At 55.1% G+C, this 66541-nt stretch overlaps 5 protein-coding genes across 7 annotated transcripts in view; 3 read left to right on the top strand and 2 right to left on the bottom strand.

The window, feature by feature from the left end:
* Positions 1-5743, bottom strand: part of CLCF1 (cardiotrophin like cytokine factor 1) — an 8500-nt gene extending 2757 nt beyond the window's left edge. Inside the window, exons 1-2 of one of the 2 annotated variants that reach the window (XM_074230950.1) lie at positions 5728-5743; positions 135-301 (exon numbers count right to left, since the gene is read on the bottom strand). In XM_074230950.1, coding sequence (XP_074087051.1) covers positions 135-301; positions 5728-5743 — 183 coding nt within the window. Of the gene's footprint in view, positions 1-134; positions 302-5508; positions 5519-5727 lie in introns of those variants that run through there. The other variant, XM_074230951.1, reaches the window with a different exon arrangement.
* A 19419-nt stretch (positions 5744-25162) lies between these two features.
* On the top strand, positions 25163-28641 carry RAD9A (RAD9 checkpoint clamp component A). 2 transcript variants are annotated; one of them, XM_074230949.1, is made up of 11 exons: positions 25163-25237; positions 25315-25385; positions 25465-25596; positions 25674-25788; positions 26371-26470; positions 26603-26712; positions 26809-26915; positions 26994-27058; positions 27158-27274; positions 27415-27583; positions 27660-28641. In XM_074230949.1, exons 1-11 carry the CDS (start codon positions 25204-25206, stop codon positions 27753-27755), a joined length of 1116 nt encoding a protein of 371 aa, XP_074087050.1. In that variant the 5' UTR covers positions 25163-25203; the 3' UTR covers positions 27756-28641. The 2 variants fall into 2 exon arrangements, with proteins under 2 accessions (XP_074087050.1, XP_074087049.1); XM_074230948.1 differs by lacking the exon at positions 25465-25596 and having other exon boundaries at positions 25167-25237.
* On the bottom strand, positions 27995-29950 carry PPP1CA (protein phosphatase 1 catalytic subunit alpha). Its single transcript, XM_074230947.1, has 7 exons — positions 29829-29950; positions 29590-29721; positions 29260-29490; positions 29066-29170; positions 28739-28962; positions 28522-28656; positions 27995-28425 (listed from the first exon to the last, which is right to left on the bottom strand). The coding sequence occupies exons 1-7, from the start codon at positions 29881-29883 to the stop codon at positions 28315-28317; spliced, it is 993 nt and encodes a 330-aa protein (XP_074087048.1). The 5' UTR covers positions 29884-29950; the 3' UTR covers positions 27995-28314.
* Positions 29795-42442, top strand: TBC1D10C (TBC1 domain family member 10C). Its single transcript, XM_074230946.1, has 11 exons — positions 29795-29859; positions 32727-32845; positions 32990-33165; positions 33993-34092; positions 35992-36099; positions 36450-36556; positions 36947-37061; positions 37501-37566; positions 37679-37868; positions 40885-41039; positions 41112-42442. The coding sequence occupies exons 3-11, from the start codon at positions 33008-33010 to the stop codon at positions 41451-41453; spliced, it is 1341 nt and encodes a 446-aa protein (XP_074087047.1). The 5' UTR covers positions 29795-29859; positions 32727-32845; positions 32990-33007; the 3' UTR covers positions 41454-42442.
* Positions 42443-53039: 10597 nt separating this feature from the next.
* Positions 53040-62405, top strand: CARNS1 (carnosine synthase 1). Its single transcript, XM_074230945.1, has 8 exons — positions 53040-53638; positions 53971-54060; positions 54702-55189; positions 56422-56626; positions 57279-57343; positions 58179-58410; positions 58853-59133; positions 60135-62405. The coding sequence occupies exons 1-8, from the start codon at positions 53269-53271 to the stop codon at positions 61359-61361; spliced, it is 2958 nt and encodes a 985-aa protein (XP_074087046.1). The 5' UTR covers positions 53040-53268; the 3' UTR covers positions 61362-62405.
* Positions 62406-66541: the final 4136 nt, after the last annotated feature.

Here is a 66541-nt window from a genome sequence, read left to right as displayed (position 1 = left end):
GCCCACATGCCTAGTCCTGGGGCCGGGAATGGGGAAGGGAGGGGGAAGCCAAGGGGAGAAGGAGAAAGGCCAGGCAACAGGGGGCCCATCACCTCTCTCCCCCTGGCCGCACCAAGGTGCCCCCAGATACTCACATAGGTCCCAGCCAGGCTGCGGAGCTGATGCTCCAGGTAGCGAGTGAGGTCATAGGTTTTCTGGATGGAGGGGCCAGGCCCTGGATCCCCTGTTCGGTTGAGGGCTGGAACGGCTGGGAGGTGCCAGAGCACAGTGCACAGACAAGCCAGCATCCCCCACGAGTCCCCTGTGGGCAAGAGAGTGACCCAGAGAGAGGGTGAGGTGGAGGGGGCCCTGACCCAGGTGGGGTGGGCATCTGGCAGCCCCTCGGGTATTGGTTGGAAAGGAAAGGAGGTACCAGGAGGGAGACTGAAGGATGAAGGATGTGAGGGGGCAGTTTCTGGCCCAGGTTGGGGGGCCTATCCGTCTGTGTGACCTCATGACAGGGGGTCAGCTCAGAAATGTATCTGGCTTGAGTGTCAGCATCTGTGTTCACATGAAGGGCGAGGATGCAGGAGGAACTCCGCTCTCCCGTCCAGGAGGCAGAGGTCCTGGATTCCATCTCTGTGGTCCTCACTTTCTCAATTTTCTTCTCTGGACCATATGGAACAAAAGCATGTGAACCTGGGCTTGAGTGGTAGGAGGGAGGGTCAGGTTTTGTGGCCTTGGCCTTAGGGACTCTTCCAGTTCTGCTCTGGGGCTGAATAAAGGGGGAGGCTAAGCTTAGGAGGCAAAGGGAAAGCAGCCAAATCTTGTGGCTGGGAGTTTGGGTTGAAGGGATGGTACTTTTGGCTTTAGGCTGCCAAGGTTTCCCTACCGATGGGGAGATCAGATTATAGAAAGTGGGAAGAAGATGAGAAGCCCGTTGGGGGAGCCACTTCTGGAGGCTGGCTGGGTTTCCCATGGGGTGTCCACTAGGAGCTGAGTCACAGAGACTCCCCAGAATCCAGAAGGCAGTATTGCCAGAGTGGGGCCAGTGGTGACATGGGCCCACGTCTCTGGGGGTGGGAGGCTCTGGAGGCTGAGGGTGGGTGGATTCCCTAGGAGCACGCTCTTGTCGGAGACTCATGATCCACTAACCTCTTTTTATTGGGCTGAGTTCTATCCAAGAACAAGGGTGCAGAAGCCCAAGATTCACAGGGTTCTCTTGTGTTCAGACTGGATTAGGGTTGGTTTGGGTTTGGGTTTGGGGTTGGTGTTGAAATGGGATTAAGCTTGGTGGTTGGGTCAGGGTTAGGGGTGGGTGAGGTTAGGGCTGATAGTGGCTTCAATTTCTTTGAAGGTTTAGGGTTAGGATAAGGGTGAAAGTGGATCCCAATCGGTGGTTGCGTTGGGTTTAGGGCCCAGTCCTTGGGGTAAGTTTGTGGTTAGGGCTGCGTCAGTGCCAAGTGTGGAACTGTGGACAACTTTAGAGAAGCCAGGTTTGAGGCGGGATGGGCTTCGAGTAAGGCTTGGGCTGTGTTGGGAGGTTTAGGACGGAAGTTGGCAAACTCTGGGGCTGGCTGCTGGAGGACTTGCCTTTCACGTCCAACTCTGCCCCTTGAAATTTGTCAGACCTTGGATAAGTCACTTTGCTTTCTCTAGCCTCAGTTTCCTCCTTTTCTGAAATGTTAGTAATCCTGTTTGAACATCCTACCTCTCCCTTGGCTGGGGAAGGGTGTTGTCAGGTGCAAATGGGGCCATTGCTCCCCGGGCTTTGGAGACAGGGAGACTAAAGCTATTGGCTGTGATCATTACTGTGGTTGAGGTGGGCTGGGCTGGGCTTCAGCTTTCATCCTAAGAGGAAGATTCATGTTTTAGCTGTTGGGGGAGGGAGGAAGGGGGAGGTGAGAGGTGCAACATGGGGCAGAGACCCTAATGACACTCTCAGGACCTCTAGGGGCCCTGGGGGACTGACCCTGCTTCTACAGACTGGAGGAGGGGTCCTGGTCACACTTCCTTTCTTTGCTGCCCCTAGGCTGCTCCCTGCTCTTGCAGCTGCCATCCCCATCACCTTCTCTCCCTCTGTTAAATTTCACAGCTGGAAGGGGCCTTGGGGCCCATCCCTCGGTAGTATCCCCAGGAGGCATTCCAACCTGCCCAGAGGGGCCTCCCCACTGCTTCCTGAGGCAGTATTTTCTGAGCACTTAGAAGACAGTTCCTTCTATGTTAGGAAACAGCACAAGAGAGTGGATAGAACGCTGGGCTTGGAGTCAGCAGGTTGGGCCTAGAATTTTGACTTGGCTCCTCATCCTCGTGGGGGCTCGGCTATGTCACCCAACTTCTCAGATCCTCAGTTTCCTTATTTGTAAAGTGATTGGACTTTTTATATCTGGATTTCTAAAGAGGACTTGCCCAGAAGTCTAGCGTCTCCTCGTCTGAAAGCTGAACAGCCCAGTGCCCCCTGCCCCTTCCCCCTCTGGAGCTAGACAAGCTGTCTTAAAAGGGCCACCCCTCCCACGCAGAGCCCTTTTCTCCAAAGATCTCCCAACTTCAAGGTGGTGATGGAGGTGCTGGTGAGGATCTTGGGGCCCCGTGGGGCATCCCTCAGGGAACCAGCCCCCCCCCCCCAGGGAGATGCCTTTGAATAAACAAAAACCTCATCTGGGCAGAAAACGGTTCCTGAAACTAACCAGACGAGGCCGGTGTTTCCAGGAATATTTCAGTTCTGAGGTAACTGTGTCACTGCAGGCCGGGGGGGGGGGGGGGGGGGAGGAGCAGAGGGATATGATGGAGAAAACCAGGGAGAGGGCAGGAAGCTTGGGAATCTGCAGGGAGAGCAGGCGAGGGAAGAAGGAAGTCTGCCCCCCCCATCTGGGGATGGGGGTCTGACCACGACCTCTTTTCCTCCATCTCCAAGGCAGGAAGATGGAGTGCTGGGAGGAGCAGGGAGCACCTGTGGTGGCCTTGCTCCCAAGAACAGACTCTTCCTGCAGCAGCCCTGGGTCTTCCCCCTCTGTGTGTGATGGAGCCCAGAGGCTAGGAGTCAGCTCTGGCCGGTGAGCTCACTCTCTGCTCCTCCATTTCTGAGTCGGGGGGCCTTGGCCATCCAGGTGGGGGGGCTCCCTCCCTTCCCCCACTCTGCTTCCCCTCCCCAGCCCTGCCTCTGGCAGCTCCCGCCTGATTGTTTACATCCCGTCTCCTTGCTGTGTTTATAAATTCTGCTGAGCACGTGAGGAGCTAATGAGCCAGCTCAGGTTTCCTGCCGAAGCACCCCCACCCTGGCCCCCACCCGGCCAGGCCCCTAATTCCATCCAGATCCCTGGGCCCTGGGAATGGAGGGCCCGAGCACATCCACAATCCACACATCCACCCAGGCCACCCCACTCGGCTGCACACGCAGGCACACACAAGCCTGGGGCCAGCAGCTCTCACAGTCCCTGGCCTGTGGCCTTCACCCTGACCTCACCCAGGGTGACATGCCATGGAGGTCGGGGCAGGAGGAAAGCCCTGAAATGGGGATCCACATGGTTCCAGCTCTCTTTCGAAGCCTCCGACGGAAAGCATCTGGGGTCTGTGTGTGTGTGTGTGTGTGTGTGTGTGTGTGTGTGTGTGTGTGTGTGTGTAGGGGTGGGGGGGCCTGGAGGCTTCTGATGCAGCCGCGAAAAGTTTGGGCTCTAAGGAAAGGACTTTCTTTGGGGACTCCCAGACAAGTGTGGGCATAACCAGGTGACCTGAGGTGGCCGCAGGGGGCTCTTGGGAGGTTCTGGCTGTTTCTAATTCGTCAACAGGAAAAAGGATGGAAAGGATTAGCTAGTCCCCACCCCCTCATTTTACAGAGGAAGAAACTGAGACCCAGAGAGACCACTTGGTCTCCCCAGGCAACAAGAGAGCTAGAATTCACAGGCAGACCATCAGATTCCAGATAGAGTGATCACCCCGCTCACTCTAGCCACCTTTGTGGGACTCAAGTCCTTAGACTGGCAGCAAAGGGCAGAATAGCCCCCTCTCCTGCCTTGGGGTGCTCCCTTACCTCCCCTCTCCTTTGCCTCAGAGATCATCTCTCCCCCACATCCCTCCTCTGAAGCTCCCTTTCCTCTCCCTTCTGCTGCCTTGGCCTTGATTAAAGAGGCCACTGGGTCTCTGCTGAGGGGAAACTGAGGCCCCCAAGGAAGAAGGTGGTGGCTAAGTCCATGGCTAGAAGGCTGAGTAGGGGGAAGGAAAGGAGCGCTGTCCTTTCTGGCTTCCTTCAGCCTGGAGAGTGTTCTACATGGACCTGCCAGGGTGTTCTAGAAGGGGGGGGTTCGGCCCCCCGAGAAGGGGCAGGAAAGGTGGGAGGGTCCCAAGGAAAGGACTCGGGACAGAGGCAGTGCCCCTGGCTGCTTCGGCCGGCGATCTCTAGGAGCCTGGAGTGTGAGAATGGAGAGGGAGAGTGGGGCGGTGCAGAGGCACGGCCAGGAGCCGCGGTGAATGGAGAGGAAGCCTGGTGTGTGGGAGAGGAGCCTGTGAATGGCAAAACTGAGGGGCGGGCTGGGAGGCTTAGCTGGGGCGCCGCTGACCAGTCACTAGGCCCCAGAGGCAGGCCAGGGGTGGGGATGGGCCGCTCTCAGCCTCCCACCCTTGGGCCCCGGGGGGCCTCTCCACCGTGGGCCCTCGGGATGCCTGCCCCAGTCATCCTCGGCGGCGGGCTCCTGGCCCTTGGGGGGTGGCCCAGCGGGCCCCCTCGGGCTCTCCAAGGCGCCTCGGCGTGGCAGCCCCCCGCTGGCCACGGCTCTTCCTTTCCCTTTCACCTCCGGGGGGGGGGGAGAAAGTCCCCGTCGGGGTGAGGAGGAGGATGGGCTGGCTTGGCGGGAGGGGGCCCCGGAAGGTCGAGGGTCCCCGTGGGAATCGGTCGGGGTGGGGGTGCTGGGCGGGGGAGCTTGCGAATCATCCGGGGGGGGGGGGTCTCCGGGCCGGGAGAGGGAGCACACTCGGGAGCTGGGGTGGAGGCTAACTGTGTGGGAGGCAGTGGGGGGGGGTCGGGGAGACCCTTCGGGACCTTGCGGGGGGGTGGGGTTCGCGGGGAAAGGGGCGTCCCAGGGATGGGGCAACGAGGCGGTGGGGGGAGTGGAGCCCCTCCGGCCGAGCCCCCAAGCCGTGACCTTGCTCTTCCCGCCCCCTCCCCCCGCGGCGCCTCCTTCCCCCTGTGTGGCCCCTAAGCCCCCGGCCCCGCCTCCTCTCCCCCCACTCTCGGGAGCTTCTCCCTTCCCAGCGGCGGGGGCGGGGTCCGGGGCACAGACGGAGCCTCTGGAGCCGAGAGATGCCCTTTCCCCCTCCCGCGGCGGCCAGTTCCCACCTCCAGGCGCGGCCGAGACGGAGCGGTGCCCTCCCCCGCCGCCCCCGGGCCCGGGCCGGGCCGAGGCCCCCGGCCGCCCAGCGGAAAGTCTCCCCCCCCCCCCCGGCCCGTGACGGGCTTTTTCCTGCCCGGGGCCGGGGGGCCGCCCCCGCCCCCTCCATTAATCACTCCCAGGCCGGGCCGGGCCGGCCCCCCCCTACCTGCCGGCTCCCCGGCCCCGGGCGGCCTCGAGGGGGTCCCGCGCGCGCCCCGCGAGTCCCGGCGGGCCCGGGTCGGGGCCGGGGCGGGGGGTGTCGGTCGCCCCCTCCCCGCCCTGCCCGGCTCGGGCCCCCCCCGCTCCCCGGGTCTCCCCCGCCACGGGCTCCGGGGCTCCCGGGCGGCCCGGGGCCGGCCGGGGAGCGCGGCCGGCGCCTTCCTACCTGCTCGGAGGTCCATGGGGCCGGGGGCCGGGCCGGGCCGGGCGCGGCTCCTCTCCCGGAGGCTGGCGGAGTGGGAGGGGGAGCCGCGGCGCTCCGCACTAATCCCATCCGCCAAGCCCACTCGCAGGTTTTTTTCTCTGGGTTTCGGCTTTTGCCTGTCGGTGTGGGACAGTCGGCGAACTTTTTTTTCTTTTCTGACGTGTAAGGCTGGAACCACAAATTGTAGCGGCCCTCCCCGGGGGTGGGGGGAGGAGGGGGAGGGCGGGAGGGGAGGGCTGCGCTCTCCCACAGCCCCGAGTGGGGGGGGGCGGCGGGTGGCTGAGGTGAGGCGAGGCTGCGGTACCACCCTGGGCCTCCGGGGGGAGGGGGCCGCCGGACCCCGACCCCGCCGCGCCCGGCCCACCCCGACGGCGGATGCCTCGGCCTCCCCACGGGCGACGGGGCCGGGCCCGCCTCCCTTTGTCCCGGCGGCCCCCCCCGCCCCCCGAGTCTCCCCGTCCGAGCAGGTGACGACGGGGCCCGGGGCCCCCTCCCCCCTCAGGGAGGGCACGGCGTGCCAGGGCACCAGCCTCCAGACGAGAGCTCTCGGCTCCGGCCTTTCCCCCGCCAGTTCACGAAGTTTGGCATTCTTGTTCTGAATGTCAGCGGGGGGGGGGGGGGTAATTCATTAATCAGCAGGAGGCCGAGGACCGGTTTCAACACACGAGGTTTCTGTGGGTGACTCAGCGGGAACTCTCCCCATTCAGCACAGGCCGGCGGGCCGCCCGCAGACGCTTCCCCTCTGGGGAAAGGCTTCCCTCGAAGGCTAAAGCCCCTTGGCCTTCCCCTGCCTTTGGGCCTTGGGGGCATCGTTGTGGGGGGGGGAGGATTTGCTTTGCCTTCCTGTAGACAGGAGACAGGATGAGCGGGAGCCCCAGGGCCCCGGGAGCCTCTCTGGAGCCCCCCCCTCTGGGGGTCTCTCCTGCTGAATGTCTACACCTCTCTCCTTGCTGCGCCCCTCTTTCTAAAGGCTGCCCAAAAAAAGAACCCAGGAAGGGCCCCCGCTGGTCCCCGCAGGCTCCTTAGAATCTCGGGAAGCCCAGAACCTAGCACCTCTGAGGTGCCTGACTGCCATTTGGTCCTTGAGACAACGATGCCAAGGGCCTAGGAAATTGTTTTGTTCTGAGTTGGGGGGGGGGAGGCAGGGAGCCTGTGGGAGAGCAGAACAGATTCGGGGAAAGAGGATCCTCTCTGAGGAATAGAGTCAATCTCCTCCCCAGGAGCCAGAAGCACCCAGCTCCCCATGCCTGCCCAGCTCCCCATGCCCACCCAGCTCCCCATGCCCACCCAGCTCCCCATGCCCGCCCACCCGGCCCAGGCTGGGGATGGGAGCTATGTGCAGGCCATTGCTGCTTTCCCAGGACAGCTCTTTTGCAGGGTAAGAGCTGGGGAGGGGGGAAGTTTGTTTTCAATTACCTCACTGGAGTGGGACAGACTTTGTTGTTGGATTTTTTGCTCTCTTTTTTCTAAACAAGGAGAGAAAGGGTTGGCCTGGGGCTGGGGGGCAGCAAGCTTTCCAGGGACACCAATTAGCCGTTGTGATTAAATTTGTCTCAGAGGGAGAATGGAAAGAGCCCCCAGTTCCCACCCTTCCAAACCCCATCTGGGCTCTTGTCAGCCATCCTGGGCAGCCTCCTGTTCTGGATGGGGCCAAGAAGACAACTGCCAGGAAGACCGATCAGGGTGATCTGGGTCCTGGCTGGCCAGGAAGAAACCTTGGGAGCTGCCCATGGCCTTGGGAGTGGGGGGGGGGGGGAAGGAAGAGGACCTGCTCAGCTCCACTCACTTGGCCTCCCTCCTTTCCTGAGTTTGCTGTCTTTCTTCTCATGCTGGGAGTTTGTAGACAATGTGGTTTGGATTTGCCTGAGCCCCCTCAGCACCTTATAAAGCACCTTGCTGAGTCAGGGAGAAATCAACCCCAGAACATGGGAGGAGGGGGGGTGGTGAGAAAGGAAAGGAGAAAGAGAGAAGAAAGAACACAGGGTTAGGGAGAGACAGAGGAGAGAGAATGAGAGGGGGAAGAGAGACAGAAAAAGAGGAGAGGAGAGAGAAGAAAGAAAACAGGGTTAGGGAGAGAGAGAGACAGAGGAGAGAGAATGAGAGGGGGAAGAGAGAGAAAGAGACAGAAAAAGAGGAGAGGAGAGAGAAGAAAGAAAACAGGGTTGGGGAGAGAGACAGAAGAGAGAGAAAGAGAAAAAGAGGAGAGGAGAGAGAAAACAGGGTTAGGGAGCGAGGGACAGAGAGGAGAGAGAATGAGGGGGAAGAGAGAGAGAGAAACACAGAAAAAGAAGAGAGGAGAGAAGAAAGGAGGGGGGAGAGAGGAGATAGCATGAGAGAAAGGAGGGGGAGAAAGAGTGGAAGAGAGAAGATCAAGAAGGAGGGAAGACAAAAAGAGATAGATGTCAGAGAGAGAGAAAGGAGGAGGAGACAAAGGGAGGATTCTGGAGAGGGGATAATGCTATTTCCCCTTCTATCCAAGTATTCATCAGAAGGTAATTTGTGCTCAGAAACTGTGGAATGTCCTCCTGAAAAAGGCTTGGAGGATAACGTATGTGAGCATCTGACCTCAAGGCATGTCCAAATGGTGAGCCAATCCTTTGTCGTTCTTTGAAGACCCAACCTCATCGGAAGCATCTCGGAGCCCAGTTCCTCATCTGCCTCTTCTCCTAATTCTCATGTCCTCTTCTCTTGCTCCCAGAATGCTTCCTGCTCTTCCCAGGGAAAGGTCTCTACCTGCTGGGAGTTGACCAGTCTAGCTGGGGAGAATCCTGCCAGGCAGTGTGGGTCCAGGGCCAAGTGTATGACTATTCAGGGAGTAAGTCTAAGAGAAAGACTCTGTGGTCTGGGGTGGCCATGGAAGGCTTCGAAGAGGAGGAGGAATTTGAACTGGGTCTTGGGGGTGGGGTGGGGGAAAGAATGGAATGCAGACAAGCTAAGTGAGAAGAAGGGTGCATTCTCTGATGATGCTGGTGAGGGTGGTGGGTAAGAAGGCCCCTATTTTGTGTTGAGGAGATGAAGGTGTGTGCAGCAGTGAGGAGACCCAATCTGGAACTAGGGTGGGGCAGTGGGGCTTCGCTCCAAGACACTGGAGTGGAGAGGGGAAAAAATTAAAAGAATGATTGAAAAAGATTACACAATGTTAAAAGTTGTTACATTTGCACTTTGACATTTGCGTTTCTTTAGCAAAGCAGCCGAGCTGAACTGCTAGTGAGCAAGAATTGCTTAAAATACGAGACAACTAAGCTGACGCCCTCTTGGTGGCAGCTTCCCCAGCTCTGGCCTTGGGGTCCCTCCACAAGGGGCAGGCTTCCCAGGTTCTCCCCTCCAACTCACCGGAATTCATCTTAATTCCTTTCAACGAGACTTTCACTACTCAATTTGTCAGGTTGCAGCCCCTACTGGGGCCTGGGTGGGATGGAGGAGTTCCCCATCCTGGCTCCTGGACTCCCTTTGCACCCTTCAGTGGGACCCGTCATTCCTCCAGGCTTCTATTTCTGTGTCTGTGAACTGATGGTCATATTATCTCATTCTGGGGTGGCTAGGTGGTGCAGTCTGGGTTCAAATCCGGTCTCAGACACTTAATAATGACCTAGCTGTGTGGCCTTGGGCAAGCCACTTAACCCCAATGCCTTGCAAAAACCTAAAAAAAAAAATTAATTTCTCATTCCTCTCCAAGTCGGAGCTCTGCCTGTGTGATCCTGGCCAATGGATGAGTGCAAGTGAAAGAAGGGAAAAGCATTTTTTAAAATTTTTAATGAAAGATTTTATTAATTTTGAGTTTTACAATTTTCCCCTAATCTTACTTCCCTCCTCCCACCCCCCACAGAAGGCAGTCTGTTAGTCTTTCCATTGTTTCCATGGTATGCACTGATCTAAGTTGAATGTGATGAGAGACAAATCAGATCCTTAAGGAAGAAACATAAAGTATAAGAGATAGCGAGATCAGACAATAAGATAGCAGGTTTTTTTTCCTAAATTAAAGGTAATGGTCCTTGGTCTTTGTTCAAACTCCACAGCTCTTTCTCTGGATACAGATTGTATTCTCCATTGCAGACAGACCCAAATTGTGCCTGATTGTTGCATTGATGGAATGAGCAAGTCCATCAAGGTTGATCATCGCCCCCATGTTGCTGTTAGGATGTACACTGTCTTTCTGGTTCTGCTCATCTCACTCAGCATCAGTTCATGCAGATCCTCCAGGCTTCCCTGAATTCCCATCCCTCCTGCTTTCTAATAGGACAATCGTGTTCCATGACATACATAGACCACTGTTTGCTAAGCCATTCCCCAACTGAAGGACATTTACTTGAGGAAAAGCATTTATTATGCTCTCACTGTTTGCTAAGTCTTTGGTGATGTGTTGTTTGATAGAGGTGCTCTTCCTAACTCCATTTGAGGTTTTCTTGGCAGAGATCCTGGATGGGTTTGTCATTTCATCTCCAGCACATTTTACAGATGAGGAAACTGAGGCAAATAGGGTGGTGAAGTGACTTGCCTAGGATCATACAGCCAGGAAGAGTCTGAGGTTGGATTTGAACTCAGGAAGAAGAGACTCCTTCTCATAGCTCTATCCACTACATCTTCCAGCTGTCCTCAGCATTTGGGGATACCAAGAGAAAAATCAGCACCGTCACTTACCCACTTTGCAGCTCATCTGTAAAGTGAGACTAGATAAACTACAGGATCCTTTTCCACCCTAAATCTTGGATCCTCTGAATGTCGGGTTGTTAGAAGCTGGGTAGCATGGCGGAGAGAGTGACTTAGAACAGAAAGACCTAATATCAAATCCTGTCTCCGATATTAATAAATATCCACTGATAAGTGGATTGGCCCTGGAAAAGTCACTTAACCTGTTTCTACCTCAGTTTCCTCATCTGTATTATGAGGATAATAATAAGAACACGTACCTCCTAGGGCTGTTGTAAAGATAAAATCAGGTAATAATTGTGAAGCCTTTACAATGGTGATTGATTTTTATTATTTAGGCAGTTAAGAAGTACCAAGAATGAAGTCAGAAAGATGAGTTCAAATTCTGTCTCGGACCGATTAGCTGAGTGATCCTGGGCAGGCAAATCTATTGACCCTTCTCAGTTACAGGTTTATCATCTGTAAACTGGGAATAATCACAACTCCAAAGGGGATAATATTTATAATGCACTTAGGACAGTCCCCGACCCGTAGTGGGTGCTGCCTCTAGAAGGGGCCATCTCCAGTTCTCATGATCGGGGATCTGACCACTAGACTCAGATGGCCCTGGAAGAGAGCCGGGCAGGTGGCAGTCCTCTCCCTCTTTTAAACCCAATTCACTTTTGAGTCATGGCATTGCCTTCCTGATGGGTTGAGAATGAAGATAAACAAGAGTTGATGAAATACCATGTGAAAATGCCTAGAGATTTTTTTAAAACCTTTTTCTTCCTTCCTTCCTCAGACTGCTTGGTGGGGGAGACTTCAGGTAGTAATAGTATTAGTAGTAACTTGCTTCCATAATTAACTGGGGAGGGGAGAAGAAAAATCTGGACAATCAGGGGTAGGTTGTGTTGGAGCAGGCTTTCATCTCTAGGGTCAGCCTAGCCTCCCATTCTGGGCTCCTATGTGACTTCGTCTATGTGGGGTGCCCCTCTCTGACAGACCTTAATACCATGCTTAATAGCATGGGCAGCCAGTGCTATTAATCTCCCCCTTCCCCTCCCATTAGATTTGTCTAAAATCGATCCCATTCAACAAAAGCTCTAGGTCATTTTCCACTCATGGCCCCAGAAGAACTCTCTAAAGTTGGGGTGGCTAGGTGGCACAGTGGATAGAGCACCAGTCCTGAAGTCAGGAGGACCTGAGTTCCAATGCAACCTCAGACACTTCATAATTACCTAGCTGTGTGGCCTTGGGCAAGCCACTTAACCCCATTGCCTTCCAAAAACTAAAAAAAAAAAAAAAAAAAAAAAGACAAAAAACAGAATTCTCCAAAGTTAGAGCTGCAAGGGGCCCTTGGTCAAGTTTGGGAGCAGGGTTGGCCTTCAGAATCGGCAAAATAGTGGATTGTCCACCTGGTAGGATTTGAGGACTGATTAGAGCCCCCAACCCAGAAATCTGTCCTCAAACAGTCCAACACAGTGCCTGAAAGTCCTCCATTAAACTATGGATATTGCAAAGTTCACATGCTCTCAAAATTATGCACTTCATTAAAAAATAATATCCAAGGAAGGGTCCTTCTCTGCAACAAGGTTGCAGGACCCATGTTAGCCTCTCAGGAAGAGGTAGACAAGATCCTTCACACCATGAGCATGGAGAGGAAGGAGAAATGAAAACGAAGACAATTTCAAATATTACCAACCTTCCTTTTTTTCTTTTTGCTAAAGTTTGACCCTGTATCGGAAGCAGCAGCCCCACAAGAAGAAAAGATCCCCCTGGGGATCCCTAAAAAACAATTCATTCCCACAATGAATAGAGCTCTAGGGACAGGAAGACCTGAGTTCAAAGAGACTAGCAGTGTAACCAGGATACCTGCCTTAATTTCCTTATCTGATAACAACAATGCCCCCAATGATAATGATTGGATGAGCTATTTCTAAAGCTTTTTGCAAACCTGTATAATGGCATAGCTATGATTCTCTGATGCAGCGTCTACAGAGCACGGGGCTAAGAACTAGGAACCCTGGGTTCAGCTTTCAGCCTTCAGCTCCCTCCACCTTGACATTTGTCCAGAAGCCTATGGAGAAATGCGGGCTGCCTCTCTGACCTGGAGATCTTGGGTCACAGCACCACTGAGGCAGGGACATTTCTAACATCAATAAACTCATTCCAGAAACATTTAAGGAGAGTCCTCTAATAGGTGGTGGGGGAAGTCTTTCAGCAAACATTTATTTCACGCCATTCTGTGCCAGAGTTTGGGTGTCAGGGTGCCTTTCCTTCAAAGAACTTACATTACATTGGAGGGAGAAAAGTAAACATATAAATAAAAACAAAGTCTGTACAAAGGAAAAAGCCACCTTAATTGGAGGAAGCCAAAACTGGGGCATTGGGAGAGGCCTCACACAGGAGGGCAGCAAGTGAGGGATTGTGGGAGGTGGTCGAGAAGAGGAGGAAGAGCCTGGGCAACGATGTGGAGAAAGGAGGCCAGTCTGACCAGGCTCTAGAATGTGTGCAGGGGGGGAAATGAGTGAGGAGCCAGGAAAATCAGATGGTGCTGGAGTATGAAGAGTCGCAAATGGCAGAGGGCTTTGCAGGTTATTCCCTAGACAACAGGGCTGCGACATGGTCAGACCTTGCTTCTATCCCTTGGCTAACTGTGGAAAATTAGAGAAGAAAGAGACTTGAGAAAAACCAGTTAAGAAGATATTGCAAAGCTGTGTGGCCTTGGGCAGGTCACTTAACCCCACTGCCTTGCAAAAAAACTAAAAAAAAAAGAAGATATGGCAAGGTCTCTGCGAACTGATGCAGAATGAAGTTAGGAAAACCGAGGTATCAGCCAACACTGATGCCAGCCATGGAAACGGGGAGAACAACCACACACCAACAAGCAAAGAGTAATCAAGATCCAACAGGACTGAAAAGAGATGAGAAAAAACCTCCAACCTAGTCCCTTGAAGAAGTTGGAGGTCTGAAGGGGATTACTTACACATTGCACAAGTTTTGGGCCAGTTGTGTCGGTTTTTTAAAAAAAATACTATTTCTGGGGCAGCTAGGTGGCGCAGTGGATAGAGCACTGGCCCTGGAGTCAGGAGGACCTGAGTTCAAATGCAGCCTCAGACACTTCATAATGACCTAGCTGTGTGGCCTTGGGCAAGTCACTTGACCCCATTGCCTTGCAAAAACTAAAAAAATGCTATTTCTTTTATGGCATGGCTCTCTGGGAGGGGAAGGGAGAAAGATTCGTGAGAGAACTAGGATGATAAATAGAATGTATCAATAAAAACTTACTTTAAAAAACAGAAGCCGCTATTACAGTGATCCATGTGAACTTGGACTAGTGTGTTGGCTGTGTGAGTGGAGAGAAGGGGATGAATGCGGGATATGTTGTGGTGATTTGGAGGGAGAAGGAAGAGAAATTGTTGAGAATGTCCATTTGTTTATTGTGCCAAGCTATTATGCTAACTCTGAGCACACCTCCCTGCAGGGGCTCCCCCCACCCAAGTTCCTGTCTTCAATAATCACAGAATCTTACAGTTGGACACAACCTGATCATCTCATCCAATCCAAATTCCTTCTATTACGTTTCTTTCCTTTTGTTCCTTTATAAGAAATGTTCTTCTTGCTGCCTTTTTCTTACATCATCCCATTATTCCAAGTAAACTTCCCCTTCCCAGAGAACCATCCTATAAAACAAATAGTATTTTTAAAGAGAAAAAAGTCAGCACAACTGATGAATACATTGAAAAAGGTTGAAAATGTGCACAATGTATAACCTCTGAGGACCATGCAAGAGTGGTTTGGGGTAGGGGAAGAAAAGTATCTCTTCAAACAAGTTTTACCTTGACTGTCTCATTTTGTTACATTCAAATTTTGGTTTGGGTTTTTTTGTGGTTCTTTCCATTTCTATTGTAATTATTGTGTACATTATTTTCTTGGTTCTGCTGACTTCACTTTGCATCAGTTCTTGTAGGTCTTTCCATGCTTCTCTATATGTATCATATGTATAATTTCTTATAGCATAGTAATAATATTCCATTAAATTCATGCACTTTCTCTTACATTTCTAAATGGTCATCCAGACTTTGCTTGTGAACCTTCAGTGTAGAGGAAACTTCTGAGGCAACAGCCCATTCTTGAGACTTTGGGACAGTTCTGATTTCCTTTCTTCAGGCCTACACTGACCTATTTGTATTAATTCTCCTAGTTCTACCCTCTCAGACACAAGCTCACCTATCGTTTCTCCCCCTCCCCCATGTCAGACATTCTCATTTCTTCCAGTCCATCATCACATGGCATAATCTCTAGACTCTTCCCCATGTAGCTTGCTGTCTTCTGAAAATTCTTCTCTAGAGCAATCCTCTTCCAAAGACACTGATTATGGAACCAAGACTCCAGATATGCTCTGGTCAAGGGAGAAGACCTCACTTCTCCTGTTCTTGAGTATCTTTCAGAGGTTACATGCACAGGGACACATCTCTTGCTCCCCTGTTGGCTGGAGGCAATGATTCATCAGGGTCTGAAGATGTTCATCCTTTCAGAGGAGCCAGGAGCTCGACTACTGTCTCCTTACCCATCCTGGGTCTCCATGATTTGAGAGCCATTTTTATTCTGTTTTTCTGGCCAGAGATCATCCTTCCTTGTAGAGAAAACAGAAGATAAAGAAATGAGGCTTGGGTGGCTCTACCATCTCTCACTTCTCATCACACCTAAGCCTATCACTTCTTTGAGCTTCTTCTCTCGGGATGCCTTAAAAACCACTTTTTCATTGGCCTTGGGTTTTTTCCCCCAAACCTCATTGTGCTCTCAACCTTAGGATTTCTGACACTATTCGGGCCACCCTGTGTTATGATAGATTTATTTATCTTGTATCCATGTTCCTGCTTCTGTCTGTCACATGAAGCTGCTGACGATCTAAGATGGTCGTGAGTTTCCTGTGCATCCACATCTGTCTTTGACCACAATTTCTTTTCCTCATCTGTCTTTCCAGAATGTTATTGTTGGGAGCTTCCCATTCCTCCTTGGCTAGCTTCCCATGCAAAATTTTAGGCCATGGGATCCTCCCTACCCTTTCTCCGAAGCTGTGGAAATCTGCTCTCCCATAACCCAATAACATCAGGTTTCCTCTTCTCAGAAGGGTCCCATCCTTTCTGCCCAAATAGCCAATTCTTCCTCTTTGGTAAGCATCAGAAGTGGAGCAAAGAAGTTTCCATTATTGGTTCTACCATCTTTTGAAAGATGAAATTAGCATTAAGACAACATAAGAAGATTAAGACAAGAAATGGTTAGCTTATTGATTGGGGTGGAGGGAGAGAGGGGGAGAGAGAGAGAGAGAGAGAGAGAGAGAGAGAGAGAGAGAGAGAGAGAGAGAGAGAGAAGGGGAGGGGAAGGGAGAAGAGAGAAGAATAACAGAAAGGGAAATGAGATATTCAGGGAAAGACAAGAAGAGAAGGGAGAGAGGGGGAGAGAGAAGAGGGAAAGAGGCAAGAAGGAAAGAAGGGAAGGAGAGAGAGACAGGAAAAGAGAGAAATAAGAAAGAGGAAAGGGAAAAGGGGAGAGACAGAAGATGAGAGAGAGAGAGAGAGAGAGAGAGAGAGAGAGAGAGAGAGAGAGAGAGAGAGAGAGAGGAGAAAGGGAGAGGCCCAGCATATATGCTATTAGTTCCCTAGGGTAGGTTAGATACTTTTTCTTGAGCTCCCTTTTTACCTTTTTTTTTGTCCAGGTGTGGTCCATGGTCTATAAACTCATCTGAGGACCATCTGGACTCTGTGTCCCCCCCCCCCCCCCCCCCCCCCCGCCCATCTCTGCTGCCAGCCTCTTCATCAGACTTCTTCCCGCCCTGCCCCAAGGGTCTACATCTCCTCCCTTGACATCCTGTGAAACAGCCAAGTCCTATCCTACCTCCCCCATGATCCATCTTGTGCCTTTGGAACCAGTCCTTCCAGAGTTGTGGTCTGGGTCTGGGTCTGGGTCTCATGTTGCCAACTCTCAGACACCTTGGGGTGTCTCAGGGATTATAATTAGATTTGGGCATAGTTAATGAGAGGTGTGGCACGGTGAGAGAAGGGCACCAGATTTGGAGTCAAGGAATCTGGGGTCACATCTGAGCCCAGTCCCTAGGTCTCAGAGTTGTCATCTCTGGGATGGAAGAGGGCTGGCTGGCCCTTCATGACGCCTCATGCCCCTTCCAACCCTCAGTGCGGGGTCCTGTAACAAGTACAGAATACGGTGCTGTGTGAAGGGGGCTAGGAGCAAGCTATCCTTGACCAGCAAAGGAAGGCTTCTGGGTGAGGCGGCTTTTGGCCTTGCCCATCCCTGGCAGACGGATTTCCAGGGCAACAGATGAGATGGGGAAGTTATCTCTTAAAGGACCCGGGTGTCTAGGGCCCAAACTCATCAGACTCTAGAAATGCTACTGTGTGAGTGCTCCCCCCCCCCCGCTGACATTTTCCCTCCGTTCCAGCTCATGAGACTGTTGGCATTTGTGGTGGCGTGCCGACAGTGACTGAGGCAGCTGAGGGCAGGAGGGTGGGGAGGCTGGGAGGGGAAGGAAACCCATCAGGAATGTGTTCCTGCGGCTGCCAGCCCCGCCACACTTTCCCTTTTCCCAAGGAGGGAAGGAGCCAGGAGCCGAGGGCTGCCAGCCCTGCCTTGCCCTGGGCTGACTGTGATGTCACCGGAAACCCCGGGGGGCAGGCAGGAGGGCCTCTGCTTAGCTCACCTCCTGCCCTGCCCGTGTCCCCCCTGGCCCTGACACAAACACCTGGACCTACCCAGGCCCTCCCTGACCTCTCCCCAGTTTAGCAATCTAATTTGGGAGACTCCCTTTCCCTTCTTGGTTGGGCTCCCTCTCTTTGGGGGTGTGGGTCCCGAATGAGGGAATGAAGGAATCTCCTCCCTCCCCCCTGCCACCTGTGCCAGGTTCAAATTCAGGCTCCTCTGCCCAGTCAGCCAACCCGCCCCCAGGCTTCATGACTCGGTCTCCCCTGATGAGGTGCGGGGGCTTCCTTTCCCGGGGGGGGGAGATCCTTATCCTGAAGTGCTGAGTCACTGGCTGCCACCCGATCCTCTCCTCCTTCCCTCCCTCCCCAGGCTTCTCTTGCCAACCTGAAGCTTGCCTGGGTCTCCTTAGGGACCAGGGGCCCCAGGAAGGGGGAGCCAGGGCCAGGTACAGCCTTCCTGAAGTTAAGGAGGGAGGAGCAGCATCCTGAAAAGGGAAGAGTCAGAAAATCAGCCCATCTCCCAGTCTCTGCTAAGAACTCACTGGAGGCTCGGCTGCAAGAGAAAGAGGAAATGTGGTCCCTGCCCACGAGCAGCTTATAGACTCATGGGCTATACAGGCACTTTCCAAACACCACCAGAGGGTAGTAAGGCCAGTTCTGAGGAGTTTGGAGGGAGAAGTCCCTAAGGGTTGGATATCAGGGAGGACTTCCTGTAGGAGGCAGGAGGGCAGTGATGGAAGCCAATCGCGGGTGTGTGTGTGTGGGGGGGGGATGACTCCCCTCATTCTGCATCGTCCCCACATCAGGAACGGATGGGAGGAGTCTCAGACAGAGAACTGTGAGGATCTAATTTCTCCATATTGGCCATGATGGATTTGGGAAATTTCCAAGATGGGGGGGGGGAGTCCTAAAGCGGAATGGGCTGGTTGCAGGGACACAGACCCTCCTCCTTGTGGGATATCACACTCCCTGTTACCTGGGTGAGGGGAGCTTTTCACATTCCCAGCACTGGAGCATTGGGGTGGGAGTGGGAGTGTGGACATCCCTTGATCTCTGTGGAATGAATGAACCAATGAAACCAATGGACCAGTATGGTTTTTGTCCTTCCGGGCAGGGCTGTTATCAGCACAGGACTTCCCCTGAGGCTGGCCACACTGCAGAGCCTTCCTCATCAGTGACTGGTTGCCTCAAACTAGGGACAGCTACTGGTCCTGGGCACCAAACGATGAGGGATCTGAGCCTAACAATGGTGTCTGTTGCCCTCTCCTGGCATCACAGGGGATAGCGCCAGCCAGGTCCTTGCCCAAGCTCCCTCTTTGTCCCCCCTTAACCAAAGCAGGAATGCAGTAAATGTAGAAAGACAGAGTTGTCCCTGGGAGCCTGGCCTGCTTCAGCCCATAAGATGCTCAGATTTTTTTTTGAAAGATTTTATTTATTTTGAATTTTACAATTTTCCCCCTAATCTCGCTTCCCTCCCCCCATGCCCCACAGAAGGCTTCTGTTAGTCTTTACATTATTTCCATGGCATACATTGAAGATGCTTAGATTAAGAAAGATCTGAGTTCAAGTTTTGCCTTTTGACACTCATTTTTTCTGACCCTGTTTCCCTATCAGCAAAACTTATATTAGCTACTTCATAGTCTGGTGACTCAATGAGTTTTTCTGGGAAGATGATGTCCACACTTCTTCATTTATTCCACACACACATTTCAATTATTATTATTTCCATCATCCTAAGTCCCAGTTTGAGTGGACTTGAGGTAGAGTCTGGAAGTATGGGTGAGAGAGACCTGAGATCTGGCATAATAGGACCATGCCACCCTGGGGAAGCACTTCCTCTCCCTGAAACCTATTTTTCTTCTTACCTGTAAAATATGGATAATCTATCAGTCCTACTTCCCTCACAGCATCAAGTGAGACCACTGGCAGCAAGGAGTGCTTTGTTCCCACAGAGGGCTGGTGTGGGGGAGGCCAAGGTTGCCCTCCCCTGGGAGGCATGGGCCCCAAACCTCATGGTTCCCTCACTCATTAATGGGGCTGTCATCCATGGATTTATCTAAACCTTTTGTGAAACTATTTATATTTCCAGCCTGGACCACATCTTAGGATAATGAGTTCCATCAGTTTCCTCCCCCACTGTGGGAAGTAGAGCTGCCTTTAATTTGTCCTAAACTTACCTCTTTCCAGCTCCAAGGAGGCCCCCTAGCAGTGGTGATCCAGGTTTCAGTGAGTAAGTCCATGTGCCCCCTCTTTAGCTGGCCCCCCCCATGACCCCAGCAGTCATGAATTGAACAGAATTGTACTTTCTAGTCCATTCTCTTGGCAAAACCAATGTTCTCCTCCATTACACCCCAGCCCCCATGCCCTCCAGAGCAGAAGTCCCTCCCATTGGCGTGACCTGTTTCAGAATCTTCTAACATCACAAAACACCAGGCTGTCAGACCTGGGAGGGATTCATAAGTACACTGGATGACAGAGTCAGGACTCAAAAAAGATTTACAGACCAGGGCAACAAGTTAAATCTAATAAGATGACATTCAGTGGGGGGGTGGGGTGGGGGGCAAAATGCCTCCTAATCCTCAGGTTCAAAAAAATCACAAATACCTGATGGGGGGATGTCCAAGTTAGGTGGAGCAGTACATTGGAAAGTGAGCAGAGGATTCTAGCATTCTTCACGCTCAGTAGGAGAAAGCAGACTCAATGGGGCAGCCCAAAGTGAACCCCATCTTGCATCAGAAAAATGCTCATCTTCAGTTCTGGGGATCACCATTAGAAAAGGATTCTGATAAAGAAATTGGGGAGCTGGCAGGAGAGTGGCCCCCCAGGATGGTGATGGACCCTGCGTCTATGTCTTGTGAAGACGGAGTGAAGAAAGTAAGGAGAAAAGGCGGTTTGAGGGGTTTGAGGACCCCAGGAGGCAGAATTAGGAGCAGTGTGGAGAAGATATGGAGTGGCAACTTTGGACATGATACATAAAAAATGATCCTGATCACAATAGCTGTCCCAGGGTAGAAGGGATCGCCTCCTCCTCACTGGAGGTCTTGAGACACTGGGCAGACAGTCACTCATTCAGTGCTATCACTGGCTCTTGAGCTGATTGCTAAATTTCAGTTACACCTCAGAAATCAATACTACACATGGGAGCTTACTGGGTAGTTTTATTAGTTGCCTAGACTTAAGAAGGTGATGGCAGGTAGTTAGGTGGCTCAGTGGATAGAGTGCTGGTCCTGGAGTCAGGAGACCCAAGTTCAAATCTAGCCTCAGACACTTCATAATTACCTAGTTGTGTGACCTTGGGCAAGTCACTTAACCCCCTTGTCTTGCAAAAACAAAACAAAAAAAAAAAACAAAAAGAGGAGGTTTGGGGTGAAAATATTAATAATGTAAATTAAACGAAAGTGGGGAAAAAAATCTAAAAAGTGGGGCCCACCTTTTCAGTCAGGTGGTTATTCCATATTTATGGGTGCACTCCTGGGAATGTCTTAGTGGAGATTTCTTTTGGGTATAGGTAAGACTGAGTGCCTGATATCCCTTCTGATTCTCAGATTGAAGGGTAGAATGCCAAAGGTGGGGGAGACAATGCCAAAGGCCCCCTGAGGAGAAGCTTATCAGGCTCCATGCAGCTTCTTCCTTTGAGAAAGTAACTTGGGACATAGCAGGGACAGTATAGAATAAATGTTGATCGGATTGAATGTGATTTTTCAAGGCCAAGCAGCTCATCTGGAATTTTCCCTGTGGGGTCGGTACAGAGTTAATTCTCTCTTTTTTGCAGATCAGTGTCCTATAGGAGAGTAGATTTCCCCCCTACTCAGGTCAATGACAGCCCCTCCACAGGCTTATTCATAGATAGTCATTATGAATTGCTGAGACTAAAGGAAAAAACACCCCCTGGTGAGCAAGCTTCTCAGATCATTCATCAACAATGTCGGCCAAGAGTCATTCCCAGAACAGGACACCCAAGGGCTGTTCGGAAAGTCCTTGGTTGGGGGGAGGGGGCAGCATCAGCACCAGTTTAAAAGCTCCCTTTGTTGGGCTTCCCAGACCATGATGGGGGTCAGGTCATTCTGGGCCTAGGGGTGGTGACTCAGCAGAGGCCAGGCAAAGTCCAAGAAGGAGAGTTATCCTGGTCACCTCCACAGCATCTCTCCTTAGGGCCAGCCTTTCTGGAAGTATCGTTAAGCAGGCTTTCTTAGAGATGGCTGCCTTTATTTTTCTAAAAGGTGAGGAAGGGCCAGGGAATACTGTTCTACAGCTCTCACCTTAGACCTCACCATCACTCCAAACTCTATCACTCATATGATCTTTAGTTCTGAAATGAACTTTTTTTTAAATTAAAGATTTCATTTATTTTGAGTTTTACAAGTTTTCCCCTAATCTTACTTCCCTCCCCCCACCCCCCAAAAGGCAATTTGTCAGGCTTTACATGGTTTCTATGGTTTCCATTGATCCAAATTGAGTGTGATGAGAGAGAAATCATATGCTTAAGGAAGAAACAGAAAGTCTAAGAGAGAGCAAGATCAGACAATAAGAGAGCAGGTTTTTTTTTTTTTCTAAATTAAAGTCCTTGGCCTTTGTTCAAACTCCACAACTCTTTCTCTGGATACAGATGACATTCTCCATCTCAGATACCCCAAAATTGTCCCTGACTGCTGCACTGATGGACTGAGTGAGTCCATCAAGGTTAATCATCACCCCCACGTTGCTGTTAGAGTGTACAATGTTTTTCTGGTTCTGCTCCTCTCCTTCAGCATCAGTTTGTGCAAATCCTTCCAGGCTTCCCTGAATTCCCATCCCTCCTGGTTTCTAATAGAACAATAGTGTTCCATGTTATACATATACCACAGTTTGCTAAGCCATTCCCCAACTGAAGGACATTTACTTGATTTCCAATTCTTTGCCACCACAAACAGGGCTGCTGGGAATATTTTTGTACAAGTGATGTTTTTACCCTTTTCCATCATCTCTTCAGGGTATAGATGCAGTAGTGGTATTGCTGGATCAAAGGGGATGCACATTTTTGTTGCCCTTTGGGCATAATTCCAAATTTTTCTCCAGAAAGATTGGATGAGTTCACAGCTCCACCAACAATGTAATAGTGTCCCAGATTTTCCACAACCCTTCCAACAATGATCATTATCCTTTCTGGTCATATTGGCCAGTCTGAGAGGTGTGAGGTGGTACTGAAATGAACCTCTTTGATCCTAATCAATCATTTATGTAGCCACTGCCATGGTGCTGGAGATACAAAGGCTTAATAAAACTCCCTTCTATTTAATATTTTATCATTTGTGATCCCATTTGGGGTTTTCTTGGCAAATATCCTGGAGATTTTGCTATTTCCTTCCTAAGCTCATCTTAACAGTTGAAGAAACTGAGGCAAACAGGGTGAAGTGACTTGCCCGGGGTCACATAGAAAGCTGATGTAAGGTATATAAAACATAGCTCCCCTGCTTTGCTCAATGCCAATGTGAATGGTAGGTTAGTTCCCCAGAGGGGGTGACTAGTACCCCTGGTTCTAGGAGTAATGCAATAAGTGACTATTTTTTTTAAGTAACAAGTGCATTTTTTAAAATTAAATTTCATTTTATTTTCAGGTTTGAATGATCTCTATTCCCCTTGAAATGGCAAGAAAAACAGACCCCATTACAAATATGAAGTCATACAAAATAAATTCCCTCATTAGCCCTGTTTCAATGTTGGGGGGGGGAGATGGAGGAAGGGAGGAAGAAGGAAGGAAGGAAGGAAAGAAAATATACTTTAATCTTTACTCAGAGTCCACCAGCTCCCTATCTGGCAGTGGATGACATGTTACATCATGAGTCCTCTGGAATTCTAGTCGGTCTTTGTGTTGATCAGAGTTCCTACAATTTTTCAAAGTTGATTTTTCTTCATGATATTATTATTGTATAAGAATTCTTTTCTCTCTTTCTTTGATCTCTTTAGGATATAGCCTTCCCTAGAAGCAGTATTGCTTGGTCAAAAAGTGGGCACAGTTTTGTAGTTTCAAATTGCTTTTCAGATTGATTGGATCAGTTCACACCACTACCAATACTGTCCATTTAATTACCTGCTCTTACTCACCATTTGTCATTTTCCTTTTTTTGCCAACTTAAACTGATGAGCACTTCAGTTGTTATGATAATTTTCATCTTTAATTACTGGTGTTTTAGAGTATTATTTTTAAATGACTATTGATAATTTGGATTTCTTTTTCTGAAAATAGCCTGCTCATATCCTTTGCTGCTGTTGAGTCCTGCCTGACTTTCCAGGCCCTTCAGAAATACTGGAGTGGTTTGTCAGTTCCTTCTCCACTTCATCCTGCTTGTGGAATGCCCAGAAGATATGGCCTGGGTGCTGTTCAGTTATTTCAGTTGTGACCAACACCTTGTGACCCCATTTGGGGTTTTCTTGGCTGAGAAACTGAAGTGGTTTGCTATTTCCTTCTCCAGTCCTTTTTACAGATGAGGAAACTGATGTGATTTGATGTTGGGTCACCTAAGTTAGTGTCTGAGGCAAGAACAGTCAGTTTTCCTGGTTCCAAGCTCAGCACTCTTTCCACTGGTTATTTATCAATTTGAGAATTTTTTCTTGTAAATTCAGCTCAGTTTAGAAATGAGATTTTTATCAATGTATTAGAAAGCTTTTTGATGTTTGTGCTAAATTCTTAATTTAGGTAATCAAAATGATTTATGTCTGTGAGCCCACTTGTCTTTTGTTTGGTCCTGAACTCTTCCCCTTTCCATCCATCTGACAGGTCATTTCTTCCAGGCTTCTTTAATTTGCTTAAAGTTAAACTCTGTCCCTATTTGGAGCTGATCTTAGTGTATGGTGCGAGATGCTGGTCTATGTGTAGTTTCTGCAAGACGGCTTTCTGGCTTTCCTGAGAGCTTTCAATAGGGAATTCTTGCCCCGGTGGCTGGGATCTTTGGACCACTTTGGCTAGACTGTGCCCGCTTGCTTCTGCATATTGTGCCTCTAACCTGATCGCCTTCTCTAGGGCCGGATCGTTCGGATGGTTTTCGTGTCACGCTTGGAGATCGGCTTCTAAAAGCCGAGGGTGGACGCGGGGGGCTTCCTTCCCCCTTTTTCTCCTGGATTTCAGGAGCGCCTGGTAATGCTACAGGCCATGAGCACCCCCTAGCGTACAAGCTCCTGGCAGAGGGAACGAGTGCCGCTCCACCAGGCCCAAGGAGGGGGGGGGTGCCTTAGGCTCCGGATGGAAGGGCCGGGGTCTCCTTTCAGGAGTGGTCGTGGCGGGGGTCTGCAGTGGAGTCCAGCTGCTGCCACCGGCTCTGCCAGCCCAACGGAGCGACCCCACCGTGGGCAGCCAGGGCCCCCGGCTGCCGCTTCGGCTGAGACGTTGGCATCCTGCCAGCCTGGCTCGGAGCCGGTTCTCCCCGGAGCTCAGGGTGGCCTCGAGTGCCCACATGACCCGCTGGGCCTCAGTGGCTGGGCGCCCGGGGTCAGCGGGCCTTTTCCCATTCGGCCGCTTGACTGCCGCCTCCTCCGCCTTGTGGCCGAGGGCACCGTCCACGCCTGCCCACGCCGCCCCCCACTCCGTAAAGCCCGGGGTCCCCCTCTAGACGGCGGCACATCCGCTTCAGTCGGGGACCCCGGCCGGCCCCGGGCTGTGTTCGGGGGCCTCCGCCGGCGAGCAGGGCCGGATCGGGGGCTTGGCCCGCATCGCTGTGCCCAGTGCCCACGCCTCAGGACCTGGGGGGCGGCTCCGCGGCGGCTTGCGCACGCGCCCCCGAGGGGGAGGGGAGGGACGTCCTCTCTCCTCCTCGGCGCGCGGAGATCACGTGACGAGAGCGCGGGGCCGGCCCGGGTGTTGTGGTCACGTGCAACTCGGGGTGGGCGGGACATCATCACGTGGCGCAGACCCGCGGCGAAGAGAGGTGGGCTTTCGCCCACGTGACAGAGGGCCCGCCTCTGCGGCGCGCCGTCCAATGAGAGGGCGAGGCGGGCCCGGGCCGACACGGAGCCTTGCGCGCGGGAAGGGAGCCGAGCCCCCGCGGAGGCCGCGCTGCCCGAGGGAAAGCGGGGTGGGGAGGGGGGGCGGGAGGACGCGGGGCCAGGCCGACCCGGAGACATGAAGTGCCTCGTGACGGGGGGCAACGTGCGGGGTGAGTGCGGCGGGGCCGGCCCGGGGCGGGGTCGGAGGTCGCGGCCTCTGCCCTCTGACCCCCCTCCGCCCCCGCAGTGCTGGGCAAAGCCGCGCACTCGCTGTCGCGCATCGGAGACGAGCTGTATCTGGAGCCGCTGGAGGACGGGGTGAGGGGCGCGCCGGGGAGCGGGGGGGGGGCGGCGGGGAGGGGCGCCCCGGCCCCTGACCCCGGCCCGCCCCCCCCAGCTCTCGCTGCGCACGGTGAACGCGTCGCGCTCGGCCTTCGCCTGCTTCCTCTTCGCGCCGCTCTTCTTCCAGCACTACCAGGCGGCGCGGCCCCCGCAGGCGCAGCCCCCGCGCTGCAAGGTCCTCATGAAGGTGGGTGGCCGGGCGGGGCGGGGGCGGGGGCGCCGCCCTGAGCCCCCACCCCGGCTGACGCCCGCGCCGCCCCCCAGTCCTTCCTGGCCGTGTTCCGCTCGCTGGCGGCGCTGGAGAAGACGGTGGAGCGCTGCTGCATCAGCCTGAGCCCGGGGAGCGGCCGCCTGGTGGTGCAGCTGCACTGCAAGCACGGTAGGGGCGGGGCCTCGGGAGGGGCGGGGCCGCGGGAGGGGCGGGGCCGCCTGGTGGTGCAGCTGCACTGCAAGCACGGTAGGGGCGGGGCCTCGGGAGGGGGCGGGGCCGCCTGGTGGGGCCGCTGCACTGCAAGCACGGTAGGGGCGGGGCCGCGGGAGGGGGCGGGGCCGCCTGGTGGTGCAGCTGCACTGCAAGCACGGTAGGGGCGGGGCCTCGGGAGGGGCCTCGGGAGGGGCGGGGCCGCCTGGTGGGGCCGCTGCACTGCAAGCACGGTAGGGGCGGGGCTTCCGGGGGGCGGGGCCACGGGGCCGCCTGGTGGTGCAGCTGCACTGCAAGCACGGTAGGGGCGGGGCTTCCGGGGGCGTGGCCGCTGGAGGGGCGGGGCCGCCTGGTGGTGCCGCTGCACTGCAAGCACGGTAGGGGCGGGGCTTCCGGGGGGCGGGGCCACGGGGCCGCCTGGTGGTGCAGCTGCACTGCAAGCACGGCAGGGGCGGGGCTGCCTGGTGGTGCAAGCACTGGAGGGGTGGGGGCGGGGCTGCCTGCCTGGGCCCCTGCACCCCTCACCCACCCTGCACCCAGGTGTCACCAAGACCCACAACCTGGCCTTCCAAGAGTGCGAGTCCTTGCAGGCCATCTTCGACCTGGCCGCCTGCCCGCACCTGCTCCGCGCCCAGGCCCGGTGAGCCGTGGTGGGGGGCTCCGAGCCCCCTGGGTGGGGGGGGTGACCGTCTCCTCCCTGCCCCACCCGGGGGTGACCAGCCCCTCTCTGCCCACCCTGCCCCCGCCCCGGGGTGACGGCCCTTCTCCCCAGGGTCTTGGTGGAGGCCGTGTCCCCCTTCTCCCCTGCGCTGTCCGAGGTGACGCTGGGCGTGAGCCGCGGCCGCAGGGTGGTGTTCCGCAGCTACCTGGAGGAGGACACAGGTGAGCCGGTGGGGGCAGGGGAGGCGCCCCGGTTCCTTGGCAGGGGCTGGCGTGGGGGACGGGGACGGGGACAGAGGCTGAGCTTCCTCGCCCAAGATGCGGCCAAGGCCATGATGACAGAGATGAGCCTGAGCGAGGAGGAGTTCCAGCAGCTGCAGGCCCGGGAGGGAGCCTCCATCACCTTCTGCCTCAAGGAGTTCCGGGTGAGGCCTGCTCCCCCGCCCCCCCCCTGCCCCCAGAGCCCCCCAACCCTTCTCTGACGTCACCATCCGGGCTTCCAGGGCCTCCTGAGTTTTGCTGAATCCGCCAACCTGCCCCTCAACATCCACTTCGATGTTCCTGGCAGGTATTTTGGGGGGGCAGAGTTGGGTGAGAGATGGCAGCAGGATGGCTGCCCCCTCCCAATGGTGCCAAGGATCCAGGGCAATTCTGGTCCCTCCCCCAGGCCTGCCATCTTCACCATCGAGGATTCCCTGCTGGATGGCCATTTTGTCCTGGCCACACTCTCCGAGTCAGACCTCTGCGCTCAGGAGCCTTGCCCCCAAGACCAGGGGGCCCACAGGTGAGAGAGGCTCTCCTTGGGGTCCCCACCCCCTCTTTTACTTTTCATTTCCTGTGACTAAGTTGGGGGAGGCCTTCCAGAACCTGACTGGCCAGGCCCCCTGCCACCCCCGGGCCTTTCAACCCACCTTCCCTCCTCAGCGCAATGCACCTGGATGACTTTGCCAACGACGACATCGACTCTTATATGATTGCCATGGAAACCACTGTGTGTGACAGGGCGGCAACAGCCCCCCGGACCCCTTCTCCCTTGTCAGAGGAAGAGGAGGCCGAACTGAACATGGTGCCTGGGACCCCTCCCTTAAAAAAGGTGAGCTGTGGCTCCCTGTGGGGGTGCTCTGTACGGTTTGGGCCGTCCTCGATGCCACCTCTCTCTCTACTCCTAGTTCCGGTCCCTGTTCTTTGGCTCCATACTGGCCCCGGCAGAGCCCCCCTCAGAGCCCAATCCAGTATTGGCAGAAGACAGCGAGGGAGAGGGCTGAATCGCACTTGGGGCCACCAGCAGCTGGGCCAGCTTTTCAGAAGGAAGCTTCCATTGAGTATGCCCCTCTGCCTGTCTCATGCCAGGGGAGGATGGCAGTGTCTCCCACCCTGGGCCTGGAGGAGATGGGCAGCCAATCGTCCCCCAAGGCCTTCCCGGGCAGCCCCTTCTCACACAATAAAGATTCCTGAGCCTGAATTGTGTCGTCCCTGGACAAAAGGCAGCTGGCTGACGGGCCAATGAGAATCCAGCTTTGACATTTATTCAAAAAAGACCAGATAAGGGCACAGAGCCTGGTGTCCCCAGAATCTCCTGGCCTGAGGCAGGGTAGCTGAGCCCAAGCAGGACTCAAGCCTTCCTCCCTGTTCCAAGGGGCCTTCCTCTTCCCTCCCGGTGGTGGGGGGAGAACAGGTTAGGGCTAGAGGGGAATTCGACTCTTATTTGATTTTGTTTATAAAAGAAAATTACACCGAGGTTTGGTGCTCCCTGCAACTAGAGGCCCTCCCGGGGTCAGAGTCCCCAAGAGGGACCAGGATTTCTGTACAATCGGACGTCCCTGGCTACTTCTTGGCCTTGGCCGAATTGCGGGGTGGGGTGATGGGGCGGCCGCCGGGATTCAGACCACTGAACTGCCCGTATTTGCCTTTGTTCTTGTCGGCCGGTTTAAGGATCTGTGGGGAGGAGGGGGGTTGGTTATCCAAAAGGGCCACCCTGGGGAGCCCACTCCCCTGGGAGGCTCCTCCCTTGTAGCCCCGGGGCTCACCCACCTGGAAAGAGCACATGAGGGTCTCATCCACACTCATCATGGCGCCCGCGTTGTCAAACTCGCCACAGTAGTTGGGGGCAGAGAACAGGGTCACCAGCTGCCGCTTGGCAAAAAACTCATAGCCGTCTTCTACCACCTGGGCCGAAGCAAAGCCTGGTCAGCCCCCTCCCTCTGGGCCAGACCGGGCTAACCGGCACCAGCCCGCCCCCATCCCGGACCTGGTGTGCTCGGCAGATGAGGTCCAGGTCATGCTTGTGAAGAAACTTGGCCACCACCTCGGCTCCAAACGTAAAGGAGACGCCGCGGTCGTTCTCCCCCCAGCCTTGCACGTCTTTGTCAGGGTCCGACCACAGGAGGTCACACAGCAGCCCTTGGTCCGGCACGTCCGTGGGCCTCATGATGCGCCGGATCTGCTCCATCGACTGCAGGTCTGGGGACAGTCCTGGGGAAGGCGGCTTCCTCTCAGGCCCTAGGGCTCGAGACCCTCCACCCTGGGGGGCAGCCGGGCGGCAGAACCGGGATCCAGAACCACCCCCGAGCCTCACCTCCATGGCAGCAGAAAATCTTCTCGTCCACGATGGCGGCGATGGGCAGGCAGTTGAAGCAGTCCGTGAAGGTTTTCCAGAGCTTGATGTTGTAGCGTCTCTTGCCTGGGGGGGAGAGGAGGGGGCCGGGTGAGGACGGGTTGACCCCCGCGGCGCCCCGAATAGCCGGCGTCCCCCACGAGGCCCAGGCTCACACTCGTCATAGAAGCCGTAGATGCGGTTGATGCTGGCGCACTCGTGGTTGCCCCGGAGGAGGAAGAAGTTCTCGGGGTACTTGATCTTGTAGGCCAGCAGCAGGCAGATGGTCTCCAGGGACTGTTTGCCCCGGTCCACGTAGTCCCCCAGGAAGAGGTAGTTGCTCTCGGGGGGGAAGCCCCCGTACTCGAACAACCTGAGCAGGTCGTAGTACTGGCCGTGGATGTCGCCTGCCCGGGCAGAGGAGCCCCGTCGTCCTGGTCCCGCCGGGCACCGCGGCCCTCCGGGCTTCCCGCCCCTGCAGCCCCCCAAGCCTCCCGGGGGCTCACCGCAGATCTTGAGCGGCGCCTCGAGCTCCAGCAGGATGGGCTGGCTCAGGAAGATCTCCCGGGACTTGAGGCACAGGCCGCGGATCTCGTTCTCCGTCAGCTGCACGTTCTTGCCGGGCCGGGAGCCCTGCACTGGACACGGGCCTCAGCGCCGGCCCCGCCCCGCCCCCCGCCGCTTCCGGCGCCCCGGCCGCTTCCGGCCGCCCCCGCCCCCGCCCGGCCCCGGCCCCCGCCGCTACCTTCCAGGAGCCGCCCGATGATGGAGTCCAGGTTGAGCTTCTCGCTGTCGGTCATGGCGGCGCCGCCCCGAGGGCCCCGGCTCCGTCCCTCCGGCCCGAGCCCGCCGCGCCCGCCGCGCCCGCCGCCCGCTCACGCCGCCGCCGCCGCCGCCGCCGCCGCGCCCTCCGCCCTCTGCCCGCGGCCTCGGCCCCCGCCCAGGCTCCGCCCCGCGCCGCGCGCCACAGCGCCGCCCTCCGGCCGGGAGGGGCGCCGCCGCGCCGGCGCGGGGGACGGGGCGGGACCGGGGAGCGGGAAGGCGGCTCCGATAGGACGAGGCGCCGACGGGGGGCGGGAGCGGCGGGCGAGCCGACGGCCCGGATAGGAAGAGGAGAGGGGGCGGGACCCGCGAGCCAAGGGACGGCCCCGAGAGGAGGAGGCACAGAGGCGGGAGGCGGGGCGGGGCGGGGCTGCGGCCAGAACCGGAAAAGAAGCGGAGGAGAGGGCGGAGCGGGAAGCGCGGGAGGAGGCGGGGGGAGGGGAGGCCGGAGGGGTGGGCGGGGCCTGGGAGGCGGAGGCGAGAGGCAGGAGGGCCGCGAGGGGGCGCTTGCCCCACGGCGCCGGGCGGCGCCGCTCCCCTGCCCGGGCCGGGCACATCCCGCACCCTGTGCCGCCTCGGATTCCCGGCTGCAGAAGGGGGGGGGGGGCGGGGGAGGGGGAGGGGGAGGCCTGCGGGGCCGCGTGTCCCCGGGAGGACACTGAGACCTGAGCGGCTCCGGTGGCGCCAGCAGGGGGCGCGCCGACCCCTCCTCCGGGGAGCCCCCGTGCTGCCCCCCACGTGGGGAGGTAGACCCTCCCGCCTTTTCTGGGCCACCCTGAAGCAGCTTGTGGAGGGGCTTAGATGGGGGGGCTAGCTCTTTTGATAGAGAGCTGGTGATGCGGAGGGGGCCCAGCCCTCTGGAGAGCCCGTGATGGGGGGGCCCAGCTGTCCGAATAGTGGGTGATAGGGAGGGGGCCCAGCTCTCTGAATAGTGGGTGATGGGGAGGGGGCCCAGCTCTCTGAATAGCGGGTGATGGGGAGGGGGCCCAGCTCTCTGAATAGTGGGTGATGAGGAGGGGGCCCAGCTCTCTGAATAGTGGGTGATGGGGAGGGGGCCCAGCTCTCTAGAGAGCAGGTGATGCGGCGGGGGCCCAGCTCTCTGAATAGCGGGTGATGGGGAGGGGGCCCAGCTCTCTAGAGAGCAGGTGAGGAGGGGGCCCAGCTCTCTGAATAGCGGGTGATGGGGAGGGGGCCCAGCTCTCTGAATAGCGGGTGATGGGGAGGGGGCCCAGCTCTCTGAATAGTGGGTGATGGGGAGGGGGCCCAGCTCTCTAGAGAGAAGGTGATGGGGAGGGGGCCCAGCTCTCTAGAGAGCAGGTGATGGGGAAGGTCCCCAGCTCTCTGAATAGTGGGTGATGGGGAGGGGGCCCAGCTCTCTAGAGAGCAGGTGATGAGGCGGGGGCCCAGCTCTCTGAATAGCGGGTGATGGGGAGGGGGCCCAGCTCTCTGAATAGCGGGTGATGGGGAGGGGGTCCAGCTCTCTGAATAGTGGATGATGGGGAGGGGGCCCAGCTCTCTAGAGAGCAGGTGATGGGGAGGGGGCCCAGCTCTCTGAATAGTGGGTGATGGGGAGGGGGCCCAGCTCTCTAGAGAGAAGGTGATGGGGAGGGGGCCCAGCTCTCTAGAGAGCAGGTGATGGGGTGGGTCCCCAGCTCTCTGAATAGTGGGTGATGGGGAGGGGGCCCAGCTCTCTGAATAGTGGGTGATGAGGCGGGGGCCCAGCTCTCTGAATAGCGGGTGATGGGGAGGGGGCCCAGCTCTCTGAATAGTGGGTGATGGGGAGGGGGCCCAGCTCTCTAGAGAGCAGGTGATGGGAAGGGGAGCCCAGCTCTCTAGAGAGCAGGTGATGGGGAGGGGGCCCAGCTTTCTGAATAGTGGGTGATGGGGAGGGGGCCCAGCTCTCTAGAGAGCAGTTGATGGGGAGGGTCCCCAGCTCTCTGAATAGTGGGTGATGGGGAGGGGGCCCAGCCCTCTAGAGAGCAGGTGATGAGGAGGGGTCCAGCTCTCTGAATAGTGGGTGATGGGGAGGGGGCCCAGCTCTCTAGAGAGCAGGTGATGGGAAGGGGAGCCCAGCTCTCTAGAGAGCAGGTGATGAGGAGGGGGCCCAGCTCTCTGAATAGTGGGTGATGGGGAGGGGGCCCAGCTCTCTAGAGAGCAGTTGATGGGGAGGGTCCCCAGCTCTCTGAATAGTGGGTGATGGGGAGGGGGCCCAGCCCTCTAGAGAGCAGGTGATGAGGAGGGGTCCAGCTCTCTGAATAGTGGGTGATGGGGAGGGGGGCCCAGCTCTCTAGAGAGCAGGTGATGGGGAGGGGGCCCAGCTCTCTGAATAGCAGGTGATGGGGAGGGGGCCCAGCTCTCTGAATAGCAGGTGATGGGGAGGGGGCCCAGCCCTCTAGAGAGCAGGTGATGAGGAGGGAGCCCAGCTCTCTGAATAGCGGGTGATGGGGAGGGGGCTCAGCTCTCTGAATAGTGGGTGATGGGGAGGGGGCCCAGCTCTCTAGAGAGCAGGTGATGGGAAGGGGGGCCCAGCTCTCTAGAGAGCAGGTGATGAGGCGGGGGCCCAGCTCTCTGAATAGTGAGTGATGGGGAGGGGGCCCAGCTTTCTAGAGAACAGGTGATGGGGAGGGTCCCCAGCTCTCCGAATAGCGGGTGATGAAGAGGGGGCCCAGCTCTCTGAATAGTGGGTGATGGGGAGGGGGCCCAGCTCTCTGAATAGCGGGTGATGGGAAGGGGTCCCAGCCTTCCCTGTGGAGCAGGAGGCTGGGCCAGGGCAGGAAGGAGCCAGGGCAGAATGGTACTCCCCACCCCCACCCCCACCCAGGGGCTTCTCAACTCCATCTGGGGCTAAGGAGGAAATGATTCTGGGGAGGAAGTGAGAGAACGCCAACGCCTCACCAGCGAGGTGTGTTGAGGGGCTGAGCAGAGGAACAACTGTGTGAGGTGAGGCATGTGTGATGGAGTCAGTGTGAGCCCAGGGCTCGGCCTGGGGGGAGGGGGATGAGGGGGATGGGCACCCCTGGGCTGAACCCCCCAGCTGCCCCTGAATCTCAGGCATGGGGGATACCAGCTTCTGATTCTGTACAGGAGAGGGGCAGGCAATCCATGGCTGCTGCCCAGGGGGAAGACCCGGCCCCGGCCCCCGATATCCAGGATGACTCCAACTCCCTTGGCTCAGACTCGGAACTCAATGGTTCGGAGCCCTACCGCAAAGCTGACCGTTTTGGCTTCATTGGGGGCAGTGCCAAGCCCCTGGAGGCAGGGTGAGCTGGGCAGGGGGAGGGCTGGGGCCTAACGCAGTCAGAGACACCTGGAGAAGGGGGCACCCTGGGTATCCCGGCCAGGTCAGTTGCATGGAATTCCGAACATGAGACATTTAATTCAATAAGTGTTTTCAGTGACCCAGGGTGTGCAGAGCTTAGTGGGTTAGCACTCAGGGCTGGGAAGAGGTGGGGAAGGGGCTAGAGATGTGAAGTCAGAAGATTCTTTAGAAAGGACTTCTTTAGGCCTGTCTGCTCATCTGTAAAATGGGAGCGAACTAAACATCAGCTCTGCTCAGATTCATCCCTCTTTGAGGAGGACGGCAGAGGTTACTGGAAACAGTGCCAGCCTCTCGTCAGACAGAGGAGATGGGCAAAGCACAATGGGGCTGGAGATAAGGAGCTAGCTGGGCCCTAGTCGGTGAGAGGTGAAGGGGTCTTGGGGGAAAGCCCTGATCCTCAGGATACTAGAATATTACCCTCTCCCCGTGCTTGATAATGTCCCAGAACCCTGACAAGGCTTAAAGCAGATAGACGCATCTGGGGATGGGCATGGTTAAGTCTGGGGTGACCCAGAAATGGATAAGGAGCCCCCCCCCCCATCGCCCAGCCTTTGGTTGCCTTGGCCCCTACTCTGAGCTGTTCTAGCAGGGAGGGGGAACTAGGCCCATTCCCCTCCCTCTTCCGACCATACTCTAAGCCACATCCTTCCCATTATACGACAATAAGAGAGACTCAGGTAGCTGCACCCCTCCCCCAGCCGTGAGACAGTGGGCCAACTGAGGACGGAAAGAGGGATGCCAATGACCTGTCCTATCCGACCCCATTAGCCCAGGGCAAACCCCACTGGAGCTGATCAGGCAACGAGAAATGAAGTGGGTGGAGATGACATCACACTGGGAGAAGACCATGTCCAGTAGGGCCAAGAAGGTGAGGATCCCAGGGAGGAACAGGAGGGAAGCTGGGCTAGACCCCGGGAAGAGGGAGGGGAACAGGAACCTGAGAATCCCTGGTATCTGCAGCTCCGAGACCTGTGCCTATGGGCTGGAGGCAGCGTGGCCATGTATGGGCCTTGGAGAGTCGCTGGGAGGTCACACCCAGCATGTCTTAGGGGTGGGCCTTGAACCCAGGCCTTCTGGTTTGGAGGCCAAATAACTGGCTGGCTGTTTAGAAAGCACTCACTGTCTGTCAGGGACTTGAATGTGAGGAGTGGGGTCTTCTCAGAGAGACAGTTGCGGGGCTGCCACGGTCTCAGACCCTGGACCCGGAGGAGAGGGTGCAGGGGAATGGAGGAGGGGAGGGAAGGGAGATCATGAACTGGACCTTGGTTTCTTCAGTAATTTCACAGTGGAGGTGCTCGGCTCTGTTGAGAAGGTTTAGGGGAAAGATGAGTTCTGTTTTGGCTATTTTAAAGTTGAGAGTTCTACTGGCTATCCAGTTCAAGATGCCTGAAGGGCAGAGATGGGGCAGGATGGATAGATGGCAGAGCGGAGACGGTCATTAAGTCCGTGGGAGCTGATGAGACACCCAAATGAAGTAGTGCAGAGGGGAGGAGAGAAGAGGACCCAGGACTGAAGTCTGAGGACCACTCACGGTTAGAGGGCATCATCTGGAAGAGGGTCCAGCAAAGGAGACACAGATGGAGCCATCGGGAGGGAGGAAGAGAAATGGGCAGGGGTGTTCCAAAGACTTAGAAGAAAGGATCAAGGAAGGGGTAATGGCTGTAAAGAGGTCAAGGAGAAGGTGGTCTGAGAAAAGACCATTGGATTTGGTAGCTAAGAGAGCATTGGTCACTTGGGAGAGGCCAGTTTCTGTGGAGTGATAAGGTCAGAAGCCGGGTTTAGGGGTTCGGTGGAGTGAGAGGAGAGGCAGTGGAATTGAAGATGTGGGAAGGGACCAAAAAACAGTTGGGAGTTCTTGGTGTGGTGGGTTTAGGGAGAGAAGAGAAGGTTGTGTGCGAGGTGAGTCATCAACCTGTGACAGTGAGAGCCCAGCTGAGGGTGTAGAGGGCCCAGCTGGCAGGGCCAAGAGTGGAGAAGGCCAGGGTGGAGGAGGGATGACCCAGAGCTGGAATTAATAGCAAAAAGAGATGGGAATTGGTCAAGGGGGCCAGGCCAGGATTTACATCTGAAGGGCAGGGCTGTTAGAATCTCAAGCTGAGGCTGATAAGGGGGTGAGGGAGGGTTTCAGGGAGCATCTAAATGGGAGCCAAGCTCTCCAAGAATGAGGGCAGGACTCGGGAGAGTGAGGAAGGCTGGGAGTCAGTGGCCTGCAGAGACACCATCTACCTGGGGTCCCTGCTTCTTATGGAGCCAGCTCCCCGAAGCGACCACTACTGTGCAGATCCATTCAGTTCAGGCAAGTGGTCCTGGGAAATCTCAGCACTGAGGGAACTAGAACCTTTATCACAAGTGGCATCATCCAGCCTCAGGTTCTCAGGCCTTTTTAAGACCTTTTTGTCTTTGTCAAAGTGCCTGGGTTAGACGGAATCCCTGAGCTGAGGAAGCCCCCAACTCAAGAAGGAAGCCACTGAGAGAGCAAAGCTAATAGCCAAGTTTTCAGGAATCGGGGAAGGGACAAAGGGCCTTCTGGAGACAGGGACAGACACGGGCTGTAGATTAGCCAAGTACTTGGTGGGAGGGGAGGTAGGGGAAGTCTGGTCCTTCTCTCTATTCAGAGAACTAGATGTGTGTCCAGTTGATCGACTGCCCCCACCCAAGGTTTGGGCCTGAAGCTTGGGCAGGTGGGAGAGGGAAGGGAGAGGCTGATTCCAGCCTCCTGGGGAGAGGAGAGGGGATGTCATGCTGAGGATGGCTCCATCACTCGCAGGTAAAGATTCAGTGTCGGAAAGGAATCCCATCAGCCCTTCGGGCCCGCTGCTGGCCCCTGCTATGTGGGGCTCAAGGCCGACAGGCCCAAAACCCCAGCACCTACCAGGTGAGGATCCGGGGGTCTTCTGCTCCCCTTTGTCTCTTCCTCCTCATAGCTCCCATCCACGGACCCATCAACTCAGAGTTAACAAGGCCCAGGGGGAGAACCAGGCAGGAGAAGAAGGGGAGCTAGTCTACAATGGTGGTGGTGGGGGGGAGACCTGTGTTTTTTTTAAAGTAACTCCTTCTCAACCTCCCCTTCCCCTCATCCAATTCTCAAAATGAGAGCCAGGAGCCTCCCAGAGGATGCCTGGAGAGCCCCCAGGGGAGGGCAGGTCCAAACTCTTTATTACTATGCTTCTGGCCCAGCTCTGCCTTAGCCTTTCCTCCCATTTGCCTGCCCTTGGTTAAACCCAGGAACTGGTCTCAGCCCCCGGAGACCCTCAGTGGCTGGAGGCGATTGGGAGAGACCTGCATCGCCAGTTTCCCCTGCATGAGATGTTCCTGTCCCCCCAGGGTCATGGGTAAGAGAGGCCTGAGGCCCAACACCTGCTCTTGCCAGTGCTGGGGTCTAGGGGCTGGGGGGTGGGGGTTACCCTGCCTAACTCCCTAGGGATGAGGCTGAGCTGCAAGGGAGGCCCTGACTAGGAGATGGCAGAGTAGGTGGGAGAAGCCAGAGGCTGGCTAGCCCCCCTCTCGTTTTAGAGATGAGAAAAAAGCAGGCCAGGGACTGCCCACAGTCACAGAGCCAAGGTTAGACCCTGGTTCTTTTGAGGATTGCTGGTCCTAACTGCTTATGACCCACATATGGGTTGGGGCTGGCCATCCTGTCAGGAGTGAGCTGGCCCTGAGATCAGAGGAGAGGCAGTGACCTGCGGGGTCCAACTGGCTCCTAATGGGCTCTCCTGACACAGGCAGCAAGGGCTCCTGAACGTGCTTAAGGCCTACACACTGTACCGGCCTGAGCAGGGCTACTGCCAGGCCCAGGGACCTGTGGCTGCTGTGCTGCTCATGCAGATGCCCCCTGAGGTGAGTGACCCCAAGGAACCAGCCTCCCTCCCTCTCTACTGGCCCTGAGGAGTCAAGTGCTGTCCCATCATCCCTAATAGCACCCCAAAGTTGCCTCATCATCCATCATCCATCGTTCCATTAAATGAGTCCATTGCCCTATCCGTTGCTCCTTATGAAATTAGCCCTGATCAGCTCCCATCCCCTACTGAACATCTGCCAACTGTGATGAGCCCCCCACAAAGCCTGTCATCAATCTCTTCCTACCAAGATAGCCATGATCTATGTCCCCCTCCCCCCATGCTCCTAGGGAGCTCACTGCCCCTGCACATACCATAGTCTCCTCACCAGAGATGACCTTGGGAAGGGTCCCAGGATCAGCCTTTCTTTATTCCCCTGGGGAAGGCCCTACTTTCCCTTGTTTTCTGGCCCTTCCCTACCTCATCTCCTGCCCCCACAGGAGGCTTTCTGGTGTTTGGTGCAGATCTGTGAATTCTACTTGCCAGGCTACTATGGGCCCCACATGGTGAGTGACCCCATCTCCTGGGAGTTCCTTTGGCCAAGAGCGAGGGGCACCCTTGAGGGTGGGGAAAGGCTTTAGCTCTGAGGCTCAATTTCCTTCCCTGGGTTGCCCCAAGGAGGCCATCCGGCTAGATGCTGAGGTATTCTCGGCCCTGCTGGGCAAGCTGTGTCCCCGGATCCACAAGCACCTCCACCAGCAGGGCGTGGGGCCCCTACTCTACCTGCCCGAGTGGTTCCTCTGCCTCTTTGCCCGCTCCCTGCCCTTCGCCACTGTTCTTCGCATCTGGGATGCCTTCTTCAGTGAAGGTGAGTGGGCTTGAATGGGGCAGAGTGGCAGCCTCTCCCTGTGGGCTCTCAGAAAAAGGGACCCCTCCCGGCCTGTGCTGAGAGACCCCAGGGATGGGGAGCTCGCTCCCTTCAGGCAGGCAGCCCATTGGGCTTTAGGAAAGTAACAACCTATGATCTCATTGAACCTCAGTCTGCCTCTCCCCACCTTCCACCCAAGGGTCCTGGTCCTGCCTTCAGGGTCAAGCAGAGCAAGACCAATCCCCCCCTCCAGGTGTGGACAACCAGCTCCCTGACCCTGAACCTTCTCTCCCCCGGGGCCCACATCCCCAGTAACCTTGATCTTCCCACGCGACTCCATCCTCTTACCCTAGCGATGGACTTGTCTCTCTGAGATGGTCTGACTGAGGCAAAAAACAAAACAAAATGAATCACAGCATCCTTAACCCCCAGGGGCTTCTAATCTCCTGAGGAAGTGGGGCAGGCTACAGACCGTCCAGGGAGTAATGGGGATAAAGATGGCCCCCCTCCCAGTTCCCCTCAGGATAGTGAAGGAAGCCCAGGAGTTCTCAACCGCTAGGGAAGACTTCCCTTTTCGGACTTGGCTTAGAGGAAGACCAACAGAGGCAAGGAGAGCATAGATTTAGAGCCAGGCAGGACCTTGGGGTCATCTGGCCCAACTGCCTCATTTCACAGAGGGGAAACTGAGCCTCAGAGTGAAGGAGCCATTTGTCCTCTATTGCCCAGGTAGGAAGAGGCCTAGCAGGGACCCAAACTCAGGATTTCTGACTCCAAACCCAGCTCCTATTCATGATGGAGACTAGGCTGGGAGAAATGGGGCAATAATGAGGCTGGAAAGGTCAGAGGGCCCCTGTGGAGAAGCTGAAGTGAGTGGCAGCAGGGAGCAGGGTCAGCTTTATGAGGGGGGGCAGCCAGGCCTGGGCTTCAGAGAGACAGAGGCAGGGAGTCTGGGGAGGGAGCCCCCATTCCTGCAGGGGAGAAGCCCTAGGGGCCTAAAGTAGGCTGGAGAGAAAGGCCCTGGGGGAGAGACCGACCAGGGAAGGAGTGGGTCAGGGGCAAGGCTTGGGAGCTATCCAGAGATGGGAGGGGGAGGGCATGGGGTGGGCCCGGAACCTGGAGGAGGAGGATGCCAGGAAGCTGGGAGTAGGGGCAGGTTCGAAAGAGTAGGGGGAGGGATGGCTCCAATCTGAGGGGCCGGCAGGAAGCTCTGGCAACCCGGTCCAGGAGGTGGTTAGTGAGGCAGAGGAGGCAAGTTCAAGCTGAGAAGGTGATGAAGAGCCTGGGCTTGTGGCAGGACCCCTCCCGTCCTTCTCTCTTCTCTCCTTCCCTCCCTCCCTCCCCTTCTCCCTCTATTCCTCCCTTCCTGTCCCCTTCCCTCCCTCCTTTTCTCCCTTTCCCCCTCCTTCCATGTCCTCCTCCTCCCTCTCTCTCTCTCTCTCTCTCTCTCTCTCTCTCTCTCTCTCTCTCTCTCTCTCTCTCTCTCTCTCTCCCCCTCCCCTCCCTCTCCACTCCCTTTCCCCCCCCAGCCAGTCCTTCAGTCTTTCTTGGCATTCCATTCATGGGCGTCTCCCCACTGCTTGTTCTGTGCCAAGGAAGGACTGTGCCAGGCCCTGAGAATATCATAAAAGGACTGCTCTTCCTGCCCTTGAGCTGCTGCTATTCTGCTCAGATTATTGCTTGATTGCCCCCCCTAGGTGGGAGCTCCCTGAAAGCAGGCACCATCTTCCACCTTACTTTGTTTTCCCATCCCTTAGCACAGACCTGGTACCCAGTAGGTGCTTAATCCGTGGGTATTGACTGACTGAGGAAAGACAGCAGGAAAAGGGGACAAGTAGGGAGAGTGTCCTCTGAGGCCCTCCTGGCCCGACAGCCCTGCTCTCTTAGTCCTGACCCTGAGCAAAGCCCTGCTGCTCTCATGAAGCCCAGCCTTGGAGGATAGGGTTCCCCTCCTGGTCATCCCCACCTGTCCACATGGGCTCAGGGAAATGGGGGGCCCGGATGGTCCTCTCGGGGCAGCTATCTGGCCCTAGCTTGTTTCTGTAGAGCGCTCTCTGAGGTCAACCTGCCCTGAGCCTTCACATACTCCTGAGAGGGACCTTTGGGATTGAGGGAATCTAGGAAAAGTCCCTAAAGGAAGGGGTTCTTGCTCTTGAAGGAGGCAAGAAGCATGGTTGAGGGCAGGGAGGCAGGAATACACTCGGTATCTGCAGGGGAAACTGAGGCCCTTCCCAATGGAGATGAGGTGGGGTCAGGCTTGAAGGGGCATCTCCAGTGGAGTGCCCCAGGGGTCTGTCCCCAGCCCTGGGTTGTTTAGTAGAGATGACTGGTGCATCACATTTGTGGATGATACAAAGCTGGGAGGAAGAGCTAATGTGCTGGGCGATGCCCAGGATCCAGAAAAAGGCCTCAGCAGGCAAGAATAAAAAGTCCGTATCCAACAAGAGGAAGTTGAGTCAGGGTCAATAGAAAGGTCTGACACTTAGGTCCAAGTACCAGATGGGGGAGAAGCACAGTCAGACAGCAGCTTGTCCTGAAAAGGTCTGGGAAGGTCTTAGTGGACCACAAGCTCAAAGTGAGTGTCATCAGATGACAGGCACAAAAGTGAATGCGACCTTGGACTGGCTAAGAAGTTCCAAGCCCCTCCGCCTTTTTTACCTGTCAAGCCAAGTTGAAGACATTGTTCAGTTCTGTTGCTCAGGTTGGGAAGGCCACTGGCTGACTGGAGTGTCCAGAGACTGGCAGCCAAGATGGGCCTGGAGTCCATGACATGGGAGGTAATGGGTGGGAGTTGTTTGAGCTGGAGAAGAGAAGGGACCCTCAGAGGACACGAGAGGTGTCAGCAAGTATAAAAATTACAATCAGAATGTGAGCAGAGGCTTCCTGAGGCGCGAGCTCTCCCTGGGAAAGGGCTTCTGGGGGTGGGGGTCCTGAGCTCCCCTTCCCTGGAGGTGAAGAAGGGAAGGATGAGCTGCTCTCTGGCCCTGGGCGTCTCCCCTGAGGCATCCCGTCTCTCCAGGGGTGAAGGTCTTGTTCCGGGTGGGGCTGACCCTGGTCCGTCTGGCCCTGGGGACAGCTGAGCAGAGAAGGGCCTGCCCTGGGCTGTTGGAGACGCTGGAGATGCTGCGATCCATCCCGCCGGCACAGCTGCAGGAAGATCTATTCATGGCGCAGGTGGGTGATAACTCTGAGCCCCCTCCTCGGGCATCCCCAGCCCACCGGACCCTCACCAAACTGTCCCTGCAGGTTCACTCAGTGGCCATCTCTGAGCGAGACCTGCAGCGGGAGAGCCTCGCTCAGCTCGCCAAGCTCCAGAAAACGTCCCCGGAACTCCAGCTGAGGCTCAAAGACCGCCTGCCTGGGGCCCCGGCCATCTTTGAGGCTCAGCAGCTGGCCGCTGCCAAGCCACCAGACTGCCAACTCCCCAGCATCGTGGTGCACCCTCCAGAGGAGCCGCATCCCCGAAAAAAGCCACAGACGCGGGGCAAGACTTTCCATGGGATACTGACTCGATCCCGGGGTCCCCCAATAGAGGGTCCTTCCAGGATCCACCGGGCCTCATCCTCCTTCCTGGACACAAGATTCTGAGAGGCCTCCCTGAAGTCCCAGTGGAAAACTTGGGAGGGCTTGGGTTTGAATCCTGACTGCCTGCTTCCTCCCCCTCTGGCCTTGGCCATGTCCTCCCTTCTCTGGACCTGGTGTCCTCTTGTATCAGGAAGGTTGGGCCTGATCTTCTCCAAGGCCACTGCCATCTCTATATCTAGGATGTGATGAATCAGAATGGGGTTCCTGGGCTTGAATCCCACTTCCTCTGGGGAAGGGGATCCCCTGTTCCCCCCCCCCAATCCCCATCCATGTCTCTCAAAGGCATCTCCACAGCCTAGGGATCTGTCTCTGAGGGTTCAGGGGCTGGCCTGGGGGTGGTCAGTCACTCTACTTACCCAGTTACCCCACTTCCCCTCCTGGTCCCTCCAGAATCCATCTTGCTAGAGTCCAGAGGCTCCAGCAATACTAGTGGGTTGAGCTGAACTATGTTCTGGGGTGCAAAGAAAATCCAGGTTTCTGCCCTTGAGGACTACACAGTTAGCCAGGGGTCTATGCCTCAGTTTCCCCTTGTGGGCAAGAAGAGGGTTAACCTGGATCAGTCCCCAAAATGGGAGAGCAGAGCTCCCAGGACTGAACCTGGGGCCTTTTGGACACATTGGAAGGCTTAATAAAGCCTGGTTCAGTGGACTCAAGTGGACTGAATAGTCATCTCCTCCACAGCATTCCAGATGGGACTTGGTGTGTCTCAAAAATCGGTTATTTGGGACCTGGGGGAGGTACAATAGGAACAAGAGAAATGCCTCTTGGGCTTCAGAATTTCTTTGGACCCTTGGAGAAGGTGGTTGCTTCCTCTCCAAGGACTGCTGGGTGGGGGCTAAGTTCTGCCAGCAGCTTCTGGGCTGTAAAAAATGGATGTCATAATGGCCACCCACTCCCCCAGGGTCTTTGAGGGTCTACATGGGAAAGAGGGGCACTTGGGGACTTTCTCCACCACCATGTAAATGGCCCTATTATAAAGTTACTGCTGGTTTTGTGTTGTTGCTTTATTGTTGTTAGGGGCCTGCCCCCCCCACTTCTGGAACCAGCTGTCATTTAATGAAGGAGACCTGGGTCCCAGGCAGCCCCAACACTCTAGCTGTCCCTCTGTTAGGTCACTTGATCTCTCTGGCTTTTGTAAATTGAGGGGATTGAGCTAGAGGCACAATAAGACAGGACCAACACCCCTGTTCGGAGGGCCCCCCTCCTGCTCAGAGTGCTCCTCCCCCCCCAGACACTTGCCTGCTCCCACCCAACCAGTGAACTGACATCGCCCACCTCTGCTGGCTCTAGAAGGAGGGCTGGGGCTTTTCAGGCCCCCTAACTGCCCCTCTTCCCACTAGGCCTAGAGGAGGGGGAGGAGGGGCTCTGCTTGGGCCTCCTCTGCTCCCCCTTCCCAGGAGGCCAAGGTTGAACAGAGGCCCAGTGTGTGAGAGACAAAGGAGAAAGGCCCAAAGGCTGCCCCCTCCTCCACATGCCCCCCCCCCCCCCCCAGGCCGCCTGGGAGCTCAAGGCCTGGACAGCTCTGGGTGGGGAAGACACACCCAAGGGAAGCCCAAAGGCTGGACCTGGTGGGTCCAGGTTTCTGCCCACTGGCTGCTTGCTCTCTTTCTCTGCCAGCCTCAGCCCCCTCCTAGTTCCCCACCTTAGCCCTCCCTCTCCCCTAGCCCCTAGACTACAAATGTCATAGAAACTATCCCTGGGCTCTCACTCCCTAATTGCCACCTGGGCCCACTGGGCCTCATTAGGGCTCCTTGTGCCTGTTGCCAGGGTACTGGTTGTTGCCAAGGAAATGAGGTTGGTTCCTTTGAGATCCCTCTCCCTTGTCATCCCTGCTCTCCTGGCCCCTTACCAGGCCGCAGGAAGTGCCCCTCATTGGCAAGGAGGGAATAAGATTCACAGAGAATGACTTGTCTAACTAAGCAAGTCAGGCAACTGAGCTAAGATTTGAACCCTGGTCTCTCTTGATCACCTTGCCCAGGGGTCTATGCCTTCCCTTGCTCTGCTTCCCTGGTGCCTGGACAGCAGAGGGGCAGCTGCTGACCTGAGGCCCCACCCAGAAGCAGAGCAGGAAGGGTGGGGCTGGGCAAGCCGAGGGTCCAGGCCCTCCATCCCACAATGCAAACAAGTCCACTCCCCTCCCTTTGATTGGACTGGGCTGGGCTGAGTTGGGCGGGGTGTGGGCCTTGGAGATCAACCCTGTGGTCTGGAGGAGGGCAGAGGAGTGGGTTGTCAGAGGACCCCCTTCCCCTCTAAGAAAGTCTCCATTCTCCAGGCCCTGATAGTGGGAATTGGCAAGAGCTTCAACTAAGCCATCATGACCTGTGCTGTGTCTCAGGGCACCCCAATTCAGAGGGGCACTGACACCTTTGGTCCTTAAGCAGGCAGGAAACTATCCCACTTAGCATCTGGTTGGCAAAATCATTAAAGCAGGAAGTACCAGTCTCCTGCTGCCATTCCCTATCATTGACCTGGAAGCGTTCCAGGGTCTCCACTGCCCCCTTTCCTTGTGACACAGAAATCATTTCTTAGGGATTTTGAGAGTTGTGTTTCTTGCTAGGCAGGCTCAGGATGACTCAACGAGATGTGGCAACTAGACACCAAGCAACCGGCCTACTGCTGGGAGAGATAGGGCTGGGAGGAGAGAGCTGGGAAGTCTGTCTTTGGCTTGATCAAATCCTATCTGGAATACTGGGGTGTGATGTGGGGGCCACATTCTGGGGAGGTTGCTGGAAGTTGGAGGGTGTCTGCAGGAGCAAGATCCGAATGGTAGGATTCCAACTATCCCTTCCGCCTAAGTGGCAGCAGAGAAGGTTCAAGGATTCTTGTCCATGAATGGAAAATGGATTAACCTCATTCTGCTTGGCCATCTGAGGAAGAAGCAAAAGGGCTCCACCTTCCCTGTCCTCTCCTAGGCTCCAGACAGTGACTCTACAACCACTTGCCAGAGAGGTTGAAGCTGTGGGTATTGACATTCAAGTCTGAGGGGGACTTGAGGTCCTTAAAGTCCCTTCTACCTGTGTAACAGTGGAATCTGGGATCAGGCAGGAGACAGGACCTACACTACTCATATGTCTGTGCTTTAGAGCAAACCAAGCCCGGCCTCAGCTGCCCCAGACATCCACCTCCCTGCCTTTGGAGGGTCCTTGATCCAGAACGGAAAGGGACTTTCAGGACGTTGAGTCCATCCTCCTCGTCTTTGGTTAACACAACTGAGATCCAGAGAAGTGACTCACCCATATTCATTTGTGTGGCCTGTAAATGTCAGAGGTAAAACTGGTCTCCCTGACCTGGACAAAGACACAGACATAGACACCGACAGTATTGCAGGCCAAACGCATTTCAGAGGTGGGGGGGGGGGGGGGGGGGCGAATGGCCACTCTCACCTGAGAGGAATCAAGGCAGACTTCTCAGAAAAGGTGGCAGTCAGCCGCATGTTCATCTCAGCTCCCAAGGCAGACTTCTGCTCCATCTAAGAGAGAGTTCCTTGGCAATTGGAAGTATTCAAGAGTGGAAAGGCTGACCTCCTTCCCCATCACTGAAGGTCTTTAAAAGGAGGTGGCTTGATGAGCACTTGGATCCTCATAGTCTGACTCATGGTCACGTGCAGTTTGGATAAACTCACCTCTGAAAGCCAATGTGATACAGTGGATAGTGATGGTGATGATTATATAATTAGAATATGATTATGTAATTTAGTAACAACTGGCATTCACATAATGCCTCAGAGTTTTGAAAAGCAAATTTCTCATTTTATCTTCACAACAACCCTGTACGGTAGATGCCAATATTATCCTTTATCTAGCTATCTCTCCTTCTTCCTTCCTTTCTCTTTTCTTGCTTTCCTTTTCCTTTTCCTTTCCTTTTTCTTCTTTCCTTCCATCCATCTATCCAGCCAGCCAGCCAGCCAGCCAACTAGTCATCTATCCATCTATCTACAATGTCAAATGTCTGAAGGCCTACACTGGATAAGAGAGATTAGATGTATTCCTTTTGGTCTCAAAATACAAGACTAGGAAGAAAGCAGGACAGAATTCTAAGACAACTTAAGGAAGTACTTCTAAACAATCTTTGTGAGGTAATGAGCTTCCCATCACTAGTGATATTCAAGCAAAATCAGATAGTTTATGTTAGGCAAGTTGCCAAAGGGATTTTTGATCTGGCACTGTCTGCTTTCTGCCCAGGCTCCCACCTGACCTGTGACCCTGGTCAATACTCTGATTTTGCCAAACTTGGGTTCAGAGGGTTGCAGATTCCAAGTTGGGAGAGCCTAAGAGAGCAGACAATCCAGACCCTTCCTTTTTCAGAGGAGGAAGTTAAGGTCCAAAGAGTTAAGGTAACTTGTCTAAGGTCACACAGCTTACATGTAGCAGAGTCAGAACTGAACCCAAGAGGTCCAAACCATTTGGCCTTTCCTCCATTAATCCAACCTGGTTTATATTGACCTTCTTCAAGCTCTCTCTGTTCCAATCTTCCATCATTCCATGCACACATCCATGGAATACTTCACTAATAGATGATCATCTGGCTTTTTCTTGAATATGTGAATGAATGTACCTCTCATTACTTCACATAATAGTCCATGCCATCATTTTGCTTTGTTTTTTTTGTTTTTTTAGGTTTTTGCAAGGCAAATGGGGTTAAGTAGTTTGCCCAAGGCCACGCAGCTAGGTCACTATTAAGTGTCTGAGACTGGATTTGAACCCAGGTCCTCCTGACTCCAGTGCCGGTGCTCTATCCACTGTGCCACCTAGCCACCCCATCCATGCCATCATTTAACACTTCTAGTTGCTTTCAAAGTCCTTATTACATAGAGACTTTTCCAAACAAGTCTTCCACCATCTTGGCCTGCTGGTCAACCTGTGCATTTGCCATTCCATTTCCACCTCGGATGCTTTGTATACATTGTCCCTGATACCTCCCTCCTCACCTCTGCTCCTTGGAACCCCCAGCTCCTTCAAGACCCACCTCAAGTGCCCCTTCCTATTCCAGGCCCACACTGAGAGCTCCCTGAAGACAGATCTTCTAACTCCTTTCCCATTAGATGGGGCCTTAAGGCATGAGTTGGCTCAGTGGAGAAAGCATCAGGGAGACAAATTCAATCGCAGCCTCAGACACTGCCTAGCTGTGTGATCCTGAACAAGTCACAGAACCTGCTTCAGGTTCTTCATATGTAAAATCTGTTAAAAAAAAAAATCAGAGTATACCCCAGAGCTGTGTGAGACTCAAGTGGGGAACCCACTCTGCAGGTGCTACCTAAGTGCTAGCTAGCCTTCTGCCTATGTATTTCATGGGAGACACCCCCATACTTCTTCCATCTGCTCTTCCTTACTCCCCCAGATACTCTCTCCATGAATCCATATCAAAAGAAAGTTTCTGTCTTCTTTTCTGGAAGAGTGTGTGTAAGGGGGGGGGGCAGAGAGGGTAACCAGAAAAAAATGCCACTGAATACTAGTACAATAGAGAAGAGGAGGAATGGAAGAGAGTCAGAGCTGGGTCTAGTGACCCCTCCCCCGGAGGGTCCCACAAGTCCCAGCTATACCCTCACTGGTGTATCTTTTTTTTAGGTTTTTTTTTACAAGACAAATGGGGTTAAGTGACTTGCCCAAGGCCACACAGCTAGGTAATTATTAAGTGTCTGAGGTCAGATTTGAACCCAAGTTCTCCTGACTCCAGGGCCGGTGCTCTATCCACTGTGCCACCTAGCTGCCCCCTCACAGGTGTATCTTGAGGAACTAGATGACCCTAGGACCCTTAGCCATTGCCCTGAGCAGGTGAGGAATCTGAAGCAGGTAGAGGTGGCATCATTTGACTCATTGATACAGCTAGTGAGTGTCTGCAGCTGAATCTGAACTCAGGTCTGTCTTCATGACTCCAGGGTCTATGTTCTATTCACTGCACCTGTAGCTGCCCCTAGGTGAGACTGGCATGCTTAGCTCCAGGGGTAAGGGCCAGGAGGTGGCAACAGCAGAAATGAGAAATGAAACTTGAGATGAGGAAAACTTCGCAACAATTAGAGCTGCCCAAGAAAGGAGTAAGCTGCCAGGGTAAGGAAGAGGTTCTCCATTTCCTGTTGGCATCTCTCTGGGCATACCTGTTCTGGGCTGGAAGTTGATCTAATTGCCCTCCAAGGAGTGAGACTGGTTCCAGCTCTGAGATAAAATGAGTCACTCACTGTCTGCCTGCTGAAGGCAGCACCATGGCCAGGGCCTGAGCCAGGAGGAGTGACTGATCTAAGGAGGTCCCCCTTGGTAAATTCAGCCTGGTAAATTCAGAGGTGGAGCAAAGTGTGGGGCAGGGAGCCAGTGATAAAGAATGCTCCTGGACTTACTGGAGAGGGGCCCTCTGGGATGCTTGAAGTAGGGACTACTGAGTCTGGGGATGGGGATGATAAGATGGAGAAATGGAAAGCTTAGGGATGATCTAATCTAATCCCCCCATTTTACAGATTAGGGAAGTGTTTGTCCTTCATTCTCCAAGAAGACCATGACATCAGGGAGGTGATGCTTTGATAAGCACATGAATTGATTTGAGATGGGGGTGCTCTGCTAAGTCACCAGCCCCACTTTCTCCTTCCAGAGCCATCTAGATCCAGTGGCCAGATAGGAACCAGGATGATCAGACATGGTCCTGGATTCAAGACAATTAGGGTTAAGTGACTGTGTGGTCACACAGCTAGTAAGTGTCAAATGTCTGCGTCTGGATTCTAACTCCTGTTCTCCTGACTCCAAGGCCAGTGCTCTTTCCACTGTGCCATCTAACTGATGGAAATGAGGCCCAGGGAACAGAAGAGATGTGCCAAGTCACACAAGCATTAAGAAATCAAGATTCACTGCTATCTTATTGTCTCATCTCTCTATCTCTTATACTTTTTTTTTCCTTAAGGATATGATTTCTTGGGGCGGCTGGGTGGCACAGTGGATAGAGCACCGGCCCTGGAGTCAGGAGTACCTGGGTTCAAATCCGGTCTCAAGACACTTAATAATTGCCTGGCTGTGTGGCCTTGGGCAAGTCACTTAACCCCATTTGCCTTGCAAAAACCTAAAAAAAAAAAAAGATATGATTTTGCTCTCATCACACTCAGTTTGGATCAATGTACAACATGGAAACAATGGAAAGACTGACAGATTGCCTTCTGTGTGGGGGGGGAGTAAGATGGGGGGGAACTGTAAAACTCAAAATAAATAAAATCTTTAATTGAAATAAAAAAGAAATTAAGATTCAAATCTGGGTCTCAACTCTAAATCTAGCCCTGGCCAGGGGCTAGAGGGGCTGGCTACCTTTGTATTTACAGAACAGAACTAGAAAAGACTTCAGAGCCCAACTATCTCCTTTTCCCATTTTACAGATGAGAAACCAAAGGCTCACAGAATAAACAGCAAGTGATCAAAACCTCACCTGGAGAAGATCCATTTCCCTTTCCTCTGCTATTTTGAGAGCCAGGAAGAACCGCTTGCACTGGCTTTGCCCTGATTTACAGAGCTGCCCACCCTGGGAGGGCCCTTGGTGCCTGCCTGGTGGTGATCCACCCCCTGTTTGAATCCTCTAGGGAGTGGGTGCCCATTTTGTCAATTTTGGGGAGCATTCCTGGGTGGGTCTATTTTTGCAAAGATCCTCAGGATAAAAGAGACTCAAAGACCCTTCCCCCCCACACACACACACATCCTCAGTGCATCTTGCTGGACCCAAAGTTGGAGCTCTAGAGGTGTGGAAGGTGGGGGCAGCGGCAGGCGGAGGACAGGGAAGCAGAGCCATGGGGAGAGACCTTGATCTCCACGCCTCATTTGGAGGGAAACACAAAAACAGGGTTCTGGGGAGCCCTGTGCCTGGCCTCTGGGGGGGCTCACTCCTTATTACCAGCTTAAAGCTTTGCTGCCAACTTTACCAGGGTTGTGGGCACGCCTCCCTGTTCAGACTTCAGCAGTGGGTTGCTGTCTAAGAAAATCCATGAGCGTGGGGCACCTTTTAGAGGGCTGATGTGGGAGGCGGGGGGGTGGGGTGGGGTGGGATGGTATGGGGGGGGTGTTTTCCCTGGGGCCACTGGCAAAGTTTTCTTGAAAGAGAGACAGGAGCCCTGGCTTGGGATGTGGAGGGCACGGTTGATGTGTGACTATGTTTGTGCCCGTTGTGCCAGGCTCCCAGGGTTGCCTCTATGGGCCTCTGGCCAGAACTCGGTTTCCATAGCTGTGCCCGTGGGGAGTGGGAGCCTGGCTTGTCTCTGGGGCTCTGTGACTGCTTGTCCTGAACAATATATCTCTGTTTCTGAGGCCTTGTCCCTGTGAGGCTCTTTGGGGGGGTGGTAGGGCGAAGGAGGCTGAGGGGAGGGTGGGTCTGTACCAGTCTCCCGCTCGCCCCTCTTCTGGCTTCGTCTTTCCACAGAGTCAGCTCTCCCTCCCTCCACCTTTCTCTTCTCTCCCTTCCTGTGGTCTCTCTTTGGTATCTCTGATTTCCTGTCTCTCTCTCTGTTTTTTCTTTCTGACTTCTCATTGCACCGCATTGCCCCGGCCTGGCTCTGCTTCCCCCGACTTCTGTCTCCGCCTTCCCTTGTCTCTGTCTCTCTATCTCTGCGTGTCTCTGTCGGTTTGTCTTCCTCTGTCTCTCTGTCCCCCCACCCCCCTCGCCCTGGGTGGCTTTCTAGCCTCGCGTCTCCCTCTCTGTGTGGGTCTGTCTCTCTGCCTCTGTCCCCCCCCCCCACCCCCACCCCCGGGTGTCTTTCTATCCTCCCTTCTCTGTCCGTCTCTCTTTTCTTTCTGGTCCCGTGTTTCTCCCTTTCTCTTTGGATTCTGGGTCTCTGGGCCCGGTCTCCCCGCTGGGCGCCCCGTCCGTACTCAGCTGTCTCTCCGGGTCCCCGCCGGGTGTTCCATTCCCGAAGCTCCCGAGCTGCAGAAGAAGAAGCGGGGGGCGGGGGGGGCGGGGAAGGGGAGGACCGGGGCGGGGGTCCTGTTCTCTCTGTCGGGCTCTGCTCGCCCCGCCCCCCGCGCCAGCACCTGGATCTCTTGGGAACCCCCCCGGGCGCCCCGCCCGCCCGCTCCCCGGCCCCGCGGGGCCCAAGCCCTCCCCCCTCCCTAGCACTGGGCATGCCCTGAGCCCGGGCTATATAAAGCCTAGGCGCCTTTAATCCCCGGACACTGGTACCAAGCCCAGGGCAGCCCAGGCCAGGCCAGGCCCTCCAGCCGCGCCGCCCCCCGCTCACCCAGGTACCCCCCGCGCCCCTGCCTGCGCGGGGCTGGGCAGTGGGCACCCCGAGGGGCTGGCGAGGAGGGGAGGGAGTGGGAGGGGGGAGAGGGGCGGCTGGGGTCAGGAGGACCCAGGGGCAGGAGGTGGGGGAGCCCCAGGAGCCCAAGCTCTGCCTTCCTGGGGCCCAGAAAGTGAGGTGCCCCTGCTGAGAAGCCCTGCTTCAGCCCCTCTGCTACTTAGAGTAGCAACTGAGGTAGCCTGGCTTCAGGCATCTGACTGCCAGGCAGGGCACCTCAAATCCCCAAACCCAGCCCAGTCCTCTTCTTTTAGAATCTCCTGAGGTCAACTGGCACTATTTCCAGAGCTATTTCCCAGTTTAGTTCAGCCTTCAAAAAGTACCCTCAGGTTTGAGCTGGAGGTGGCCCCAGGGCAAGGTGGCAATTCTTGTGCCAGCTCTCTGGCCTCTAGTTTGGCATTTGGGCAATGAGAACTGCTGGGGTTTCAGTATTTGGGGGCCCTTGGTTGGTGTGGTCTGGGTTGGGGTCATGACGGGTCATGTGGTGCCACCCCAGGCCCCTTGGCAGCTGCTGACCCTCATTTCTAGACACCCTGGGCCCTGGCCCAGGTCCCATCCACCCTCTCTTCCCCAGCCCCTGGCTGCTCAGCTCTAGTGACAGGAGAGGCTGTCCTCGTCTCACCAGCAAGTAATTCTCATGCTTAGTTGCATTCACAGGTGGGGGCTCAAGTCTCCCCAGTCTCTCCTCTCTGAGATCTGGTCTGCTCCAGCCCTAGGCCCTTCAAAGCCCAGAGGCCCAGGCAGAGAGAGAAACCAGCTTTAGATCCTTTAAAGTTCCCAGTCAGTGAGAGAGAGAGACAGAGAGACAGAGAGAGACAGAGAAAGCAGCCCTAGACCCTCCAAAGTCCCCAGGGCCAGTCGGGGTGGGGGGGGGGGAGAGAGAGAGAGAGGGGGAAGTGGGAGGGGCAGGAGAAAGTTGGGCAAACGGAATGGGGGAGAGGCAGTGCCCTGGCCTCAGGAGCTCCAGGAGATTCCCACATCTTGCTGAAATCTTCTTCCCTCTCCCTCTTTTTTCTCACTCAGCCTCTTCATCTGCAAGATGGTGAGTTCACTGCCTCCTCCCTCCTTCCTGGTCCCCTCCCCCCAGTCCCTGAGCTCTAAGGCGCTGAAGGTGGACCCAGGCTCTGAAGTTCCGCCCTCCCACAGGTGGCACTTGGCTCCAGGGCTTCTTCCTTCTCCAGAGCCCTCAAGACCCAGCATCTCCCCTAATAGAAGCACAATGGGATTACGAGGCCAATGTGTCTCTTCTCCCAAGTCATGCTTTCCCATTAACAGTCCTTGAAAGGGGACCCGGCAGGGTCTAACATTTTGTCTCTTATGGGAAACCCAGATTGGGAGGGCCTTCACACAAGTTTAAGCAGGAGCTGGGGCAAAGGAGGGGCCTGTCTCCTGACTTACAGAATCACAAGACTTCAAAGTTGGGAGAGGGGGCTTTTGAGTCTTCTGGTCCAACTCAGAGACACCCACACCCTTGACAGAAAGCCATCCAGTCTTTGTCTGCAGATTCCCAGGAACGAGAGGCTCACTACCTGATGAAGCAGCCTTTTTCCATTTTTTTAGGGAGTTTCCATTAAGTCTGTCTTTGACTGGGACCAAACAACACGTCTGCCCCAGGGCTCAATGTACATTAGACCATAGGCAGGGTCTATGCCTTTCTCAGGGTGCCCAGGAGAGGGGAAGTGTTGGAAAGATCTGGCTTCAAATGTCAAATCCTGATATTGACATGTCCTGGCTGAATGACCCTGAGCAAGTCACTTTCCTTCTTGAGACTCAGTTTCCTCATTCATAAAATGTGGGTAACACTACCTTACAAGGCTGGATGAGAGCCTTCAGATAAAGTGCTTTGCAGACTTAGAATTCAATGTGGCAATGCCACCTCAGATCTGCCTCTCACCTCAGCACCATAGTCCTAGGCCTTGGAGGAATCTCAGAAGCCTTTGAATCCAACATCCTCATCTTAAATGAAGGCCCAGAGGCCGAATGTGGTCCGTCTGGAGTCACACAACTGGAGAGGAGAGCTCTCCAAGTTCATCACCCTTCACCAGCCTAGAACTCACAGATTCTGCCCTGAGCTTGGTATAAGCAGCTCTCAAACTTAATAAAAACCAAACACAAAATTTAGCAGGAATTTCTGGTGACTGCCATCTTCCTTTGGTGGGAAGCAACAATGGCTATAGTCATCCTGCATTTTACCTTCCCTTTCCCCTTGGGAGGTCATGAGCCCTCTCGGGATAAAAGATGAAGAGCCCTTTCTTTGGGTACCCTCTTCTTACACCTTCTCCCCCCCTTGTGTGAGTGAGACCATTCCCCAATCTGACCCTCAGTTTCCTTCTCTATAAACTGAGGTGGGCTTCAATAGCCTTGAAGGTCCCTTCCAGCCCTGGTCCTGATCTTAGAAGGCATCTTTGGGTACCTCAATCCCTGCACAGATGAGTTGCCTAACACATGTTTGAAAGCTTAATCTCCCCATCCAACCCCCTACTTTTGGATCCCCAGGGTCACCCCTCCTCCTCTCCACAGCTGGATAGATCTTGCCCTTCTGATGACCCTCCTCCCAAATCCTGATTAATGTTCCCCTTGGGGGTTCCCAAAGGTCTGCTCTCTTATCTGTTCTGTTCCTCCCTTCCCTGTCCTGCCCAACCTCAATCTTTCCCCACAAAGCTTTCCCTAGATCAGCTGCGACCAGAACTGGCCCACTCTGTGCCCTCCAAGGACTCAGAAGAAGAAGGGGGTGGAGAGCAGCATGGGAGCCCAGAGCTGCCCCCACGAGGACCCCTCTTAGGGTTCTGGAACCAGGATGTGAATCTGATTTGTAAGAGCTCCCCTGAAGAGGGAACTGCCCGGGCATGGACCACCTTCTACTACAACTTGTTACAGAGCTGTTTACAGCAGGCAGGTCTGCCTGAGACTGTGGACCGCACCCTAGAGCCTCACCCAGGTGAGGGGGGGCCCAGGGACCAGCTGCCATCAGCCCAGGCTGACTGGGACAAGGAGGCCCACCACCCTGTGTGAAGAGTTAGGCACAGACACATGGCTGGAAACCTTTGGGAGGACAGAGGCGGGGGCAGTGCCCACACACCTGGATCTGGGGAAACTCAGTCCTCTTCTGCCAACTTCCCATACTAGCTTGGTTGCTACTATTTTCTCAGAAAGACAGTGCAAATGGGATAGGCAGGGACATCACAATGAATGAGGCTGACTTGGGTGACAGGGGTGAGGGGGTAAGAAGGGAACAACCAGAGAGTGGAATTCTCTTCCTTTTCTCCTGAGGTTGCCCGGGCAGGGAGGTGACCTTGTGTGTTCTAGGCTCCCCCAGTTCCTTCTTCTCCGTGCTGCTGGAAGGCGGGGTCCAGAGTCCAGGTAAGTGATGGCCAGCTTAGGTCCAAATGCTCTGCAAGCAGCCTTTCTATTCTCAGAACCCCACCCCTAGGTCCCCACATGGTGGAGCTGACCTATGGAAAGGGCAGGCAGAGCCGGCCACATCCCAAAATACCCAAGCCAGGCAGCTGCTAGACATTCCTGATCAGACAGCTGGAGATTCCTCCCATGGGGGTGGGGTGGGAGATCAGGGGCATTCCTGTGGAAAGAAACTGTTGTTAGACTACAAGAGCCCCCGGTTGAAATGCCCTTGCTGACTTCATGGCCTTGACTTCTGAGGCAGAGAGCCTGGATGTAAATTCTAGCTCTGTTAGCCAGTCAGCAAAGGTTTATTAAGCAGCTAAGATACACGAGGCCCTCTGCAATGAGCTGAAGATGTAAAGAAAGGCCAAAAGCCAATCCCTCCCCTCCAGAATACGACAGAGACAAAGTACGGTGTCACTAAGAGAGAAGTCATTACCATTAATGTTCACTGTGACCTTGGTCAAGTCGTGATTTTCTGTCTGTAACAAGGAAAGTAGGCCTCGATAACCTCTAGTCTTTTCCTCGTCTGAATCTGTGATCCTTGCCCCTCCTCCCCCCTTCCCTCCCCACCTTCATTTCTTCCTCTCCTCTACTCCCAGGAAACATGCTATTGTGTCTGTCTCCAACCTGGCTGACTAAAGTGCCCATGGCTGGAAAAGCAGGGGAATCAGCCCTTCTGGTCTCCAAGGCTGTGGCATTCCATCCAGGAGGACTTACCTTCCTGGAGGAGTTTGCCCCTCCACGGCAGGTCACCTATTTCCTCGGGGAGCTGGGCCCCAGGGCTGGCCGAGGCCGGGAGGTGGCAGAGCTGAGCAGGGATCTGGGCTGCCCCACCGGAACCTCGGCAGAGCTAGCCCACCTTCTGGAAGACCGGCTACTTACCAGAGTGCTTCTGGCCCAGGGGAACAAAGTGGCTGTGCCCACTACTCTGGCCTTGACATACAAGCCTCCCCAGCAGCTGCGGGGTCAGGCTTGGACCCAGGACCTGCGTCTTGTGGAGCTCAGTGACAAGGAGGGGCAGGAGGGACTGGTGAAAGAAGAAGTGGAGACATTTCTCCATCTTGAAGCCCTGGGAAATGCCCGCCAGGTACTAAGGACTCTGGGGATTGAGTGAGAACTAGCCTTGGGGGTGCTGGTGAAGAGAGTGTGTGGTAGAAACTGCCTTGGGTTGCAAATCAGGAAACCTGGTTTTGTTCCCCACCTAGCAGAGTGACTTTGGACAAACCAATCAAAATGCAAATATACTCTAAGTGAGTGCTGGGTGCCAGGCACTCTATTAAACACACCAGAGACAAGAAAAAAGGGGAAAACGTGGGCCCCACCCTCAAGTTGTTCTCAGTACAATGGGGAAACACCATGTACAAAACCAGTTGTAGACAGAATAGATGAGAGATAAACTCCAAGGGTGGGGGCACGGTGAGGGGGAAGACCAGCAAGGATTCTGCAGAAGGTGAGCAGAGGGAGCATTTAAAGCATGGGAGACAGCCAGTGAAAAGTCACTCAACCTCTGGGATCCTCTGTTTCCTCTTCTGGAAAATGGAGGGGTAGGTATCCATGACCTACAATGTCTTTTCCAGCCCTAAGCTTATCACCCCTGACCTGTCCCAGATGTGACTGGAGTCAAGAAAAGACTATGTTGAATGATACCAGTGAGCTGAGAGCCTATACAGAGATGGGACTGCCAGGGTTCTTAGGAGGGTGGCAGTTTGTAAACCTTCTGGTGCCCAGAAGTGATTATGATTTGCAGAGAAATCAATGAGGTGATTGCCAGTTAGTAGCAATCATAACCATATGGGGAAGGTAGTATGGCACAGTGGAGAAAATGCTGAATGGAGAGTTAGCAAGACCTGAGTTCAAATCTCACTGTTTCTACTGGCTGGCTGGAGGAAAGTAGGTTGGTGGAAACCTTCTTGAGCCTCAGTTTCTTCCTCTGTAAAATGAGGCTAATGACACTTGCAGGACCATGGCTATTGTGAGGCTCAAGTATGTCCACACAGCTGAAGTGCTGTGGTTTAGAGGAGCCCCAAAGACTGGGCCCAATCCTGGTTCTGCCACTTATATGTGGGACCTTAGGCAAGTCACCTAACTTTTCTGAGACTCAGTTTCTTCATCTGTAAAAATGAAGGAGTTGGGCTAGATAACTTCTGGGGTCCCTTCCAGCTCTGGGTGTACCATGTAGGTTGTTATTAGTGCTGTTGGGTGGTGCTTTGGGTTTGGGAGTGAGAGGTGTGTTAGGGCTCCTCTCAGGGAAAGATGCAGGGAGATGGGGGGGGCAGGGCAAGAGGTCTAGGGCCCTCCCTAATGCTCCCTGCCTCTCAGGTGGCGGTAAAGCCTGGGGGCTGGCGCTGGCGTGGGTCCCAAGCCATGAGTCTGCATCCAAGGTCAGAACCAGGGGTCGTGGTCCAAGCTGTGTTGGCCCTGTTGGAGAAGCTGGAGGAGGAAGAGAGTGTCCTTGTGGAGGCTGTGTGTCCTCCAGGCCAGGTCTTGCATCCTGATCCCCCTGGGAGCCTCACTCCCCAGTCAGGTAAGACCCTCCCCTCCCCCTAGAGAGAGCTGGTCTGGGCACAGTAGAATTCCTTCCCTTCTTGAGCCCTGGGCCTCACACCTTCCCTGACTCCCACAAGCCAACTTCCATCCAACTGGAGAGGCCCTGGCCACAGACTCAGAAGACCTTCCACTTTCTAGCTTTATGGTCCTGGACTTCATTTTCCTCAACCTTATAGGATTATAAATACCTGGGCTTAGTCAATAGAGTGCTGGGTTCAAATCTTAATTCAGACACTTACTAGCAGGTATGGCCACAGATCACTAAATCTCTAAGTGCCTCAGTTTCCTCATCTACAAAATGGGGATAGCTCTTGAGAGGCAGCATAGTGAGTGGGTGAAGAGATAGGCTTGTAGTCAGAAAGACCTGGGGTCAGAGTTCCAGGACTCTCCATCAGTGAACTGCCAGGGAGTTGTCTATCTACCTCGGAGGAAGGAGTACCCACACCAGGAGTTCTCTTTACTCAAACAAAAGCAACAACAAAAATCTTAGATTCAAATACAGATGAAGAAAACAGTTGTACGACCAGCCTCAAGGCCAGCCTTCTTGGGTCATTGTGGGGATCCAAGGAGAAGTTTGGAAAGGACATTTTAGCTATGTCATTGCTGATCCTTCTTTTTGTTTCTGCCAGAGGTGGCCATTCGGGCCTGCGCTGTTGTGTGCAGGTCTCAGGGGGATCGGCCTCTGATGAGCCAGGTAAGGAAGGGGACCCCAGGGTTCTCCAGGCTTTCAGAGGACCTGAGGATCAGCCAATGGCTGATTGCCCATTCCTGCCCAGAGGAGGACCCCCCCCTCAGGTCTAAGTAGGCTCATGGAGGGCACCTGGGGGGTAGGCAGGGGAACAGGAGGGAGCTTCTGCATTTGAGGCCATTTCCCCTGACTCTAGAGCCAGGCCTCTTTCCACCCTCCGTCCAGAGGATCTGGCTTTATCTGCTCCCTACCATGTGACAAGAGGTCCTGGAAGGTCTCTGCCTCCTAAATAAATGAGTCTCAGTATGGGCTTCTGATAGAAGGTGGGCCCACGAGAATGGGTATAATCCAGCTAGGTGGACAGTGAGAAAAGGTGATGGAAAGCACTTCGGGCAGAGGTTAGATTTGGAACAGAAATAGTATTTGGTCCAACTCCCTCATTTTACCAATGGGAGACAGAGTAGGTTCAGGTGACCTGCCCCATGCTCTGGGGAGAAGACGAAGGCTGGTGTGGCCGGAGTTCACTTAGCAAAGGACTTGGGAAGGAGAAAGTTAGGAAGGGACGTTGGGACCAGATAGACAGGCCTTGAATGCAGTATGAAGGATTTACTTTGTGGGCAAAGGGGAGCCAACGAAGGTTTCTGAGAGCAAATGGAGAAAGAATGAGGGGAGAGAAGCCATAGTCCAGAAAGAGGCGGGGGCTAACTGAAGAGACCAGGCTCCCTTGAGGGAATAAGATGGGGAGATAAATGGCGAGTCCAGAACCCCTTGGGGAGTAGGAGAGGGCCTGGGCCCTTGGAGGAAGGAGGAGAGAGGGCTGACGCCCCTCTGCTACCCGCAGGTGGTGTGCAGCGTGGGCCGGCCAGAGAAGCCCCTGAGGCACCAGGTGGCCCTGCCACAGACCCTGGATAGCGCCCTGGCCGCCTGCGGGCTGAGGGAGCCGGCTGCTGTGGAGGTGCTGCGGGGCAGGGTGCGGGAGGCAGCTGAGGCAGCACTGGGAACCGTGCTGGAGCTGGAGGCCTCACTGAGTCCGGAGCAGCGGGGCGGGCGCCAGGCACGCACAGACGTCCTGGGTGAGTCGGGCCCTTTGGGGCCTGGGCCGCAGCTGGGTGCCGCTGGATGAATGGGAATTTCAGCTGACCTCCCTCCCTGAACCACTGATCCCCTGGCCACCCCATCCCATTTCTAGGCAGCATCTCTGGGGAGAGCCTCTGGCCTGGATGGTTCCAGTCCCTTCCCCAGGCATCCAGGCCCTTAGGCACAAATGTTGGGGAGAGGGAGAAATGGAGTTTGCAGCACCCCCAAGTGGAACCCTGGGACTCTGGGGGGGGCGTAGTAAGGCTTTTGCACCCCCAGCTATAAGGAGAAGGATCGTTGGGCCCTGAAAGTCAAAGGTCTTAGACCCTCAGGGTGAGGATGGAGGTGTCCCAGACTTCTTTGTCCCACGTTGTTGCTCCAAGCCCAGACCTCTGGCTGCACCCCCCGCTGAGCTCCAGCTCCCTCTGGCCCCAACAGGTGTGGACCTGGTGCTTTCACCCGTGGGCCCCGGAGGTTCCCTGTGTCCTGTACTCCTGGAGCTGAACAGCTGCCTGTGTCTGGAGGCCTGTGGGCTCCTGGAAGGCCAGTGGGCCCGGTGGGGCCAGCATTCCCAGTGGGTGGCCGCAGGGCCCCTGGTGGAGACCATGCTGCGGCGCTCAGCATGCCACCTCATGGAGGGCAAGCACCTGCTGGTGGTGGGCGCCGGGGGCTACAGCAAGAAGTTCGTCTGGGAGGCGGCCCGGGACTATGGGCTCAAGGTGAGGGTGGGGGCCAGAGCAGAATCCCCATGGGAGGAAGGGAAACGATGGAGGGAGGGGGAACCTGGAGGTGGGGAGTGGCTGCTCTGGTGTGGACAGGACCAAGAGAAGGGGAACTGCCCCCTGAGCATCCCTTCCAGGGGCTCCAAGGATGGTTTGAATCCCCTCCCCCTTCCCCAGTCATTCGTTCATTCACAAATCCCAGATCCTCTCGTTTTACAGAAGGGCAGGAGATGGGCAGGAGGTGGGCAGGCCTGAAGGAGGGTCTCCTATGTGGTCAATGAACCCAGGCAGTCCTTGGTCCTAGGGAACTCATGGTCAGATTAGGAGAAAGCTCTGAAGGGGAAGCCTCCATCACTGGTGGAAGAGGTGCTGGTGCTGATTCGAGAGTCCAGGACTCCTGGCGCTTCTGAGTGAGAAGGCACCTCAAAGGCATCTGAGTCCACCCCCTACTGAACAGGCCTTTCCTCTCCATCTCTCCCCTTCTCCTCCAGCCTCTGTTGGCAGATGACCGGGGCTGGGGAAGTGGTGATTTCCTGTTGCAGGCCACTGCCCTCAGCACCTCTCTGCAGCCCCTCCTGATAGCTCCAGGTTCCCCTCTTAGAGGCCACCACAGGGCAAGCCCTCAAGGCCACAGTCCTTCCTCCTCACCCACCCCAGCCTTCTCTTCTTTGTCCTCCCAATGATCCTTGTGTGGCATGGCTTCCAGGGAGAAAGGAAAGAAGCATTAATGAAGGGCCTACTGTGTGCTAAGGGCTTTACCAATATGAACCTCTCCACTACCACCCCCCCCCCAGGGAGGGAGGTGTTCTCATTTCACAGCTAAGAAAACTGCAACGAACAGAGGTTATGGGACTTACCCAGGGTCACACCGTGAAGGCTTGTCTTCCTGATCCCAGGCCCAGGGCTCTGGGAGGCTGAGGCTCCTGGCCCCTAGAAAGGGATGAGCAAGGGGCTGGGCTGGCAGGGGAGGCCACACTCTCCACCCTCTGTTCTCCCAGCTCCACCTGGTCGAGTCCGATCCCAACCACTTTGCCTCTCAACTGGTCCAAACCTTCATCCACTTTGATGTGACGGAGCACCGGCGTGATGAGGAGAACGCTCGGCAGCTGGCGGAGCTGGTACGGGCCCGGGGCCTGCAGCTGGACGGCTGCCTCTCTTATTGGGATGACTGCCTGGTGCTGACAGCCTTGCTGTGCGAGGAGCTGGGCCTGCGGGGCTGCCCCCCAGCTGCCATGAGCCTGGCCAAGCAGAAGAGCCAGACGCAGACTCACCTGCTGCGCTGCCAGAGCCCACGCTGGCCAGCCCCCGCCCTCTACGCCGTGCCCTGCTGCCCGCTGCAGACCCCCGATGATGTGGAGCGGGCAGCCCGGATGGTGCCCCTGCCTGGGGTCATGAAGCTGGAGTTTGGAGCCGGCGCCGTCGGGGTGCGCCTGGTAGAGGATGCGGCACAGTGCCGCACCCACTTTGCCAAGATCTCCCAGGACCTGCAGGGCGAGGCCGACCACCCGGGCATCGGCCTGGGTTGGGGCAACGCCATGCTGCTGATGGAGTTCGTGGCCGGGACGGAGCACGATGTGGACCTGGTGCTCTTCTCCGGGAAGCTGCTGGGGGCCTTCGTGTCGGACAACGGCCCCACTCGCCTGCCGGGCTTCACTGAGACGGCGGCTTGCATGCCCAGCGGACTGGCCCCCGAGCGCCAGGCCCAACTGATCCAGGCGGCCTACCAGTGCTGCCTGGGCTGCGGCCTCCTGGACGGCGTCTTCAACGTGGAGCTGAAGCTGACCGCCGCTGGGCCCCGGCTCATCGAGATCAACCCCCGCATGGGGGGCTTCTACCTGCGGGACTGGATCCAGGAGCTCTACGGAGTGGACCTGCTGCTGGCTGCCGCCATGGTGGCCTGTGGCATCCCCCCCGCCCTGCCCGCCCGGCCCAGGGCCCGGGCCTGCCTGGTGGGCGTCATGTGCTTGGTGTCCCAGCACCTACGGGCCCTCAGCTCCACGGCCAGCCGGGAGGCCCTCCAGGGCCTGCATGAGCGTGGCCTCATCCGCCTCAACCTGTTGGAGGAGGAGCTGCTGCCAGGGGAGTACGAGGAGCCCTACTGCAGCATCGCCTGCTCTGGCAGCAGCCCCGGCGAGGCCCGCCAGCGCCTGCTCGGGCTCTGCCAGGGGCTGGGCATCGACTGCCCAAACTACCCCGTGGCCCATTTCTTGTCCCATTTCAAATAGCGGTGGGGACCGGGGGGAGGGGCTCTAGGGCAAGGCCATCCCTAACTGGAAAGGAAGTGGAGGTGGAGGTCCAGGTTTGACTATCTCAGACCTGAGAGCAAAGGGCTGGGGCCCAACTATCTGCGGGTCCTGGGAAGGAGGTGGGGGTCCCCAGAGTCTGGCGATGGCTGAGGACAGGGATGGGACCCCTGGCGAAACCATCAGCACCTCAGAGAGAGCGTGTGGCGCTTTGGGAAGGGGGGCTGAGATGAGAGTGAGGGCGCAGGGGGACAATGCCTCTTCCTTCCCGTTTTTAGGTTGGGGAGGATCAGGGGAGCCCTCTGAGGCCAGGCAGAAGCCCACCTTTGCCTTCTAGATCAAAGCTTGGGAGGCGGTTTCCAGATCCATCGCCCCTCCTCTCCGCCTTCCCTCTCGAGGGCTGCACCAGAGGATAAGTGATGGCCCAAGGTACCCCGGACCCGTTCCTACATCAGCCCTCCTCCCCCCACTAAACCATCATCCTATCCCACCTCTAGGCCCTTCCTTTCTCCCTGGCCCCAGTCTTTCCTAGGTGAGAGGCCCACCTGGTGGGCAAGGCAACCTCTCCAACCTGGAGCCGCCCCCCCCTGCATCGCCCCCCCACGACCCCAAGCCCGGATCCCAACTCACTCTCCTCTCCCCTTCCTTTATGCCTCCCACTGCCCCGAACAGCAGCGACCTGGTCCAGGACAGACTTCCACGGCTCCCTCACTGGGCCCCAGGAGGGCTAGCGGGCAGGAATGGCAAGTCTTCCGGGGCACTGCCCTTTCCCTGGCCCAGATTCCCTGGCCTCTAAGACGGAGGGGACTCTGGGAGGAGGGCCAGGGCCCCTAAAGCCCCTGATGTTTTGGGGGGAACCCTGGAGCAGTCGGAGGGCGCCTCAGAAGGCCAGAGCTACCCCCTTCTCGGCTCCCCCAGGCCCCAGCTGGGGGCTCACAGGCCTGGGCGAGGGTCCTCTTGGGAGGCCTCTTCAGCCAGTCTCCTGCCCCCAAATCCGCCTGGCCACCCACTGGGCCCAGCTCAGCCCCTGCCCACCACGACAGGGACCCTGGGGCCCTCCACGCCCCGGGCCGCCTCTAGTCCAGGGGCCACGGGAAAAGAGCCCACGGCCCCAAGGGGGAAGGATGGAGAGCAGGGGGCCCGTCCGGGGCAGCCCTCCAGTGCATCTTGCAGGCAGGGAAACTGAGGCCCAGGGGGCAAAGCGGACTAGGAAGGCAGCCGGGTGAGCCCGCCGGGGCTGCCCTCGCCCCCCTGGCCTGAAGCCACCCTCCCGTCCTAGAGGCGTCCCCTTTAAGGCCCCGCCCCCTCTGGCCCATGACGTCACCTCCTCCGTGCTACCTCCCCGCGGAGGAGCCGCCGGCCCGGGCCGCGCATGCGCCTGCGCGCCGGGGGGGGGGGGGGTCGGGTCAATAAAGTCGCTGGGAAGGCTCCGAGTCTGGCCCCGCCCCTTTCTTCTCCCGGCTCCGGGGTGCGGGCACGCCGAGCTGGGAGCACTCGGGCAATAGCAAGGGGCTGCCAGCATGATGGGGGGCCGGAAGGATTGGGGCTTCGGGAGAGGCCGGGGGCCGGCCTGCGCAGCAGAGGCAGCCTGGGAAGCCCTGCAGTGGGGGGACGGAGGCTGAGGGAGGCCCGGGTCAGCCGGGGCTTGGGTTGGCAGCCTGGGGATGAGATCAGGAGATGCTTCGGAGGAGCCCCAAGGACCCCAGGTCCAGGGGGACTCAGACAAGCCGCGGCCCCCGTTTGCCTCGGTTCCCACCTCTATGAATAAGCTGGGGAAGGAAATGGCAAACCACTCCAGTATCTCTGCCAAGAGGATCACCGGGAGTCATGGCTATGGCTGAACCACGTCAGTGATGACACTGGAGGTGATGAACTTCATCTGGCAAGGGCATTTTGTGACAGCCACACCCAGAGCTTAGTTTAATCCCCTCACCCGTTGCCATGGCCTCCTAACTGGCCTTCCACTTCTGGCCTCTCCATTTTTTTTTTTTTTACCACATCCCGTTGGGAGTTTTCCTGGCAGGGTTACTGGAGTGGTTTGTTACTTGTTTCTTCAGATCATTTTACCCATGAGGAAATTGAGGCAAGAAGGGTTAAGTGACTTGCTCAGGGTTCCATTGCTAGTAAGTGTCTGAAGTCAGATTTGAACTCAGGAAGGTGAGTCTAGCCAAACACAGACCTGACTCTCTTACCCTTCTTCACTACCCAACTGCCCTATATATGAACCTTCCACCAGGGAGACAGGCAGCATGGTGGAGGCGCTTCAAAACACTCCAGAACTCCTGACTGAGGGGCGGCTAGGTGGCACAGTGAATAGAACACTGGCCATGAAGACAGGAGGACCTGAGTCCAAACTGGCCTCAGACATTAATAATTGCCTAGCTGTGTGACCTTGGGTGAGTCACTTAATCCTATTGCCTTAAAAAAATAAAATTTAGGGGTGGTTAGGTGGCACAGTGGATAGAGCACCAGCCCTGGAGTCAGGAGTACTTGAGTTCAAATCTGGCCCCAGACACTTCATAATTACGTAGCTGTGTGGCCTTGGGCAAGCCACTTAACCCCATTGCCTTGCAAAATAAATAAATAAATAAATACAATTTAAAAAAGGAATTCCTGATTGAAATGCAATTGGGGAATATTTAACTACAAATAAAAATACAGAGAGGAGTACATTTTGAAACTAAGTCACTATGTGGATGGCAGAGATCCTTATGGGCAATTTGGTGTCTCTTCCCCTTGCCCTTTTCTATTTCCTTTATATTGAGGTATAATCCATAAGGACCAAGTCAGCTGTTCCTTCATAACCTTATCAGTCTGGAGATATTCTTTGGGTACTTTGTCTAAGAAGGACCTTGAAAGCTCGATACATTTTCATTTCTGATTTTTGAGGTGGCTGAGCATTTAAAAATGCCTATTAATCATTTGTGTCTTCCTTTTACCACTTGTTACTGTCTTTTGATCATTTAGCCATAGTGGACTAGGAGTTGTTACTGGGAACTGTCTAATCTAATTCCATAGAGCCATAAGCATTTTTTGTTTCTCTCAAGATGTGTGTGTGTGTGTGTGTGTGTGTGGCAGAGAGAGAGAGAGAGAGAGAGAGAGAGAGAGAGAGAGAGAGAGAGAAAGAGAGAATATGTGTGTGTGTAAAAAAATCAAAAATCACAGGGTGTTTTTATGAGTCTGGAGCTCTATAGGAGGAAGGTGGGAGTCACCAAAGAGGAAAGGAGAATTCTATCTATTGATTCTAGACTACTGTGTAATTTTATAGTATTCTGTATTTTTTGATGGCATAAAATGCCATTGTGATCTGGGGCCCTTTGACCTGGGTCTGTTTTGACTTGGATATTAAGGAGCTCAGACCCCCAGAGAAACCATGGAAATGACACCATGAGCCAAAGACCATAATCTTTGGGAAAGAGTCAAGATGGAAAGAGGCAGAGTGAGGAGTCCTGGGTCATGGCTTACAGAGGTAATATATGGGCCTTCTCATTGTCCCTGTCTTCCATAGTCCAAGTGTTTTCATAGATCGTTGAAGCTTGAAGAAGAGAAAACCAGGAAAGCCCAGGGCTGAGATGGTCACACAGGCTATGCTCAAATACCATCCCTGGTGAGACTTCTTAAAAGATTTTTACATAATATACCCAGAGGAAGTCATTAGCAGAAAGAAGAGCTTCATAGACACCCAAATATTTATATCAGGACCTTTTTGTGGTGGCAGAGACTTGGAAACAAAGTCCATGCCCATTGACTTTGGAAATAGTCAAAAAAAAATACCAGCTCATGAAGGTAATAGAAGAGGACTGTATTGTAAGAGTCAATGAACAAAGAATGAATACAGAGAAGTATGGAAAGAATCACACAGACTGACTCTGAGAGAAGTAAGCAGAGCCAGGAAAATCAGAGACACACTAATGGTAATAGGGAAATGGAACGAACAGCCACTACAAATCAACTGAAATAAATATTAGGTAACAATGAAGAACAAACTGCCTCAGAGAAGCATTATGAATGGACACCCCTCCATCCCTTTGCTCCCTGTGTGTAGAATACTGCCTATAATAATCTTTTTTTCTATATATAGATCAGTTTTTCCAAAACATTTTTCTCTTCTTATTCTTTTTGATTAAAAAAAATGTCATGAGGGATGGCTCACTGGAAGAGAACAGCGATTTTAGGCGAGAAATCAAGGCAATTTGAAAACAAGAGGTATCAATCAATAAATCTCTATTTTAAAAATACAAGAACTTTGTGACACTGACCCTAATGGTCTTGTCCTTTGGTGTTTGTGTTTTTCTGGCTGCAGGAGGTTGGAGGCCTGGCACATGGGGGGGGGGAAACACAAGGGTCTCTGCTAAATAATTAGACAGCTGATTGACAGATCCCTCTGTGTTTTAGTTAAGGAGTGAAAACAGCTACTGCAGAGGGGAATGGGATGACTCTGCAAAGGTCTTTGGGTGTGTCTGTCTCCCCATTCTCTGCAAGACCCAAGAAGTCATTGCAATAGAGGGTGGGGTGCTGATCATTCACATTTTACCAGTTGAGCCACTCCTGTTGCTAGGAGGTTAACCGGGTTACATTTTATAAGATCAGGGAGCTCTAGCCCTTTGTTTTACAGAAGAAGGAACTGATGTGATTAAGTTTATGATGGGATTTGAACCCAATTCTTGACTCCTAGACTGATTGAATGGTTTGGGAGCTCTACTCAGGAAGGAAGAGTGAGGTACAAGTGGGTGTGGCCATGAGCCAAGAGAGGATTATGAGTTATTATTGAAAGAACTATGTCCCCTTTAGATGGGGTCATAGAATCTGGAGAGGGACAGGAGGGCAGTATTGAGGGTTACTTGCACATGCTCAATGGGAAGAAGAGTGCCATCTGGTGGCCCAAGAGAGTGCCCCAAAGTCCACTCTAAGAGTTAGCAAGCAACATTGTCTCAGTGGTTCTCAGTGGTCTCTTTGCTGGGGGCAAAATTGTATCTTAAAGGGTGGAGAATTTTACCCTCACAGCGTGACTTTCCCACTCTGTGAGTAGTCAACAATTTTTATTTTATTTAAAGATTTTTATTTTAGTTTTTTACAGTTACATGTAAAAGGGGCAGCTAGGCGGCACAGTGGATAGAGCACCAGCCTTGGAGTCAGGAGGACCTGAGTTCAAATTCGGCCTC

This window comes from Macrotis lagotis, chromosome 3 (genome assembly GCF_037893015.1).
Source record: "Macrotis lagotis isolate mMagLag1 chromosome 3, bilby.v1.9.chrom.fasta, whole genome shotgun sequence".
Classification (NCBI taxonomy): domain Eukaryota; kingdom Metazoa; phylum Chordata; class Mammalia; order Peramelemorphia; family Peramelidae; genus Macrotis; species Macrotis lagotis.
This window is presented reverse-complemented; position numbering and strand designations above follow the sequence as displayed.

Bases quoted from the DNA above. Each gene is read 5' to 3' on its own strand.
- CARNS1 (XM_074230945.1), top strand. From the start codon at position 53,269: ATGTTCCCCTTGGGGGTTCCCAAAGGTCTGCTCTCTTATCTGTTCTGT. The intron at 55,190-56,421 runs GTACTAAGGACT...CCTGCCTCTCAG, and splicing joins CCCTGGGAAATGCCCGCCAG to GTGGCGGTAAAGCCTGGGGG. The intron at 59,134-60,134 runs GTGAGGGTGGGG...CTGTTCTCCCAG, and splicing joins CCCGGGACTATGGGCTCAAG to CTCCACCTGGTCGAGTCCGA.
- RAD9A (XM_074230949.1), top strand. From the start codon at position 25,204: ATGAAGTGCCTCGTGACGGGGGGCAACGTGCGGG. The intron at 25,597-25,673 runs GTGGGTGGCCGG...GCCGCCCCCCAG, and splicing joins GCTGCAAGGTCCTCATGAAG to TCCTTCCTGGCCGTGTTCCG. The intron at 26,713-26,808 runs GTGAGCCGGTGG...TCCTCGCCCAAG, and splicing joins CTACCTGGAGGAGGACACAG to ATGCGGCCAAGGCCATGATG.
- TBC1D10C (XM_074230946.1), top strand. From the start codon at position 33,008: ATGGCTGCTGCCCAGGGGGAAGACCCGGCCCCGGCCCCCGATATCCAG. The intron at 37,567-37,678 runs GTGAGTGACCCC...GGTTGCCCCAAG, and splicing joins GCTACTATGGGCCCCACATG to GAGGCCATCCGGCTAGATGC. The intron at 41,040-41,111 runs GTGGGTGATAAC...CTGTCCCTGCAG, and splicing joins AAGATCTATTCATGGCGCAG to GTTCACTCAGTGGCCATCTC.
- PPP1CA (XM_074230947.1), bottom strand. From the start codon at position 29,883: ATGACCGACAGCGAGAAGCTCAACCTGGACTCCATCATCGGGCGGCTC. The intron at 28,657-28,738 runs GTCCGGGATGGG...GCTTCGGCCCAG, and splicing joins TCATCTGCCGAGCACACCAG to GTGGTAGAAGACGGCTATGA. The intron at 28,426-28,521 runs GTGGGTGAGCCC...TCCTCCCCACAG, and splicing joins CCCTCATGTGCTCTTTCCAG to ATCCTTAAACCGGCCGACAA.